Consider the following 72,089-nt stretch of genomic DNA (forward strand, 5'->3'; position numbering starts at 1 on the left):
TCTAGGGTCTAAAAAATACAAAACGTCGCTCTATGATTCGAAGTTAAAATCCTCAAATTTGGTATAATAATGAGTTTTTTCACGTTTTTCATGTAGTTTGATATTACGTAAATATATTCATTTTTACCAATATTTCGATACTATTTCATGTAGTATCACGATAGGTGCTTTGGCCTTCAAATCTTAGATTTTCGCATAAAATTGCATTTTAAGCAAGTTTTCTTGCATTTTGTTTCGTACTAAAAATCATCGAATTCAGCAATATTTTGACGTTTATCATCCCCTTTTCCTTTATGTGATATAAACAAAATATCATCGAATTAGGCAATATTTTGCTGTTTTTCCACGTTTTTGTGAACTTTCAGTTTATTGCTATTAATTCATTATATATACGATAAAAACGATGCAAACACATAATTGATTAGAAATTAAGATAAACACTTCATTTTCAATCAACTATTTGTTTCTCGTTAAAATACTGAGTAAGATATTGGGAAGGGGAGAAGTTCTGTTTTTATTGCATATATCGACGTTTCAGCCGGATTAGAGCGGTTTTACGTGTACATCTTCCATCGGTAATATAAACGGAAAATCAGGAACATTTTAGTTAATTCTAATGAAAACACATTGATTTTTTATCACTTGTATTTGAAACAACATTGTCATATGTCTTTTCTTGGATCTAAATAATACGAAACCTCGCTCTATGATTTGAAGTTAAAATCCTCAAATTTGGTAATATAGTGACTTTTTTCACGTTATTCATTTAGTTTGATTTTACGTATATATATTCGTTTTCACCAATAATTCGATACTACTTCATGTTTTCTCATGATATGTGATTTGGCCTTCAAATCTCAGAATTTCGCAAATTTTGCATTTTAAGCAAGTTTTCTTGCATTTTGTTTTGCACTAAAAATCATCGAATTTAGCAATATTTTGACCTTTATCATACCCTTTTCCTTTATGTGATTTAAACAAAATATCATCGAAATAAGCAATATTTTGCCGTTTTTCCACGTTTTTGTGAATTTTCAGTTTATTGTTATTTATTCATTAAATATACGATAAAAATTATGCAAACATATAATTGATCAGAAAATAACCTTAAATACTTCATTTTCAATCATCTATTTGTTTCTCGTTAAAATACCGAGTAAGATATTGAAAAGGGGAGAAGTTCTGTTTTTATTGCATATATCGACGTTTCAGCCGGATTAGAGCCGTTTTACGTGTACATCTTCCATCGGTAATATAAACGGAAAATCAGGAACATTTTAGTTAATTCTAATGAAAACACATTGATTTTTATCATTTGTATTGGAAGCAACATCTTTATACGTCTTTTCTAGGGTCTAAAAAATACGAAACGTCGCTCTATGATTCGAAGTTATAATCCTCAAATTTGGTATAATAATGACTTTTTTCACGTTTTTCATGTAGTTTGGTATTACGTAAATATATTCATTTTTACCAATATTTTGATACTATTTCATGTAGTATCACGATATCACTTTGGCCTTCAAATCTTAGATTTTCGCATAAAATTGCATTTTAAGCAAGTTTTCTTGCATTTTGTTTCGTACTAAAAATCATGGAATTCAGCAATATTTTGACTTTTATCATCCCCTTTTCCTTTATGTGATATAAACAAAATATCATCGTATTAGGCAATATTTTGCTGTTTTTCCACGTTTTTGTGAACTTTCAGTTTATTGCTATATACTCATTATATATACGATAAAAATGATGCAAACACATAATTGATTAGAAATTAACCTTAAACACTTCATTTTCAATCAACTATTTGTTTCTCGTTAAAAACTGAGTAAGATATTGGAAAAGGGGAGAAGTTCTGTTTTTATTGCATATATCGACGTTTCAGCCGGATTAGAGCGGTTTTACGTGTACATCTTCCATCGTTAATATAAACGGAAAATCAGGAACATTTTATTTAATTCTAATGAAAACACATTGATTTTTATCATTTGTATTTGAAACAACATTGTCATATGTCTTTTCTTGGATCTAAATAATACGAAACCTCGCTCTATGATTTGAAGTAAAAATCCTCAAATATGGTAATATAGTGACTTTTTTCACGTTATTCATGTAGTTTGATTTTACGTATATATATTCGTTTTTACCAATATTTCGATACTACTTCATGTTTTTCTCATGATATGTGATTTGGCCTTCAAATCTCAGAATTTCGCAAATTTTGCATTTTAAGCAAGTTTTCTTGCATTTTGTTTTGAACTAAAAATCATCGAATTTAGCAATATTTTGACCTTTATCATCCTCTTTTCCTTTATGTGATTTAAACAAAATATCATCGAATTAGGCAATATTTTGCCGTTTTTTCCACGTTTTTGTGAATTTTCAGTTTATTGTTATTTATTCATTAAATATACGATAAAAATTATGCAAACATATAATTGATCAGAAAATAACCTTAAATACTTCATTTTCAATCATCTATTTGTTTCTCGCTAAAATACTGAGTAAGATATTGAAAAGGGGAGAAGTTCTGTTTTTATTGCATATATCGACGTTTCAGCCGGATTAGAGCGGTTTTACGTGTACATCTTCCATCGGTAATATAAACGAAAAATCAGGAACATTTTAGTTAATTCTAATGAAAACACATTGATTTTTATCATTTGTATTGGAAGCAACATCTTTATACGTCTTTTCTAGGGTCTAAAAAATACAAAACGTCGCTCTATGATTCGAAGTTAAAATCCTCAAATTTGGTATAATAATGAGTTTTTTCACGTTTTTCATGTAGTTTGATATTACGTAAATATATTCATTTTTACCAATATTTCGATACTATTTCATGTAGTATCACGATAGGTGCTTTGGCCTTCAAATCTTAGATTTTCGCATAAAATTGCATTTTAAGCAAGTTTTCTTGCATTTTGTTTCGTACTAAAAATCATCGAATTCAGCAATATTTTGACGTTTATCATCCCCTTTTCCTTTATGTGATATAAACAAAATATCATCGAATTAGGCAATATTTTGCTGTTTTTCCACGTTTTTGTGAACTTTCAGTTTATTGCTATTAATTCATTATATATACGATAAAAACGATGCAAACACATAATTGATTAGAAATTAAGATAAACACTTCATTTTCAATCAACTATTTGTTTCTCGTTAAAATACTGAGTAAGATATTGGAAGGGGAGAAGTTCTGTTTTTATTGCATATATCGACGTTTCAGCCGGATTAGAGCGGTTTTACGTGTACATCTTCCATCGGTAATATAAACGGAAAATCAGGAACATTTTAGTTAATTCTAATGAAAACACATTGATTTTTATCACTTGTATTTGAAACAACATTGTCATATGTCTTTTCTTGGATCTAAATAATACGAAACCTCGCTCTATGATTTGAAGTTAAAATCCTCAAATTTGGTAATATAGTGACTTTTTTCACGTTATTCATTTAGTTTGATTTTACGTATATATATTCGTTTTCACCAATAATTCGATACTACTTCATGTTTTCTCATGATATGTGATTTGGCCTTCAAATCTCAGAATTTCGCAAATTTTGCATTTTAAGCAAGTTTTCTTGCATTTTGTTTTGCACTAAAAATCATCGAATTTAGCAATATTTTGACCTTTATCATCCTCTTTTCCTTTATGTGATTTAAACAAAATATCATCGAAATTAGGCAATATTTTGCCGTTTTTCCACGTTTTTGTGAATTTTCAGTTTATTGTTATTTATTCATTAAATATACGATAAAAATTATGCAAACATATAATTGATCAGAAAATAACCTTAAATACTTCATTTTCAATCATCTATTTGTTTCTCGTTAAAATACTGAGTAAGATATTGAAAGGGGAGAAGTTCTGTTTTTATTGCATATATCGACGTTTCAGCCGGATTAGAGCGGTTTTACGTGTACATCTTCCATCGGTAATATAAACGAAAAATCAGGAACATTTTAGTTAATTCTAATGAAAACACATTGATTTTTATCATTTGTATTGGAAGCAACATCTTTATACGTCTTTTCTAGGGTCTAAAAAATACAAAACGTCGCTCTATGATTCGAAGTTAAAATCCTCAAATTTGGTATAATAATGAGTTTTTTCACGTTTTTCATGTAGTTTGATATTACGTAAATATATTCATTTTTACCAATATTTCGATACTATTCATGTAGTATCACGATAGGTGCTTTGGCCTTCAAATCTTAGATTTTCGCATAAAATTGCATTTTAAGCAAGTTTTCTTGCATTTTGTTTCGTACTAAAAATCATCGAATTCAGCAATATTTTGACGTTTATCATCCCCTTTTCCTTTATGTGATATAAACAAAATATCATCGAATTAGGCAATATTTTGCTGTTTTTCCACGTTTTTGTGAACTTTCAGTTTATTGCTATTAATTCATTATATATACGATAAAAACGATGCAAACACATAATTGATTAGAAATTAAGATAAACACTTCATTTTCAATCAACTATTTGTTTCTCGTTAAAAATACTGAGTAAGATATTGGGAAGGGGAGAAGTTCTGTTTTTATTGCATATATCGACGTTTCAGCCGGATTAGAGCGGTTTTACGTGTACATCTTCCATCGGTAATATAAACGAAAAATCAGGAACATTTTAGTTAATTCTAATGAAAACACATTGATTTTTATCATTTGTATTGGAAGCAACATCTTTATACGTCTTTTCTAGGGTCTAAAAAATACAAAACGTCGCTCTATGATTCGAAGTTAAAATCCTCAAATTTGGTATAATAATGAGTTTTTTCACGTTTTTCATGTAGTTTGATATTACGTAAATATATTCATTTTTACCAATATTTCGATACTATTTCATGTAGTATCACGATAGGTGCTTTGGCCTTCAAATCTTAGATTTTCGCATAAAATTGCATTTTAAGCAAGTTTTCTTGCATTTTGTTTCGTACTAAAAAATCATCGAATTAGCAATATTTTGACGTTTATCATCCCCTTTTCCTTTATGTGATATAAACAAAATATCATCGAATTAGGCAATATTTTGCTGTTTTTCCACGTTTTTGTGAACTTTCAGTTTATTGCTATTAATTCATTATATATACGATAAAAACGATGCAAACACATAATTGATTAGAAATTAAGATAAACACTTCATTTTCAATCAACTATTTGTTTCTCGTTAAAATACTGAGTAAGATATTGGGAAGGGGAGAAGTTCTGTTTTTATTGCATATATCGACGTTTCAGCCGGATTAGAGCGGTTTTACGTGTACATCTTCCATCGGTAATATAAACGGAAAATCAGGAACATTTTAGTTAATTCTAATGAAAACACATTGATTTTTTATCACTTGTATTTGAAACAACATTGTCATATGTCTTTTCTTGGATCTAAATAATACGAAACCTCGCTCTATGATTTGAAGTTAAAATCCTCAAATTTGGTAATATAGTGACTTTTTTCACGTTATTCATTTAGTTTGATTTTACGTATATATATTCGTTTTCACCAATAATTCGATACTACTTCATGTTTTCTCATGATATGTGATTTGGCCTTCAAATCTCAGAATTTCGCAAATTTTGCATTTTAAGCAAGTTTTCTTGCATTTTGTATTGCACTAAAAATCATCGAATTTAGCAATATTTTGACCTTTATCATCCTCTTTTCCTTTATGTGATTTAAACAAAATATCATCGAATTAGGCAATATTTTGCCGTTTTTCCACGTTTTTGTGAATTTTCAGTTATTGTTATTTATTCATTAAATATACGATAAAAATTATGCAAACATATAATTGATCAGAAAATAACCTTAAATACTTCATTTTCAATCATCTATTTGTTTCTCGTTAAAATACTGAGTAAGATATTGAAAAGGGGAGAAGTTCTGTTTTTATTGCATATATCGACGTTTCAGCCGGATTAGAGCGGTTTTACGTGTACATCTTCCATCGGTAATATAAACGAAAAATCAGGAACATTTTAGTTAATTCTAATGAAAACACATTGATTTTTATCATTTGTATTGGAAGCAACATCTTTATACGTCTTTTCTAGGGTCTAAAAAATACAAAACGTCGCTCTATGATTCGAAGTTAAAATCCTCAAATTTGGTATAATAATGAGTTTTTTCACGTTTTTCATGTAGTTTGATATTACGTAAATATATTCATTTTTACCAATATTTCGATACTATTTCATGTAGTATCACGATAGGTGCTTTTGGCCTTCAAATCTTAGATTTTCGCATAAAATTGCATTTTAAGCAAGTTTTCTTGCATTTTGTTTCGTACTAAAAATCATCGAATTCAGCAATATTTTGACGTTTATCATCCCCTTTTCCTTTATGTGATATAAACAAAATATCATCGAATTAGGCAATATTTTGCTGTTTTTCCACGTTTTTGTGAACTTTCAGTTTATTGCTATTAATTCATTATATATACGATAAAAACGATGCAAACACATAATTGATTAGAAATTAAGATAAACACTTCATTTTCAATCAACTATTTGTTTCTCGTTAAAATACTGAGTAAGATATTGGGAAGGGGAGAAGTTCTGTTTTTATTGCATATATCGACGTTTCAGCCGGATTAGAGCGGTTTTACGTGTACATCTTCCATCGGTAATATAAACGGAAAATCAGGAACATTTTAGTTAATTCTAATGAAAACACATTGATTTTTTATCACTTGTATTTGAAACAACATTGTCATATGTCTTTTCTTGGATCTAAATAATACGAAACCTCGCTCTATGATTTGAAGTTAAAATCCTCAAATTTGGTAATATAGTGACTTTTTTCACGTTATTCATTTAGTTTGATTTTACGTATATATATTCGTTTTCACCAATAATTCGATACTACTTCATGTTTTCTCATGATATGTGATTTGGCCTTCAAATCTCAGAATTTCGCAAATTTTGCATTTTAAGCAAGTTTTCTTGCATTTTGTATTGCACTAAAAATCATCGAATTTAGCAATATTTTGACCTTTATCATCCTCTTTTCCTTTATGTGATTTAAACAAAATATCATCGAATTAGGCAATATTTTGCCGTTTTTCCACGTTTTTGTGAATTTTCAGTTTATTGTTATTTATTCATTAAATATACGATAAAAATTATGCAAACATATAATTGATCAGAAAATAACCTTAAATACTTCATTTTCAATCATCTATTTGTTTCTCGTTAAAATACTGAGTAAGATATTGAAAAGGGGAGAAGTTCTGTTTTTATTGCATATATCGAACGTTTCAGCCGGATTAGAGCGGTTTTACGTGTACATCTTCCATCGGTAATATAAACGAAAAATCAGGAACATTTTAGTTAATTCTAATGAAAACACATTGATTTTTATCATTTGTATTGGAAGCAACATCTTTATACGTCTTTTCTAGGGTCTAAAAAATACAAAACGTCGCTCTATGATTCGAAGTTAAAATCCTCAAATTTGGTATAATAATGAGTTTTTTCACGTTTTTCATGTAGTTTGATATTACGTAAATATATTCATTTTTACCAATATTTCGATACTATTTCATGTAGTATCACGATAGGTGCTTTGGCCTTCAAATCTTAGATTTTCGCATAAAATTGCATTTTAAGCAAGTTTTCTTGCATTTTGTTTCGTACTAAAAATCATCGAATTCAGCAATATTTTGACGTTTATCATCCCCTTTTCCTTTATGTGATATAAACAAAATATCATCGAATTAGGCAATATTTTGCTGTTTTTCCACGTTTTGTGAACTTTCAGTTTATTGCTATTAATTCATTATATATACGATAAAAACGATGCAATCACATAATTGATTAGAAATTAAGATAAACACTTCATTTTCAATCAACTATTTGTTTCTCGTTAAAATACTGAGTAAGATATTGGGAAGGGGAGAAGTTCTGTTTTTATTGCATATATCGACGTTTCAGCCGGATTAGAGCGGTTTTACGTGTACATCTTCCATCGGTAATATAAACGGAAAATCAGGAACATTTTAGTTAATTCTAATGAAAACACATTGATTTTTTATCACTTGTATTTGAAACAACATTGTCATATGTCTTTTCTTGGATCTAAATAATACGAAACCTCGCTCTATGATTTGAAGTTAAAATCCTCAAATTTGGTAATATAGTGACTTTTTTCACGTTATTCATTTAGTTTGATTTTACGTATATATATTCGTTTTCACCAATAATTCGATACTACTTCATGTTTTCTCATGATATGTGATTTGGCCTTCAAATCTCAGAATTTCGCAAATTTTGCATTTTAAGCAAGTTTTCTTGCATTTTGTTTGCACTAAAAATCATCGAATTTAGCAATATTTTGACCTTTATCATACCCTTTTCCTTTATGTGATTTAAACAAAATATCATCGAAATAAGCAATATTTTGCCGTTTTTCCACGTTTTTGTGAATTTTCAGTTTATTGTTATTTATTCATTAAATATACGATAAAAATTATGCAAACATATAATTGATCAGAAATAACCTTAAATACTTCATTTTCAATCATCTATTTGTTTCTCGTTAAAATACCGAGTAAGATATTGAAAAGGGGAGAAGTTCTGTTTTTATTGCATATATCGACGTTTCAGCCGGATTAGAGCCGTTTTACGTGTACATCTTCCATCGGTAATATAAACGGAAAATCAGGAACATTTTAGTTAATTCTAATGAAAACACATTGATTTTTATCATTTGTATTGGAAGCAACATCTTTATACGTCTTTTCTAGGGTCTAAAAAATACGAAACGTCGCTCTATGATTCGAAGTTATAATCCTCAAATTTGGTATAATAATGACTTTTTTTCCCGTTTTTTCATGTAGTTTGGTATTACGTAAATATATTCATTTTACCAATATTTTGATACTATTTCATGTAGTATCACGATATCACTTTGGCCTTCAAATCTTAGATTTTCGCATAAAATTGCATTTTAAGCAAGTTTTCTTGCATTTTGTTTCGTACTAAAAATCATGGAATTCAGCAATATTTTGACTTTTATCATCCCCTTTTCCTTTATGTGATATAAACAAAATATCATCGACTTAGGCAATATTTTGCTGTTTTTCCACGTTTTTGTGAACTTTCAGTTTATTGCTATTAATTCATTATATATACGATAAAAAACGATGCAAACACATAATTGATTAGAAATTAACCTTAAACACTTCATTTTCAATCATCTATTTGTTTCTCGTTAAAATACTGAGTAAGATATTGGAAAGGGGAGAAGTTCTGTTTTTATTGCATATATCGACGTTTCAGCCGGATTAGAGCGGTTTTACGTGTACATCTTCCATCGCTAATATAAACGGAAAAATCAGGAACATTTTAGTTAATTCTAATGAAAACACATTGATTTTTTATCACTTGTATTTGAAACAACATTGTCATATATCTTTTCTTGGATCTATATAATACGAAACCTCGCTCTATGATTTGAAGTTAAAATCCTCAAATATGGTAATATAGTGACTTTTTTCACGTTATTCATGTAGTTTGATTTTACGTATTTATATTCGTTTTCCACCAATAATTCGATACTACTTCATGGTTTCTCATGATATGTGATTTGGCCTTCAAATCTCAGAATTTCGCAAATTTTGCATTTTAAGCAAGTTTTCTTGCATTTTGTTTTGTATCGAATTTAGCAACATTTTGACCTTTATCATACCCTTTTCCTTTATGTGATTTAAACAAAATATCACCGAAATAGGCAATATTTTGCCGTTTTTCCACGTTTTGTGTGAATTTTCAGTTTATTGTTATTTATTCATTAAATATACGATAAAATTATGCAAACATATAATTGATCAGAAAATAACCTTAAATACTTCATTTTCAATCATCTATTTGTTTCTCGTTAAAATACCGAGTAAGATATTGAAAAGGGGAGAAGTTCTGTTTTTATTGCATATATCGACGTTTCAGCCGGATTAGAGCCGTTTTTACGTGTACAATCTTCTATCGGTAATATAAACGGAAAATCAGGAACATTTTAGTTAATTCTAATGAAAACACATTGATTTTTTATCATTTGTATTGGAAGCAACATCTTTATACGTCTTTTCTAGGGTCTAAAAAATACGAAACGGTCGCTCTATGATTCAAAGTTAAAATCCTCAAATTTGGTATAATAATGACTTTTTTCACGTTTTTCATGTAGTTTGATATTACGTAAATATATTCATTTTTACCAATATTTTGATACTATTTCATGTAGTATCACGATATCACTTTGGCCTTCAAATCTTAGATTTTCGCATAAAATTGCATTTTAAGCAAGTTTTCTTGCATTTTGTTTCGTACTAAAAATCATCGAATTCAGCAATATTTTGACGTTTATCATCCCCTTTTCCTTTATGTGATATAAACAAAATATCATCGAATTAGGCAATATTTTGCTGTTTTTCCACGTTTTTGTGAACTTTCAGTTTATTGCTATTAATTCATTATATATACGATAAAACGATGCAACACATAATTGATTAGAAATTAAGATAAACACTTCATTTTCAATCAACTATTTGTTTCTCGTTAAAATACTGAGTAAGATATTGGGAAGGGGAGAAGTTCTGTTTTTATTGCATATATCGACGTTTCAGCCGGATTAGAGCGGTTTTACGTGTACATCTTCCATCGGTAATATAAACGGAAAATCAGGAACATTTTAGTTAATTCTAATGAAAAACACATTGATTTTTTATCACTTGTATTTGAAACAACATTGTCATATGTCTTTTCTTGGATCTAAATAATACGAAACCTCGCTCTATGATTTGAAGTTAAAATCCTCAAATTTGGTAATATAGTGACTTTTTCACGTTATTCATTTAGTTTGATTTTACGTATATATATTCGTTTTCACCAATAATTCGATACTACTTCATGTTTTTTCTCATGATATGTGATTTGGCCTTCAAATCTCAGAATTTCGCAAATTTTGCATTTTAAGCAAGTTTTCTTGCATTTTGTTTTGCACTAAAAATCATCGAATTTAGCAATATTTTGACCTTTATCATCCTCTTTTCCTTTATGTGATTTAAACAAAATATCATCGAATTAGGCAATATTTTGCCGTTTTTCCACGTTTTTGTGAATTTTCAGTTTATTGTTATTTATTCATTAAATATACGATAAAAATTATGCAAACATATAATTGATCAGAAAATAACCTTAAATACTTCATTTTCAATCATCTATTTGTTTCTCGTTAAAATACTGAGTAAGATATTGAAAAGGGGAGAAGTTCTGTTTTTATTGCATATATCGACGTTTCAGCCGGATTAGAGCGGTTTTACGTGTACATCTTCCATCGGTAATATAAACGAAAAATCAGGAACATTTTAGTTAATTCTAATGAAAACACATTGATTTTTATCATTTGTATTGGAAGCAACATCTTTATACGTCTTTTCTAGGGTCTAAAAAATACAAAACGTCGCTCTATGATTCGAAGTTAAAATCCTCAAATTTGGTATAATAATGAGTTTTTTCACGTTTTTCATGTAGTTTGATATTACGTAAATATATTCATTTTTACCAATATTTCGATACTATTTCATGTAGTATCACGATAGGTGCTTTGGCCTTCAAAATCTTAGATTTTCGCATAAAATTGCATTTTAAGCAAGTTTTCTTGCATTTTGTTTCGTACTAAAAATCATCGAATTCAGCAATATTTTGACGTTTATCATCCCCTTTTCCTTTATGTGATATAAACAAAATATCATCGAATTAGGCAATATTTTGCTGTTTTTCCACGTTTTTGTGAACTTTCAGTTTATTGCTATTAATTCATTATATATACGATAAAAACGATGCAAACACATAATTGATTAGAAATTAAGATAAACACTTCATTTTCAATCAACTATTTGTTTCTCGTTAAAATACTGAGTAAGATATTGGGAAGGGGAGAAGTTCTGTTTTTATTTGCATATATCGACGTTTCAGCCGGATTAGAGCGGTTTTACGTGTACATCTTCCATCGGTAATATAAACGAAAAAATCAGGACATTTTAGTTAATTCTAATGAAAACACATTGATTTTATCATTTGTATTGGAAGCAACATCTTTATACGTCTTTTCTAGGGTCTAAAAAATACAAAAACGTCGCTCTATGATTCGAAGTTAAAATCCTCAAATTTGGTATAATAATGAGTTTTTTCACGTTTTTCATGTAGTTTGATATTACGTAAATATATTCATTTTTACCAATATTTCGATACTATTTCATGTAGTATCACGATAGGTGCTTTGGCCTTCAAATCTTAGATTTTCGCATAAAATTGGCATTTTAAGCAAGTTTTCTTGCATTTTGTTTCGTACTAAAAATCATCGAATTAGCAATATTTTGACGTTTATCATCCCCTTTTCCTTTATGTGATATAAACAAAATATCATCGAATTAGGCAATATTTTGCTGTTTTTCCACGTTTTTGTGAACTTTCAGTTTATTGCTAGTTAATTCATTATATATACGATAAAAACGATGCAAACACATAATTGATTAGAAATTAAGATAAACACTTCATTTTCAATCAACTATTTGTTTCTCGTTAAAATACTGAGTAAGATATTGGGAAGGGGAGAAGTTCTGTTTTTATTGCATATATCGACGTTTCAGCCGGATTAGAGCGGTTTTACGTGGTACATCTTCCATCGGTAATATAAACGGAAAATCAGGAACATTTTAGTTAATTCTAATGAAAACACATTGATTTTTTATCACTTGTATTTGAAACAACATTGTCATATGTCTTTTCTTGGATCTAAATAATACGAAACCTCGCTCTATGATTTGAAGTTAAAATCCTCAAATTTGGTATATAGTGACTTTTTTCACGTTATTCATTTAGTTTGATTTTACGTATATATATTCGTTTTCACCAATAATTCGATACTACTTCATGTTTTCTCATGATATGTGATTTGGCCTTCAAATCTCAGAATTTCGCAAATTTTGCATTTTAAGCAAGTTTTCTTGCATTTTGTTTCACTAAAAATCATCGAATTTAGCAATATTTTGACCTTTATCATCCCTTTTCCTTTATGTGATTTAAACAAAATATCATCGAATTAGGCAATATTTTGCCGTTTTTCCACGTTTTTGTGAATTTCAGTTTATTGTTATTTATTCATTAAATATACGATAAAAATTATGCAAACATATAATTGATCAGAAAATAACCTTAAATACTTCATTTTCAATCATCTATTTGTTTCTCGTTAAAATACTGAGTAAGATATTGAAAAGGGGAGAAGTTCTGTTTTTATTGCATATATCGACGTTTCAGCCGGATTAGAGCGGTTTTACGTGTACATCTTCCATCGGTAATATAAACGAAAATCAGGAACATTTTAGTTAATTCTAATGAAAACACATTGATTTTTATCATTTGTATTGGAAGCAACATCTTTATACGTCTTTTCTAGGGTCTAAAAAATACAAAACGTCGCTCTATGATTCGAAGTTAAAATCCTCAAATTTGGTATAATAATGAGTTTTTTCACGTTTTTCATGTAGTTTGATATTACGTAAATATATTCATTTTTACCAATATTTCGATACTATTTCATGTAGTATCACGATAGGTGCTTTGGCCTTCAAATCTTAGATTTTCGCATAAAATTGCATTTTAAGCAAGTTTTCTTGCATTTTGTTTCGTACTAAAAATCATCGAATTCAGCAATATTTTGACGTTTATCATCCCCTTTTCCTTTATGTGATATAAACAAAATATCATCGAATTAGGCAATATTTTGCTGTTTTTCCACGTTTTTGTGAACTTTCAGTTTATTGCTATTAATTCATTATATATACGATAAAAACGATGCAAACACATAATTGATTAGAAATTAAGATAAACACTTCATTTTCAATCAACTATTTGTTTCTCGTTAAAATACTGAGTAAGATATTGGGAAGGGGAGAAGTTCTGTTTTTATTGCATATATCGACGTTTCAGCCGGATTAGAGCGGTTTTACGTGTACATCTTCCATCGGTAATATAAACGGAAAATCAGGAACATTTTAGTTAATTCTAATGAAAACACATTGATTTTTTATCACTTGTATTTGAAACAACATTGTCATATGTCTTTTCTTGGATCTAAATAATACGAAACCTCGCTCTATGATTTGAAGTTAAAATCCTCAAATTTGGTAATATAGTGACTTTTTTCACGTTATTCATTAGTTTGATTTTACGTATATATATTCGTTTACCAATAATTCGATACTACTTCATGTTTTCTCATGATATGTGATTTGGCCTTCAAATCTCAGAATTTCGCAAATTTTGCATTTTAAGCAAGTTTTCTTGCATTTTGTTTGCACTAAAAATCATCGAATTTAGCAATATTTTGACCTTTATCATCCCTTTTCCTTTATGTGATTTAAACAAAATATCATCGAATTAGGCAATATTTTGCCGTTTTTCCACGTTTTTGTGAATTTTCAGTTTATTGTTATTTATTCATTAAATATACGATAAAAATTATGCAAACATATAATTGATCAGAAAATAACCTTAAATACTTCATTTTCAATCATCTATTTGTTTCTCGTTAAAATACTGAGTAAGATATTGAAAAGGGGAGAAGTTCTGTTTTTATTGCATATATCGACGTTTCAGCCGGATTAGAGCGGTTTTACGTGTACATCTTCCATCGGTAATATAAACGAAAATCAGGAACATTTTAGTTAATTCTAATGAAAACACATTGATTTTTATCATTTGTATTGGAAGCAACATCTTTATACGTCTTTTCTAGGGTCTAAAAAATACAAAACGTCGCTCTATGATTCGAAGTTAAAATCCTCAAATTTGGTATAATAATGAGTTTTTTCACGTTTTTCATGTAGTTTGATATTACGTAAATATATTCATTTTTACCAATATTTCGATACTATTTCATGTAGTATCACGATAGGTGCTTTGGCCTTCAAATCTTAGATTTTCGCATAAAATTGCATTTTAAGCAAGTTTTCTTGCATTTTGTTTCGTACTAAAAATCATCGAATTCAGCAATATTTTGACGTTTATCATCCCCTTTTCCTTTATGTGATATAAACAAAATATCATCGAATTAGGCAATATTTTGCTGTTTTTCCACGTTTTTGTGAACTTTCAGTTTATTGCTATTAATTCATTATATATACGATAAAAACGATGCAAACACATAATTGATTAGAAATTAAGATAAACACTTCATTTTCAATCAACTATTTGTTTCTCGTTAAAATACTGAGTAAGATATTGGGAAGGGGAGAAGTTCTGTTTTTATTGCATATATCGACGTTTCAGCCGGATTAGAGCGGTTTTACGTGTACATCTTCCATCGGTAATATAAACGGAAAATCAGGAACATTTTAGTTAATTCTAATGAAAACACATTGATTTTTTATCACTTGTATTTGAAACAACATTGTCATATGTCTTTTCTTGGATCTAAATAATACGAAACCTCGCTCTATGATTTGAAGTTAAAATCCTCAAATTTGGTAATATAGTGACTTTTTTCACGTTATTCATTAGTTTGATTTTACGTATATATATTCGTTTTCACCAATAATTCGATACTACTTCATGTTTTCTCATGATATGTGATTTGGCCTTCAAATCTCAGAATTTCGCAAATTTTGCATTTTAAGCAAGTTTTCTTGCATTTTGTTTTGCACTAAAAATCATCGAATTTAGCAATATTTTGACCTTTATCATACCCTTTTCCTTTATGTGATTTAAACAAAATATCATCGAAATAGGCAATATTTTGCCGTTTTTCCACGTTTTTGTGAATTTTCAGTTTATTGTTATTTATTCATTAAATATACGATAAAAATTATGCAAACATATAATTGATCAGAAAATAACCTTAAATACTTCATTTTCAATCATCTATTTGTTTCTCGTTAAAATACTGAGTAAGATATTGAAAAGGGGAGAAGTTCTGTTTTTATTGCATATATCGACGTTTCAGCCGGATTAGAGCCGTTTTACGTGTACATCTTCCATCGGTAATATAAACGGAAAATCAGGAACATTTTAGTTAATTCTAATGAAAACACATTGATTTTTATCATTTGTATTGGAAGCAACATCTTTATACGTCTTTTCTAGGGTCTAAAAAATACGAAACGTCGCTCTATGATTCGAAGTTAAAATCCTCAAATTTGGTATAATAATGACTTTTTTCACGTTTTTCATGTAGTTTGATATTACGTAAATATATTCATTTTTACCAATATTTCGATACTATTTCATGTAGTATCACGATATCACTTTGGCCTTCAAATCTTAGATTTTCGCATAAAATTGCATTTTAAGCAAGTTTTCTTGCATTTTGTTTCGTACTAAAAATCATGAATTCAGCAATATTTTGACTTTTATCATCCCCTTTTCCTTTATGTGATATAAACAAAATATCATCGAATTAGGCAATATTTTGCTGTTTTTCCACGTTTTTGTGAACTTTCAGTTTATTGCTATTAATTCATTATATATACGATAAAAACGATGCAAACACATAATTGATTAGAAATTAACCTTAAACACTTCATTTTCAATCAACTATTTGTTTCTCGTTAAAATACTGAGTAAGATATTGGAAGGGGAGAAGTTCTGTTTTTATTGCATATATCGACGTTTCAGCCGGATTAGAGCGGTTTTACGTGTACATCTTCCATCGGTAATATAAACGGAAAATCAGGAACATTTTAGTTAATTCTAATGAAAACACATTGATTTTTTATCACTTGTATTTGAAACAACATTGTCATATGTCTTTTCTTGGATCTAAATAATACGAAACCTCGCTCTATGATTTGAAGTTAAAATCCTCAAATATGGTAATATAGTGACTTTTTTCACGTTATTCATGTAGTTTGATTTTACGTATATATATTCGTTTTCACCAATAATTCGATACTACTTCATGTTTTCTCATGATATGTGATTTGGCCTTCAAATCTCAGAATTTCGCAAATTTTGCATTTTAAGCAAGTTTTCTTGCATTTTGTTTTGTATCATCGAATTTAGCAATATTTTGACCTTTATCATACCCTTTTCCTTTATGTGATTTAAACAAAATATCATCGAAATAGGCAATATTTTGCCGTTTTTCCACGTTTTTGTGAATTTTCAGTTTATTGTTATTTATTCATTAAATATACGATAAAAATTATGCAAACATATAATTGATCAGAAAATAACCTTAAATACTTCATTTTCAATCATCTATTTGTTTCTCGTTAAAATACTGAGTAAGATATTGAAAAGGGGAGAAGTTCTGTTTTTATTGCATATATCGACGTTTCAGCCGGATTAGAGCCGTTTTACGTGTACATCTTCCATCGGTAATATAAACGGAAAATCAGGAACATTTTAGTTAATTCTAATGAAAACACATTGATTTTTATCATTTGTATTGGAAGCAACATCTTTATACGTCTTTTCTAGGGTCTAAAAAATACGAAACGTCGCTCTATGATTCGAAGTTAAAATCCTCAAATTTGGTATAATAATGACTTTTTTCACGTTTTTCATGTAGTTTGATATTACGTAAATATATTCATTTTTACCAATATTTCGATACTATTTCATGTAGTATCACGATATCACTTTGGCCTTCAAATCTTAGATTTTCGCATAAAATTGCATTTTAAGCAAGTTTTCTTGCATTTTGTTTCGTACTAAAAATCATGAATTCAGCAATATTTTGACTTTATCATCCCCTTTTCCTTTATGTGATATAAACAAAATATCATCGAATTAGGCAATATTTTGCTGTTTTTCCACGTTTTTGTGAACTTTCAGTTTATTGCTATTAATTCATTATATATACGATAAAAACGATGCAAACACATAATTGATTAGAAATTAACCTTAAACACTTCATTTTCAATCAACTATTTGTTTCTCGTTAAAATACTGAGTAAGATATTGGAAGGGGAGAAGTTCTGTTTTTATTGCATATATCGACGTTTCAGCCGGATTAGAGCGGTTTTACGTGTACATCTTCCATCGGTAATATAAACGGAAAATCAGGAACATTTTAGTTAATTCTAATGAAAACACATTGATTTTTTATCATTGTATTTGAAACAACATTGTCATATGTCTTTTCTTGGATCTAAATAATACGAAACCTCGCTCTATGATTTGAAGTTAAAATCCTCAAATGGTAATATAGTGACTTTTTTCACGTTATTCATGTAGTTTGATTTTACGTATATATATTCGTTTTCACCAATAATTCGATACTACTTCATGTTTTCTCATGATATGTGATTTGGCCTTCAAATCTCAGAATTTCGCAAATTTTGCATTTTAAGCAAGTTTTCTTGCATTTTGTTTTGTACTAAAAATCATCGAATTTGCAATATTTTGACCTTTACATCCCTTTTCCTTTATGTGATTTAAACAAAATATCATCGAATTAGGCAATATTTTGCCGTTTTTCCACGTTTTTGTGAATTTTCAGTTTATTGTTATTTATTCATTAAATATACGATAAAAATTATGCAAACATATAATTGATCAGAAAATAACCTTAAATACTTCATTTTCAATCATCTATTTGTTTCTCGTTAAAATACTGAGTAAGATATTGAAAAGGGGAGAAGTTCTGTTTTTATTGCATATATCGACGTTTCAGCCGGATTAGAGCCGTTTTACGTGTACATCTTCCATCGGTAATATAAACGGAAAATCAGGAAGATTTTAGTTAATTCTAATGAAAACACATTGATTTTTATCATTTGTATTGGAAGCAACATCTTTATACGTCTTTTCTAGGGTCTAAAAAATACGAAACGTCGCTCTATGATTCGAAGTTAAAATCCTCAAATTTGGTATAATAATGACTTTTTTCACGTTTTTCATGTAGTTTGATATTACGTAAATATATTCATTTTTACCAATATTTCGATACTATTTCATGTAGTATCACGATATCACTTTGGCCTTCAAATCTTAGATTTTCGCATAAAATTGCATTTTAAGCAAGTTTTCTTGCATTTTGTTTCGTACTAAAAATCATCGAATTCAGCAATATTTTGACGTTTATCATCCCCTTTTCCTTTATGTGATATAAACAAAATATCATCGAATTAGGCAATATTTTGCTGTTTTTCCACGTTTTTGTGAACTTTCAGTTTATTGCTATTAATTCATTATATATACGATAAAAACGATGCAAACACATAATTGATTAGAAATTAACCTTAAACACTTCATTTTCAATCAATTATTTGTTTCTCGTTAAAATACTGAGTAAGATATTGGGAAGGGGAGAAGTTCTGTTTTTATTGCATATATCGACGTTTCAGCCGGATTAGAGCGGTTTTACGTGTACATCTTCCATCGTAATATAAACGGAAAATCAGGAACATTTTAGTTAATTCTAATGAAAACACATTGATTTTTTACATTTGTATTTGAAAAACATTGTCATATGTCTTTTCTTGGATCTAAATAATACGAAACCTCGCTCTATGATTTGAAGTTAAAATCCTCAAATATGGTAATATAGTGACTTTTTTCACGTTATTCATGTAGTTTGATTTTACGTATATATATTCGTTTTTACCAATATTTCGATACTACTTCATGTTTTCTCATGATATGTGATTTGGCCTTCAAATCTCAGAATTTCGCAAATTTTGCATTTTAAGCAAGTTTTTTGCATTTTGTTTTGTACTAAAAATCATCGAATTTAGCAATATTTTGACCTTTATCATCCCTTTTCCTTTATGTGATTTAAACAAAATATCATCGAATTAGGCAATATTTTGCCGTTTTTCCACGTTTTTGTGAATTTTCAGTTTATTGTTATTTATTCATTAAATATACGATAAAAATTATGCAAACATATAATTGATCAGAAAATAACCTTAAATACTTCATTTTCAATCATCTATTTGTTTCTCGTTAAAATACTGAGTAAGATATTGAAAAGGGGAGAAGTTCTGTTTTTATTGCATATATCGACGTTTCAGCCGGATTAGAGCCGTTTTACGTGTACATCTTCCATCGGTAATATAAACGGAAAATCAGGAAGATTTTAGTTAATTCTAATGAAAACACATTGATTTTTATCATTTGTATTGGAAGCAACATCTTTATACGTCTTTTCTAGGGTCTAAAAAATACGAAACGTCGCTCATGATTCGAAGTTAAAATCCTCAAATTTGGTATAATAATGACTTTTTTCACGTTTTTCATGTAGTTTGATATTACGTAAATATATTCATTTTTACCAATATTTCGATACTATTTCATGTAGTATCACGATAGGTGCTTTGGCCTTCAAATCTTAGATTTTCGCATAAAATTGCATTTTAAGCAAGTTTTCTTGCATTTTGTTTCGAATACAAATCAGCAATTTTTGACGTTTATCATCCTTTTCCTTTATGTGATATAAACAAAATATCATCGAATTAGGCAATATTTTGCTGTTTTTCCACGTTTTTGTGAACTTTCAGTTTATTGCTATTAATTCATTATATATACGATAAAAATGATGCAAACACATAATTGATTAGAAATTAACCTTATACACTTCATTTTCAATCAACTATTTGTTTCTCGTTAAAATACTGAGTAAGATATTGGAAAGGGGAGAAGTTCTGTTTTTATTGCATATATCGACGTTTCAGCCGGATTAGAGCGGTTTTACGTGTACATCTTCCATCGGTAATATAAACGGAAAATCAGGAACATTTTAGTTAATTCTAATGAAAACACATTGATTTTTTATCATTTGTATTTGAAACAACATTGTCATATGTCTTTTCTTGGATCTAAATAATACGAAACCTCGCTCTATGATTTGAAGTTAAAATCCTCAATATGGTAATATAGTGACTTTTTTCACGTTATTCATGTAGTTTGATTTACGTATATATATTCGTTTTTACCAATATTTCGATACTACTTCATGTTTTCTCATGATATGTGATTTGGCCTTCAAATCTCAGAATTTCGCAAATTTTGCATTTTAAGCAAGTTTTCTTGCATTTTGTTTTGTACTAAAAATCATCGAATTTAGCAATATTTTGACCTTTATCATCCCTTTTCCTTATGTGATTTAAACAAAATATCATCGAATTAGGCAATATTTTGCCGTTTTTCCACGTTTTTGTGAATTTTCAGTTTATTGTTATTTATTCATTAAATATACGATAAAAATTATGCAAACATATAATTGATCAGAAAATAACCTTAAATACTTCATTTTCAATCATCTATTTGTTTCTCGTTAAAATACTGAGTAAGATATTGAAAAGGGGAGAAGTTCTGTTTTTATTGCTATATCGACGTTTCAGCCGGATTAGAGCGTTTTACGTGTACATCTTCCATCGGTAATATAAACGGAAAATCAGGAACATTTTAGTTAATTCTAATGAAAAACATTGATTTTTATCATTTGTATTGGAAGCAACATCTTTATACGTCTTTTCTAGGGTCTAAAAAATACGAAACGTCGCTCATGATTCGAAGTTAAATCCTCAAATTTGGTATAATAATGACTTTTTTCACGTTTTTCATGTAGTTTGATATTACGTAAATTATTCATTTTTACCAATATTTCGATACTATTTCATGTAGTATCACGATAGGTGCTTTGGCCTTCAAATCTTAGATTTTCGCATAAAATTGCATTTTAAGCAAGTTTTCTTGCATTTTGTTTCGTACTAAAAATCATCGAATTCAGCAATATTTTGACGTTTATCATCCTCTTTTCCTTTATGTGATATAAACAAAATATCATCGAATTAGGCAATATTTTGCTGTTTTTCCACGTTTTTGTGAACTTTCAGTTTATTGCTATTAATTCATTATATATACGATAAAAATGATGCAAACACATAATTGATTAGAAATTAACCTTAAACACTTCATTTTCAATCAACTATTTGTTTCTCGTTAAAATACTGAGTAAGATATTGGAAAAGGGAGAAGTTCTGTTTTTTATTGCATATATCGACGTTTCAGCCGGATTAGAGCGGTTTTACGTGTACATCTTCCATCGGTAATATAAACGGAAAATCAGGAACATTTTAGTTAATTCTAATGAAAACACATTGATTTTTTATCATTTGTATTTGAAACAACATTGTCATATGTCTTTTCTTGGATCTAAATAATACGAAACCTCGCTCTATGATTTGAAGTTAAAATCCTCAAATATGGTAATATAGTGACTTTTTTCACGTTATTCATGTAGTTTGATTTTACGTATATATATTCGTTTTTACCAATATTTCGATACTACTTCATGTTTTCTCATGATATGTGATTTGCCTTCAAATCTCAGAATTTCGCATATTTTGCATTTTAAGCAAGTTTTCTTGCATTTTGTTTTGTACTAAAAATCATCGAATTTAGCAATATTTTGACCTTTATCATCCCCTTTTCCTTTATGTGATTTAAACAAAAATCATCGAATTAGGCAATATTTTGCCGTTTTTTTACGTTTTTGTGAATTTTCAGTTTATTGTTTTATTTATTCATTAAATATACGATAAAAATTATGCAAACATATAATTGATCAGAAAATAACCTACTTCATTTTCAATCATCTATTTGTTTCTCGTTAAAATACTGAGTAAGATATTGAAAAGGGGAGAAGTTCTGTTTTTATTGCATAATCGACGTTTCAGCCGGATTAGAGCCGTTTTACGTGTACATCTTCCATCGGTAATATAAACGGAAAATCAGGAAGATTTTAGTTAATTCTAATGAAAACACATTGATTTTTATCATTTGTATTGGAAGCAACATCTTTATACGTCTTTTCTAGGGTCTAAAAAATACGAAACGTCGCTCTATGATTCGAAGTTAAAATCCTCAAATTTGGTATAATAATGACTTTTTTCACGTTTTTCATGTAGTTTGATATTACGTAAATATATTCATTTTTACCAATATTTTGATACTATTTCATGTAGTATCACGATATCACTTTGGCCTTCAAATCTTAGATTTTCGCATAAAATTGCATTTTAAGCAAGTTTTCTTGCATTTTGTTTCGTACTAAAAATCATTGAATTCAGCAATATTTTGACTTTATCATCCCCTTTTCCTTTATGTGATATAAACAAAATATCATCGAATTAGGCAATATTTTGCTGTTTTTACGTTTTTGTGAACTTTCAGTTTATTGCTATTAATTCATTATATATACGATAAAAACGATGCAAACACATAATTGATTAGAAATTAACCTTAAACACTTCATTTTCAATCATCTATTTGTTTCTCGTTAAAATACTGAGTAAGATATTGGAAAGGGGAGAAGTTCTGTTTTTATTGCATATATCGACGTTTCAGCCGGATTAGAGCGGTTTTACGTGTACATCTTCCATCGTTAATATAAACGGAAAATCAGGAACATTTTAGTTAATTCTAATGAAAACACATTGATTTTTTATCATTTGTATTTGAAAAACATTGTCATATGTCTTTTCTTGGATCTAAATAATACGAAACCTCGCTCTATGATTTGAAGTTAAAATCCTCAAATATGGTAATATAGTTAATTTTTCACGTTATTCATGTAGTTTGATATTACGTAATATATTCATTTTTACCAATATTTCGATACTATTTCATGTAGTATCATGATCGGTGCTTTGGCCTTCAAATCTTAGATTTTCGCATAAAATTGCATTTGAAGCAAGTTTTCTTGCATTTTGTTTCGTACTAAAAATCATTTTTGACGTTTATCATCCTTTTCCTTTATGTGATAAAAAAAAATATCATCGAATTAGGCAATATTTTGCTGTTTTTCCACGTTTTTGTGAACTTTCAGTTTTTCTATTAATTCATTATATATACGATAAAAATGATGCAAACATAATTGATTAGAAATTAACCTTAAACACTTCATTTTCAATCAACTATTTGTTTCTCGTTAAAATACTGAGGAAGATATTGGAAAGGGGAGAAGTTCTGTTTTTATTGCATATATCGACGTTTCAGCCGGATTAGAGCGGTTTTACGTGTACATCTTCCATCGGTAATATAAACGGAAAATCAGGAACATTTTAGTTAATTCTAATGAAAACACATTGATTTTTATCATTTGTATTTGAAACAACATTGTCATATGTCTTTTCTTGGATCTAAATAATACGAAACCTCGCTTATGATTTGAAGTTAAAATCCTCAAATATTGGTAATATAGTGACTTTTTTCACGTTATTCATGTAGTTTGATTTACGTATATATATTCGTTTTTACCATAATATTTCTATACTACTACATGTTTTCTCATGATATGTGATTTGGCCTTAAATCTCAGAATTTCGCAAATTTTGCATTTAAGCAAGTTTTCTTGCATTTTGTTTTGTACTAAAAATCATCGAATTTAGCAATATTTTGACCTTTATCATCCCCTTTTCCTTTATGTGATTTAAACAAAATATCATCGAATTAGGCAATATTTTGCCGTTTTTCCACGTTTTTGAATTTTCAGTTTATTGTTATTTATTCATAAATATACGATAAAAATTATGCAAACATATAATTGATCAGAAAATAACCTTAAATACTTCATTTTCAATCATCTATTTGTTTCTCGTTAAAATACTGAGTAAGATATTGGAAAGGGGAGAAGTTCTGTTTTTATTGCATATATCGACGTTTCAGCCGGATTAGAGCGGTTTTACGTACATCTTCCATCGTTAATATAAAGGAAAATCAGGAACATTTTAGTTAATTCTAATGAAAACACATTGAATTTTTATCATTTGTATTTGAAACAACTTTGTCATATGTCTTTTCTTGGATCTAAATAATACGAAACCTCGCTCTATGATTTGAAGTTAAAATCCTCAAATATGGTAATATAGTGACTTTTTTCACGTTATCATGTAGTTTGATTTTACGTATATATATTCGTTTTTCACCAATATTCGATACTACTTCATGTTTTCTCATGATATGTGATTTGGCCTTCAAATCTCAGAATTTCGCAAATTTTGCATTTTAAGCAAGTTTTCTTGCATTTTGTTTTGTACTAAAAATCATCGAATTTAGCAATATTTTGACCTTTATCATACCCTTTTCCTTTATGTGATTTAAACAAAATATCATCGAATAGGCAATATTTTGCCGTTTTTCCACGTTTTTGTGAATTTTCAGTTTATTGTTATTTATTCATTAAATATACGATAAAAATTATGCAAACATATAATTGATCAGAAAATAACCTTAAATACTTCATTTTCAATCATCTGTTTGTTTCTCGTTAAAATACCGAGTAAGATATTGAAAAGGGAGAAGTTCTGTTTTTATTGCATATATCGACGTTTCAGCCGGATTAGAGCCGTTTTACGTGTACATCTTCCATCGGTAATATAAACGGAAAATCAGGAAGATTTTAGTTAATTCTAATGAAAACACATTGATTTTTATCATTTGTATTGGAAGCAACATCTTTATACGTATTCTCTAGGGTCTAAAAATACGAAACGTCGCTCTATGATTCGAAGTTAAAATCCTCAAATTTGGTATAATAATGACTTTTTTCACGTTTTTCATGTAGTTTGATATTACGTAAATATATTAATTTTTACCAATATTTTGATACTATTTCATGTAGTATCACGATATCACTTTGGCCTTCAAATCTTAGATTTTCGCATAAAATTGCATTTTAAGCAAGTTTTCTTGCATTTTGTTTCGTACTAAAAATCATGGAATTCAGCAATATTTTGACTTTTATCATCCCCTTTTCCTTTATGTGATATAAACAAAATATCATCGACTTAGGCAATATTTTGCTGTTTTTCCACGTTTTTGTGAACTTTCAGTTTACTGCTATTAATTCATTATATATACGATAAAAACTATGCAAACACATAATTGATTAGAAATTAACCTTAAACACTTCATTTTCAATCATCTATTTGTTTCTCGTTAAAATACTGAGTAAGATATTGGAAAGGGGAGAAGTTCTGTTTTTATTGCATATATCGACGTTTCAGCCGGATTAGAGCGGTTTTACGTGTACATCTTCCATCGTTAATATAAACGGAAAATCAGGAACATTTTAGTTAATTCTAATGAAAACACATTGATTTTTTATCATTTGTATTTGAAAAACATTGTCATATGTCTTTTCTTGGATCTAAATAATACGAAACCTCGCTCTATGATTTGAAGTTAAAATCCTCAAATATGGTAATATAGTTAATTTTTTCACGTTATTCATGTAGTTTGATTTTACGTATATATATTCGTTTTTACCAATATTTCGATACTACTTCATGTTTTCTCATGATATGTGATTTTGCCTACAAATCTCAGAATTTAGCAAATTTTGCATTTTAAGCAAGTTTTCTTGCATTTTGTTTTGTACTAAAAATCATCGAATTTAGCAATATTTTGACCTTTATCATCCCCTTTTCCTTTATGTGATTTAAACAAAATATCATCGAATTAGGCAATATTTTGCCGTTTTTCCACGTTTTTGTGAATTTTCAGTTTATTGTTATTTATTCATTAAATATACGATAAAAATTATGCAAACATATAATTGATCAGAAAATAACCTTAAATACTTCATTTTAATCATCTATTTGTTTCTCGTTAAAATACTGAGTAAGATATTGAAAAGGGGAGAAGTTCTGTTTTTTATTGCATATATCGACGTTTCAGCCGGATTAGAGCCGTTTTACGTGTACATCTTCTATCGTTAATATAAACGGAAAATCAGGAACATTTTAGTTAATTCTAATGAAAACACATTGATTTTTATCATTTGTATTGGAAGCAACATCTTTATACGTCTTTTCTAGGGTCTAAAAAATACGAAACGTCGCTCAATGATTCGAAGTTAAAATCCTCAAATTTGGTATAATAATGACTTTTTTCACGTTTTTCATGTAGTTTGATATTACGTAAATATATTCATTTTTACCAATATTTCGATACTATTTCATGTAGTATCACGATCGGTGCTTTGGCCTTCAAATCTTAGATTTTCGCATAAAATTGCATTTGAAGCAAGTTTTCTTGCATTTTGTTTCGTACTAAAAATCATTTTTGACGTTTATCATGACCTTTTCCTTTATGTGATACAACAAAATATCATCGAATTAGGCAATATTTTGCTGTTTTTCCACGTTTTTCGTGAACTTTCAGTTTATTTCTATTAATTCATTATATATACGATAAAAATGATGCAAACACATAATTGATTAGAAATTAACCTTAAACACTTCATTTTCAATCAACTATTTGTTTCTCGTTAAAATACTGAGGAAGATATTGGAAAGGGGAGAAGTTCTGTTTTTATTGCATATATCGACGTTTCAGCCGGATTAGAGCGGTTTTACGTGTACACTTCCATCGGTAATATAAACGGAAAATCAGGAACATTTTAGTTAATTCTAATGAAAACACATTGATTTTTATCATTTGTATTTGAAACAACATTGTCATATGTCTTTTCTTGGATCTAAATAATACGAAACCTCGCTCTATGATTTGAAGTTAAAATCCTCAAATTGGTAATATAGTGACTTTTTTCACGTTATTCATGTAGTTTGATTTACGTATATATATTCGTTTTTACTAATATTTCTATACTACTACATGTTTTCTCATGATATGTGATTTGGCCTTAAATCTCTGAATTTCGCAAATTTTGCATTTAAGCAAGTTTTCTTGCATTTTGTTTTGTACTAAAAATCATCGAATTTAGCAATATTTTGACCTTTATCATCCCCTTTTCCTTTATGTGATTTAAACAAAATATCATCGAATTAGGCAATATTTTGCCGTTTTTCCACGTTTTTTGAATTTTCAGTTTATTGTTATTTATTCATTAAATTACGATAAAAATTATGCAAACACATAATTGATCAGAAAATAACCTTAAATACTTCATTTTCAATCATCTATTTGTTTCTCGTTAAAATACTGAGTAAGATATTGGAAAGGGGAGAAGTTCTGTTTTTAATTGCATATATCGACGTTTCAGCCGGATAAGAGCGGTTTTACGTGTACATCTTCCATCGTTAATATAAAAGGAAAATCAGGAACATTTTAGTTAATTCTAATGAAAACACATTGATTTTTATCATTTGTATTTGAAACACTTTGTCATATGTCTTTTCTTGGATCTAAATAATACGAAACCTCGCTCTATGATTTGAAGTTAAAATCCTCAAATATGGTAATATAGTGACTTTTTTCACGTTATCATGTAGTTTGATTTTACGTATATATATTCGTTTTCACCAATAATTCGATACTACTTCATGTTTTCTCATGATATGTGATTTGGCCTTCAAATCTCAGAATTTCGCAAATTTTGCATTTTAAGCAAGTTTTCTTGCATTTTGTTTTGTACTAAAAATCATCGAATTTAGCAATATTTTGACCTTTATCATACCCTTTTCCTTTATGTGATTTAAACAAAATATCATCGAAATAGGCAATATTTTGCCGTTTTTCCACGTTTTTGTGAATTTTCAGTTTATTGTTATTTATTCATTAAATATACGATAAAATTATGCAAACATATAATTGATCAGAAAATAACCTTAAATACTTCATTTTCAATCATCTATTTGTTTCTCGTTAAAATACCGAGTAAGATATTGAAAAGGGAGAAGTTCTGTTTTTATTGCATATATCGACGTTTCAGCCGGATTAGAGCCGTTTTACGTGTACATCTTCCATCGGTAATATAAACGGAAAATCAGGAAGATTTTAGTTAATTCTAATGAAAACACATTGATTTTTATCATTTGTATTGGAAGCAACATCTTTATACGTCTTTTCTAGGGTCTAAAAAATACGAAACGTCGCTCTATGATTCGAAGTTAAAATCCTCAAATTTGGTATAATAATGACTTTTTTCACGTTTTTCATGTAGTTTGATATTACGTAAATATATTCATTTTTACCAATATTTTGATACTATTTCATGTAGTATCACGATATCACTTTGGCCTTCAAATCTTAGATTTTCGCATAAAATTGCATTTAAGCAAGTTTTCTTGCATTTTGTTTCGTACTAAAAATCATGGAATTCAGCAATATTTTGACTTTATCATCCCCTTTTCCTTTATGTGATATAAACAAAATATCATCGACTTAGGCAATATTTTGCTGTTTTTCCACGTTTTTGTGAACTTTCAGTTTATTGCTATTAATTCATTATATATACGATAAAAACTATGCAAACACATAATTGATTAGAAATTAACCTTAAACACTTCATTTTCAATCATCTATTTGTTTCTCGTTAAAATACTGAGTAAGATATTGGAAAGGGGAGAAGTTCTGTTTTTATTGCATATATCGACGTTTCAGCCGGATTAGAGCGGTTTTACGTGTACATCTTCCATCGTTAATATAAACGGAAAATCAGGAACATTTTAGTTAATTCTAATGAAAACACATTGATTTTTTATCATTTGTATTTGAAAAACATTGTCATATGTCTTTTCTTGGATCTAAATAATACGAAACCTCGCTCTATGATTTGAAGTTAAAATCCTCAAATATGGTAATATAGTGACTTTTTTCACGTTATTCATGTAGTTTGATTTTACGTATATATATTCGTTTTTACCAATATTCGATACTACTTCATGTTTTCTCATGATATGTGATTTGCCTTCAAATCTCAGAATTTAGCAAATTTTGCATTTTAAGCAAGTTTTCTTGCATTTTGTTTTGTACTAAAAATCATCGAATTTAGCAATATTTTGACCTTTATCATCCCTTTTCCTTTATGTGATTTAAACAAAATATCATCGAATTAGGCAATATTTTGCCGTTTTTCCACGTTTTTGTGAATTTTCAGTTTATTGTTATTTATTCATTAAATATACGATAAAAATTATGCAAACATATAATTGATCAGAAAATAACCTTAAATACTTCATTTTCAATCATCTATTTGTTTCTCGTTAAAATACCGAGTAAGATATTGAAAAGGGGAGAAGTTCTGTTTTTATTGCATATATCGACGTTTCAGCCGGATTAGAGCCGTTTTACGTGTACATCTTCCATCGGTAATATAAACGGAAAATCAGGAAGATTTTAGTTAATTCTAATGAAAACACATTGATTTTTATCATTTGTATTGGAAGCAACATCTTTATACGTCTTTTCTAGGGTCTAAAAAATACGAAACGTCGCTCTATGATTCGAAGTTAAAATCCTCAAATTTGGTATAATAATGACTTTTTTCACGTTTTTCATGTAGTTTGATATTACGTAAATATATTCATTTTTACCAATATTTTGATACTATTTCATGTAGTATCACGATATCACTTTGGCCTTCAAATCTTAGATTTTCGCATAAAATTGCATTTTAAGCAAGTTTTCTTGCATTTTGTTTCGTACTAAAAATCATGGAATTCAGCAATATTTTGACTTTTATCATCCCCTTTTCCTTTATGTGATATAAACAAAATATCATCGACTTAGGCAATATTTTGCTGTTTTTCCACGTTTTTGTGAACTTTCAGTTTATTGCTATTAATTCATTATATATATACGATAAAAACTATGCAAACACATAATTGATTAGAAATTAACCTTAAACACTTCATTTTCAATCATCTATTTGTTTCTCGTTAAAATACTGAGTAAGATATTGGAAAGGGGAGAAGTTCTGTTTTTATTGCATATATCGACGTTTCAGCCGGATTAGAGCGGTTTTACGTGTACATCTTCCATCGTTAATATAAACGGAAAATCAGGAACATTTTAGTTAATTCTAATGAAAACACATTGATTTTTTATCATTTGTATTTGAAAAACATTGTCATATGTCTTTTCTTGGATCTAAATAATACGAAACCTCGCTCTATGATTTGAAGTTAAAATCCTCAAATATGGTAATATAGTTAATTTTTTCACGTTATTCATGTAGTTTGATTTTACGTATATATATTCGTTTTTACCAATATTTCGATACTACTTCATGTTTTCTCATGATATGTGATTTTGCCTACAAATCTCAGAATTTAGCAAATTTTGCATTTTAAGCAAGTTTTCTTGCATTTTGTTTTGTACTAAAAATCATCGAATTTAGCAATATTTTGACCTTTATCATCCCTTTTCCTTTATGTGATTTAAACAAAATATCATCGAATTAGGCAATATTTTGCCGTTTTTCCACGTTTTTGTGAATTTTCAGTTTATTGTTATTTATTCATTAAATATACGATAAAAATTATGCAAACATATAATTGATCAGAAAATAACCTTAAATACTTCATTTTCAATCATCTATTTGTTTCTCGTTAAAATACCGAGTAAGATATTGAAAAGGGGAGAAGTTCTGTTTTTATTGCATATATCGACGTTTCAGCCGGATTAGAGCCGTTTTACGTGTACATCTTCCATCGGTAATATAAACGGAAAATCAGGAAGATTTTAGTTAATTCTAATGAAAACACATTGATTTTTATCATTTGTATTGGAAGCAACATCTTTATACGTCTTTTCTAGGGTCTAAAAAATACGAAACGTCGCTCTATGATTCGAAGTTAAAATCCTCAAATTTGGTATAATAATGACTTTTTTCACGTTTTTCATGTAGTTTGATATTACGTAAATATATTCATTTTTACCAATATTTTGATACTATTTCATGTAGTATCACGATATCACTTTGGCCTTCAAATCTTAGATTTTCGCATAAAATTGCAAGTTTTCTTGCATTTTGTTTCGTACTAAAAATCATGGAATTCAGCAATATTTTGACTTTTATCATCCCCTTTTCCTTTATGTGATATAAACAAAATATCATCGACTTAGGCAATATTTTGCTGTTTTTCCACGTTTTTGTGAACTTTCAGTTTATTGCTATTAATTCATTATATATACGATAAAAACTATGCAAACACATAATTGATTAGAAATTAACCTTAAACACTTCATTTTCAATCATCTATTTGTTTCTCGTTAAAATACTGAGTAAGATATTGGAAAGGGGAGAAGTTCTGTTTTTATTGCATATATCGACGTTTCAGCCGGATTAGAGCGGTTTTACGTGTACATCTTCCATCGTTAATATAAACGGAAAATCAGGAACATTTTAGTTAATTCTAATGAAAACACATTGATTTTTTATCATTTGTATTTGAAAAACATTGTCATATGTCTTTTCTTGGATCTAAATAATACGAAACCTCGCTCTATGATTTGAAGTTAAAATCCTCAAATATGGTAATATAGTTAATTTTTTCACGTTATTCATGTAGTTTGATTTTACGTATATATATTCGTTTTTACCAATATTTCGATACTACTTCATGTTTTCTCATGATATGTGATTTTGCCTACAAATCTCAGAATTTAGCAAATTTTGCATTTTAAGCAAGTTTTCTTGCATTTTGTTTTGTACTAAAAATCATCGAATTTAGCAATATTTTGACCTTTATCATCCCCTTTTCCTTTATGTGATTTAAACAAAATATCATCGAATTAGGCAATATTTTGCCGTTTTTCCACGTTTTTGTGAATTTTCAGTTTATTGTTATTTATTCATTAAATATACGATAAAAATTATGCAAACATATAATTGATCAGAAAATAACCTTAAATACTTCATTTTCAATCATCTATTTGTTTCTCGTTAAAATACCGAGTAAGATATTGAAAAGGGGAGAAGTTCTGTTTTTATTGCATATATCGACGTTTCAGCCGGATTAGAGCCGTTTTACGTGTACATCTTCCATCGGTAATATAAACGGAAAATCAGGAAGATTTTAGTTAATTCTAATGAAAACACATTGATTTTTATCATTTGTATTGGAAGCAACATCTTTATACGTCTTTTCTAGGGTCTAAAAAATACGAAACGTCGCTCTATGATTCGAAGTTAAAATCCTCAAATTTGGTATAATAATGACTTTTTTCACGTTTTTCATGTAGTTTGATATTACGTAAATATATTCATTTTTACCAATATTTTGATACTATTTCATGTAGTATCACGATATCACTTTGGCCTTCAAATCTTAGATTTTCGCATAAAATTGCATTTTAAGCAAGTTTTCTTGCATTTTGTTTCGTACTAAAAATCATGGAATTCAGCAATATTTTGACTTTTATCATCCCCTTTTCCTTTATGTGATATAAACAAAATATCATCGACTTAGGCAATATTTTGCTGTTTTTCCACGTTTTTGTGAACTTTCAGTTTATTGCTATTAATTCATTATATATACGATAAAAACGATGCAAACACATAATTGATTAGAAATTAACCTTAAACACTTCATTTTCAATCATCTATTTGTTTCTCGTTAAAATACTGAGTAAGATATTGGAAAGGGGAGAAGTTCTGTTTTTATTGCATATATCGACGTTTCAGCCGGATTAGAGCGGTTTTACGTGTACATCTTCCATCGTTAATATAAACGGAAAATCAGGAACATTTTAGTTAATTCTAATGAAAACACATTGATTTTTTATCATTTGTATTTGAAAAACATTGTCATATGTCTTTTCTTGGATCTAAATAATACGAAACCTCGCTCTATGATTTGAAGTTAAAATCCTCAAATATGGTAATATAGTTAATTTTTTCACGTTATTCATGTAGTTTGATTTTACGTATATATATTCGTTTTTACCAATATTTCGATACTACTTCATGTTTTCTCATGATATGTGATTTTGCCTACAAATCTCAGAATTTAGCAAATTTTGCATTTTAAGCAAGTTTTCTTGCATTTTGTTTTGTACTAAAAATCATCGAATTTAGCAATATTTTGACCTTTATCATCCCCTTTTCCTTTATGTGATTTAAACAAAATATCATCGAATTAGGCAATATTTTGCCGTTTTTCCACGTTTTTGTGAATTTTCAGTTTATTGTTATTTATTCATTAAATATACGATAAAAATTATGCAAACATATAATTGATCAGAAAATAACCTTAAATACTTCATTTTCAATCATCTATTTGTTTCTCGTTAAAATACTGAGTAAGATATTGAAAAGGGGAGAAGTTCTGTTTTTATTGCATATATCGACGTTTCAGCCGGATTAGAGCCGTTTTACGTGTACATCTTCCATCGGTAATATAAACGGAAAATCAGGAAGATTTTAGTTAATTCTAATGAAAACACATTGATTTTTATCATTTGTATTGGAAGCAACATCTTTATACGTCTTTTCTAGGGTCTAAAAAATACGAAACGTCGCTCTATGATTCGAAGTTAAAATCCTCAAATTTGGTATAATAATGACTTTTTTCACGTTTTTCATGTAGTTTGATATTACGTAAATATATTCATTTTTACCAATATTTTGATACTATTTCATGTAGTATCACGATATCACTTTGGCCTTCAAATCTTAGATTTTCGCATAAAATTGCATTTTAAGCAAGTTTTCTTGCATTTTGTTTCGTACTAAAAATCATGGAATTCAGCAATATTTTGACTTTATCATCCCCTTTTCCTTTATGTGATATAAACAAAATATCATCGACTTAGGCAATATTTTGCTGTTTTTCCACGTTTTTGTGAACTTTCAGTTTATTGCTATTAATTCATTATATATACGATAAAAACGATGCAAACACATAATTGATTAGAAATTAACCTTAAACACTTCATTTTCAATCATCTATTTGTTTCTCGTTAAAATACTGAGTAAGATATTGGAAAGGGGAGAAGTTCTGTTTTTATTGCATATATCGACGTTTCAGCCGGATTAGAGCGGTTTTACGTGTACATCTTCCATCGTAATATAAACGGAAAATCAGGAACATTTTAGTTAATTCTAATGAAAACACATTGATTTTTTATCATTTGTATTTGAAAAACATTGTCATATGTCTTTTCTTGGATCTAAATAATACGAAACCTCGCTCTATGATTTGAAGTTAAAATCCTCAAATATGGTAATATAGTTACTTTTTTCACGTTATTCATGTAGTTTGATTTTACGTATATATATTCGTTTTTACCAATATTTCGATACTACTTCATGTTTTCTCATGATATGTGATTTGCCTACAAATCTCAGAATTTGCAAATTTTGCATTTTAAGCAAGTTTTCTTGCATTTTGTTTTGTACTAAAAATCATCGAATTTAGCAATATTTTGACCTTTATCATCCCCTTTTCCTTTATGTGATTTAAACAAAATATCATCGAATTAGGCAATATTTTGCCGTTTTTCCACGTTTTTGTGAATTTTCAGTTTATTGTTATTTATTCATTAAATATACGATAAAAATTATGCAAACATATAATTGATCAGAAAATAACCTTAAATACTTCATTTTCAATCATCTATTTGTTTCTCGTTAAAATACTGAGTAAGATATTGAAAAGGGGAAAGTTCTGTTTTTATTGCATATATCGACGTTTCAGCCGGATTAGAGCCGTTTTACGTGTACATCTTCCATCGGTAATATAAACGGAAAATCAGGAAGATTTTAGTTAATTCTAATGAAAACACATTGATTTTTATCATTTGTATTGGAAGCAACATCTTTATACGTCTTTTCTAGGGTCTAAAAAATACGAAACGTCGCTCTATGATTCGAAGTTAAAATCCTCAAATTTGGTATAATAATGACTTTTTTCACGTTTTTCATGTAGTTTGATATTACGTAAATATATTCATTTTTACCAATATTTCGATACTATTTCATGTAGTATCACGATATGCTTTGGCCTTCAAATCTTAGATTTTCGCATAAAATTGCATTTTAAGCAAGTTTTCTTGCATTTTGTTTCGTACTAAAAATCATTTTTGACGTTTATCATCCTTTTCCTTTATGTGATATAAACAAAATATCATCGAATTAGGCAATATTTTGCTGTTTTTCCACGTTTTTGTGAACTTTCAGTTTATTGCTATTAATTCATTATATATACGATAAAAATGATGCAAACACATAATTGATTAGAAATTAACCTTAAACACTTCATTTTCAATCAACTATTTGTTTCTCGTTAAAATACTGAGTAAGATATTGGAAAGGGAGAAGTTCTGTTTTTATTGCATATATCGACGTTTCAGCCGGATTAGAGCGGTTTTACGTGTACATCTTCCATCGGTAATATAAACGGAAAATCAGGAACATTTTAGTTAATTCTAATGAAAACACATTGATTTTTTATCATTTGTATTTGAAAAACATTGTCATATGTCTTTTCTTGGATCTAAAAATACGAAACCTCGCTCTATGATTTGAAGTTAAAATCCTCAAATATGGTAATATAGTGACTTTTTTCACGTTATTCATGTAGTTTGATTTACGTATATATATTCGTTTTTACCAATATTTCTACTACTTCATGTTTTCTCATGATGTGATTTGGCCTTAAAATCTCAGAATTTCGCAAATTTTGCATTTTAAGCAAGTTTTCTTGCATTTTGTTTTGTACTAAAAATCATCGAATTTAGCAATATTTTGACCTTTATCATCCCTTTTCCTTTATGTGATTTAAACAAAATATCATCGAATTAGGCAATATTTTGCCGTTTTTCCACGTTTTTGTGAATTTTCAGTTTATTGTTATTTATTCATTAAATATACGATAAAAATTATGCAAACATATAATTGATCAGAAAAAACCTTAAATACTTCATTTTCAATCATCTATTTGTTTCTCGTTAAAATACTGAGTAAGATATTGAAAAGGGGAGAAGTTCTGTTTTTATTGCATATATCGACGTTTCAGCCGGATTAGAGCCGTTTTACGTGTACATCTTCCATCGGTAATATAAACGGAAAATCAGGAAGATTTTAGTTAATTCTAATGAAAACACATTGATTTTTATCATTTGTATTGGAAGCAACATCTTTATACGTCTTTTCTAGGGTCTAAAAAATACGAAACGTCGCTCAATGATTCGAAGTTAAAATCCTCAAATTTGGTATAATAATGACTTTTTTCACGTTTTTCATGTAGTTTGATATTACGTAAATATATTCATTTTTACCAATATTTCGATACTATTTCATGTAGTATCACGATAGGTGCTTTGGCCTTCAAATCTTAGATTTTCGCATAAAATTGCATTTTAAGCAAGTTTTCTTGCATTTTGTTTCGTACTAAAAATCATTTTTGACGTTTATCATCCTTTTCCTTTATGTGATATAAACAAAATATCATCGAATTAGGCAATATTTTGCTGTTTTTCCACGTTTTCGTGAACTTTCAGTTTATTTCTATTAATTCATTATATATACGATAAAAATGATGCAAACACATAATTGATTAGAAATTAACCTTAAACACTTCATTTTCAATCAACTATTTGTTTCTCGTTAAAATACTGAGTAAGATATTGGAAAGGGGAGAAGTTCTGTTTTTATTGCATATATCGACGTTTCAGCCGGATTAGAGCGGTTTTACGTGTACATCTTCCATCGGTAATATAAACGGAAAATCAGGAACATTTTAGTTAATTCTAATGAAAACACATTGATTTTTTATCATTTGTATTTGAAACAACATTGTCATATGTCTTTTCTTGGATCTAAATAATACGAAACCTCGCTTATGATTTGAAGTTAAAATCCTCAAATATGGTAATATAGTGACTTTTTTCACGTTATTCATGTAGTTTGATTTACGTATATATATTCGTTTTTACCAATATTTCGATACTACTACATGTTTTCTCATGATATGTGATTTGGCCTTCAAAATCTCAGAATTTCGCAAATTTTGCATTTAAGCAAGTTTTCTTGCATTTTGTTTTGTACTAAAAATCATCGAATTTAGCAATATTTTGACCTTTATCATCCCTTTTCCTTTATGTGATTTAAACAAAATATCATCGAATTAGGCAATATTTTGCCGTTTTTCCACGTTTTTGTGAATTTTCAGTTTATTGTTATTTATTCATTAAATATACGATAAAAATTATGCAAACATATAATTGATCAGAAAATAACCTTAAATACTTCATTTTCAATCATCTATTTGTTTCTCGTTAAAATACTGAGTAAGATATTGAAAAGGGGAGAAGTTCTGTTTTTATTGCATATATCGACGTTTCAGCCGGATTAGAGCCGTTTTACGTGTACATCTTCCATCGGTAATATAAACGGAAAATCAGGAAGATTTTAGTTAATTCTAATGAAAACACATTGATTTTTATCATTTGTATTGGAAGCAACATCTTTATACGTCTTTTCTAGGGTCTAAAAAATACGAAACGTCGCTCTATGATTCGAAGTTAAAATCCTCAAATTTGGTATAATAATGACTTTTTTCACGTTTTTCATGTAGTTTGATATTACGTAAATATATTCATTTTTACCAATATTTCGATACTATTTCATGTAGTATCACGATAGGTGCTTTGGCCTTCAAATCTTAGATTTTCGCATAAAATTGCATTTTAAGCAAGTTTTCTTGCATTTTGTTTCGTACTAAAAATCATTTTTGACGTTTATCATCACCTTTTCCTTTATGTGATATAAACAAAATATCATCGAATTAGGCAATATTTTGCTGTTTTTCCACGTTTTTGTGAACTTTCAGTTTATTTCTATTAATTCATTATATATACGATAAAAATGATGCAAACACATAATTGATTAGAAATTAACCTTAAACACTTCATTTTCAATCATCTATTTGTTTCTCGTTAAAATACTGAGTAAGATATTGGAAAGGGGAGAAGTTCTGTTTTTATTGCATATATCGACGTTTCAGCCGGATTAGAGCGGTTTTACGTGTACATCTTCCTCGTTATAAACGGAAAATCAGGAACATTTTAGTTAATTCTAATGAAAACACATTGATTTTTTATCATTGTATTTGAAAAACATTGTCATATGTCTTTTCTTGGATCTAAATAATACGAAACCTCGCTCTATGATTTGAAGTTAAAATCCTCAAATATGGTAATATAGTTAATTTGTTCACGTTATTCATGTAGTTTGATTTACGTAAATATATTCATTTTTACCAATATTCGATACTATTTCATGTAGTATCATGATCGTGATTTGGCCTTCAAATCTTAGATTTTCGCAAATTGCATTTGAAGCAAGTTTTCTTGCATTTTGTTTCGTACTAAAAATCATTTTTGACGTTTATCATGACCTTTTCCTTTATGTGATAAACAAAATATCATCGAATTAGGCAATATTTTGCCGTTTTTCCACGTTTTTGTGAACTTTCAGTTTGTTTCTATTATTCATTATATATACGATAAAAATGATGCAAACACATAATTGATTAGAAATTAACCTTAAACACTTCATTTTCAATCATCTATTTGTTTCTCGTTAAAATACTGAGTAAGATATTGAAAGGGGAGAAGTTCTGTTTTTATTGCATATATCGACGTTTCAGCCGGATTAGAGCGGTTTTACGTGTACATCTTCCATCGGTAATATAAACGGAAAATCAGGAACATTTTAGTTAATTCTAATGAAAACACATTGATTTTTATCATTTGTATTTGAAACAACATTTCATACGTCTTTTCTAGGTCTAAAAATACGAAACGTCGCTTTGATTCGAAGTTAAAATCCTCAAATTGGTATATAGTGACTTTTTTCACGTTTTCATGTAGTTTGATTTACGTATATATTCGTTTTTACCAATATTTCTATACTACTACATGTTTTCTCATGATATGATTTGGCCTTCAAATCTCAGATTTTCGCAAATTGCATTTAAAGCAAGTTTTCTTGCATTTTGTTTTGTACTAAAAATCATCGAATTTAGCAATATTTTGACTTTATCATCCCCTTTTCCTTTATGTGATTTAAACAAAATATCATCGAATTAGGCAATATTTTGCTGTTTTTCCACGTTTTTTGAATTTCAGTTTATTGTTATTTATTCAATAATACGATAAAAATTATGCAAACATATAATTGATTAGAAATAACCTTAAATACTTCATTTTCAATCATCTATTTGTTTCTCGTTAAAATACTGAGTAAGATATTGGAAAGGGGAGAAGTTCTGTTTTTATTGCATATATCGACGTTTCAGCCGGATTAGAGCGGTTTTACGTGACATCTTCCATCGTTAATATAAAAGGAAAATCAGGAACATTTTAGTTAATTCTAATGAAAACACATTGATTTTTATCATTTGTATTTGAAACAACTTGTCATATGTCTTTTCTTGGATCTAAATAATACGAAACCTCGCTCTATGATTTGAAGTTAAAATCCTCAAATATGGTAATATAGTGACTTTTTTCACGTTATCATGTAGTTTGATTTTACGTATATATATTCGTTTTCACCAATAATTCGATACTACTTCATGTTTTCTCATGATATGTGATTTGGCCTTCAAATCTCAGAATTTCGCAAATTTTGCATTTTAAGCAAGTTTTCTTGCATTTTGTTTTGTACTAAAAATCATCGAATTTAGCAATATTTTGACCTTTATCATACCCTTTTCCTTTATGTGATTTAAACAAAATATCATCGAATAGGCAATATTTTGCCGTTTTTCCACGTTTTTGTGAATTTTCAGTTTATTGTTATTTATTCATTAAATATACGATAAAAATTATGCAAACATATAATTGATCAGAAAATAACCTTAAATACTTCATTTTCAATCATCTATTTGTTTCTCGTTAAAATACCGAGTAAGATATTGAAAAGGGGAGAAGTTCTGTTTTTATTGCATATATCGACGTTTCAGCCGGATTAGAGCCGTTTTACGTGTACATCTTCCATCGGTAATATAAACGGAAAATCAGGAAGATTTTAGTTAATTCTAATGAAAACACATTGATTTTTATCATTTGTATTGGAAGCAACATCTTTATACGTCTTCTCTAGGGTCTAAAAAATACGAAACGTCGCTCTATGATTCGAAGTTAAAATCCTCAAATTTGGTATAATAATGACTTTTTTCACGTTTTTCATGTAGTTTGATATTACGTAAATATATTATTTTTACCAATATTTTGATACTATTTCATGTAGTATCACGATATCACTTTGGCCTTCAAATCTTAGATTTTCGCATAAAATTGCATTTTAAGCAAGTTTTCTTGCATTTTGTTTCGTACTAAAAATCATGGAATTCAGCAATATTTTGACTTTTATCATCCCCTTTTCCTTTATGTGATATAAACAAAATATCATCGACTTAGGCAATATTTTGCTGTTTTTCCACGTTTTTGTGAACTTTCAGTTTATGCTATTAATTCATTATATATACGATAAAAACTATGCAAACACATAATTGATTAGAAATTAACCTTAAACACTTCATTTTCAATCATCTATTTGTTTCTCGTTAAAATACTGAGTAAGATATTGGAAAGGGGAGAAGTTCTGTTTTTATTGCATATATCGACGTTTCAGCCGGATTAGAGCGGTTTTACGTGTACATCTTCCATCGTAATATAAACGGAAAATCAGGAACATTTTAGTTAATTCTAATGAAAACACATTGATTTTTTATCATTTGTATTTGAAAAACATTGTCATATGTCTTTTCTTGGATCTAAATAATACGAAACCTCGCTCTATGATTTGAAGTTAAAATCCTCAAATATGGTAATATAGTTAATTTTTTCACGTTATTCATGTAGTTTGATTTTACGTATATATATTCGTTTTTACCAATATTTCGATACTACTTCATGTTTTCTCATGATATGTGATTTTGCCTACAAATCTCAGAATTTAGCAAATTTTGCATTTTAAGCAAGTTTTCTTGCATTTTGTTTTGTACTAAAAATCATCGAATTTAGCAATATTTTGACCTTTATCATCCCCTTTTCCTTTATGTGATTTAAACAAAATCATCGAATTAGGCAATATTTTGCCGTTTTTCCACGTTTTTGTGAATTTTCAGTTTATTGTTATTTATTCATTAAATATACGATAAAAATTATGCAAACATATAATTGATCAGAAAATAACCTTAAATACTTCATTTTAATCATCTATTTGTTTCTCGTTAAAATACTGAGTAAGATATTGAAAAGGGGAGAAGTTCTGTTTTTTATTGCATATATCGACGTTTCAGCCGGATTAGAGCCGTTTTACGTGTACATCTTCTATCGTTAATATAAACGGAAAATCAGGAACATTTTAGTTAATTCTAATGAAAACACATTGATTTTTATCATTTGTATTGGAAGCAACATCTTTATACGTCTTTTCTAGGGTCTAAAAAATACGAAACGTCGCTCAATGATTCGAAGTTAAAATCCTCAAATTTGGTATAATAATGACTTTTTTCACGTTTTTCATGTAGTTTGATATTACGTAAATATATTCATTTTTACCAATATTTCGATACTATTTCATGTAGTATCACGATCGGTGCTTTGGCCTTCAAATCTTAGATTTTCGCATAAAATTGCATTTGAAGCAAGTTTTCTTGCATTTTGTTTCGTACTAAAAATCATTTTTGACGTTTATCATGACCTTTTCCTTTATGTGATACAAACAAAATATCATCGAATTAGGCAATATTTTGCTGTTTTTCCACGTTTTTGTGAACTTTCAGTTTATTTCTATTAATTCATTATATATACGATAAAAATGATGCAAACACATAATTGATTAGAAATTAACCTTAAACACTTCATTTTCAATCAACTATTTGTTTCTCGTTAAAATACTGAGGAAGATATTGGAAAGGGGAGAAGTTCTGTTTTTATTGCATATATCGACGTTTCAGCCGGATTAGAGCGGTTTTACGTGTACATCTTCCATCGGTAATATAAACGGAAAATCAGGAACATTTTAGTTAATTCTAATGAAAACACATTGATTTTTTATCATTTGTATTTGAAACAACATTGTCATATGTCTTTTCTTGGATCTAAATAATACGAAACCTCGCTTATGATTTGAAGTTAAAATCCTCAAATATGGTAATATAGTGACTTTTTTCACGTTATTCATGTAGTTTGACTTTACGTATATATATTCGTTTTTACTAATATTTCTATACTACTACATGTTTTCTCATGATATGTGATTTGGCCTTAAATCTCTGAATTTCGCAAATTTTGCATTTAAAGCAAGTTTTCTTGCATTTTGTTTTGTACTAAAAATCATCGAATTTAGCAATATTTTGACCTTTATCATCCCCTTTTCCTTTATGTGATTTAAACAAAATATCATCGAATTAGGCAATATTTTGCCGTTTTTCCACGTTTTTTGAATTTTCAGTTTATTGTTATTTATTCATTAAATATACGATAAAAATTATGCAAACACATAATTGATCAGAAAATAACCTTAAATACTTCATTTTCAATCATCTATTTGTTTCTCGTTAAAATACTGAGTAAGATATTGGAAAGGGGAGAAGTTCTGTTTTATTGCATATATCGACGTTTCAGCCGGATAAGAGCGGTTTTACGTGTACATCTTCCATCGTAATATAAAGGAAAATCAGGAACATTTTAGTTAATTCTAATGAAAACACATTGATTTTTATCATTTGTATTTGAAACAACTTTGTCATATGTCTTTTCTTGGATCTAAATAATACGAAACCTCGCTCTATGATTTGAAGTTAAAATCCTCAAATATGGTATAATAAGTGACTTTTTTCACGTTATCATGTAGTTTGATTTTACGTATTATATTCGTTTTCACCAATAATTCGATACTACTTCATGTTTTCTCATGATATGTGATTTGGCCTTCAAATCTCAGAATTTCGCAAATTTTGCATTTTAAGCAAGTTTTCTTGCATTTTGTTTTGTACTAAAAATCATCGAATTTAGCAATATTTTGACCTTTATCATACCCTTTTCCTTTATGTGATTAAACAAAATATCATCGAATAGGCAATATTTTGCCGTTTTTCCACGTTTTTGTGAATTTTCAGTTTATTGTTATTTATTCATTAAATATACGATAAAAATTATGCAAACATATAATTGATCAGAAAATAACCTTAAATACTTCATTTTCAATCATCTATTTGTTTCTCGTTAAAATACCGAGTAAGATATTGAAAAGGGGAGAAGTTCTGTTTTTATTGCATATATCGACGTTTCAGCCGGATTAGAGCCGTTTTACGTGTACATCTTCCATCGGTAATATAAACGGAAAATCAGGAAGATTTTAGTTAATTCTAATGAAAACACATTGATTTTTATCATTTGTATTGGAAGCAACATCTTTATACGTCTTTTCTAGGGTCTAAAAATACGAAACGTCGCTCTATGATTCGAAGTTAAAATCCTCAAATTTGGTATAATAATGACTTTTTTCACGTTTTTCATGTAGTTTGATATTACGTAAATATATTAATTTTTACCAATATTTTGATACTATTTCATGTAGTATCACGATATCACTTTGGCCTTCAAATCTTAGATTTTCGCATAAAATTGCATTTTAAGCAAGTTTTCTTGCATTTTGTTTCGTACTAAAAATCATGGAATTCAGCAATATTTTGACTTTTATCATCCCCTTTTCCTTTATGTGATATAAACAAAATATCATCGACTTAGGCAATATTTTGCTGTTTTTCCACGTTTTTGTGAACTTTCAGTTTACTGCTATTAATTCATTATATATACGATAAAAACTATGCAAACACATAATTGATTAGAAATTAACCTTAAACACTTCATTTTCAATCATCTATTTGTTTCTCGTTAAAATACTGAGTAAGATATTGGAAAGGGGAGAAGTTCTGTTTTTATTGCATATATCGACGTTTCAGCCGGATTAGAGCGGTTTTACGTGTACATCTTCCATCGTTAATATAAACGGAAAATCAGGAACATTTTAGTTAATTCTAATGAAAACACATTGATTTTTTATCATTTGTATTTGAAAAACATTGTCATATGTCTTTTCTTGGATCTAAATAATACGAAACCTCGCTCTATGATTTGAAGTTAAAATCCTCAAATATGGTAATATAGTTAATTTTTTCACGTTATTCACGTAGTTTGATTTTACGTATATATATTCGTTTTTACCAATATTTCGATACTACTTCATGTTTTCTCATGATATGTGATTTTGCCTACAAATCTCAGAATTTAGCAAATTTTGCATTTTAAGCAAGTTTTCTTGCATTTTGTTTTGTACTAAAAATCATCGAATTTAGCAATATTTTGACCTTTATCATCCCCTTTTCCTTTATGTGATTTAAACAAAATATCATCGAATTAGGCAATATTTTGCCGTTTTTCCACGTTTTTGTGAATTTTCAGTTTATTGTTATTTATTCATTAAATATACGATAAAAATTATGCAAACATATAATTGATCAGAAAATAACCTTAAATACTTCATTTTCAATCATCCATTTGTTTCTCGTTAAAATACCGAGTAAGATATTGAAAAGGGGAGAAGTTCTGTTTTTATTGCATATATCGACGTTTCAGCCGGATTAGAGCCGTTTTACGTGTACATCTTCCATCGGTAATATAAACGGAAAATCAGGAAGATTTTAGTTAATTCTAATGAAAACACATTGATTTTTATCATTTGTATTGGAAGCAACATCTTTATACGTCTTTTCTAGGGTCTAAAAAATACGAAACGTCGCTCTATGATTCGAAGTTAAAATCCTCAAATTTGGTATAATAATGACTTTTTTCACGTTTTTCATGTAGTTTGATATTACGTAAATAATTCATTTTTACCAATATTTTGATACTATTTCATGTAGTATCACGATATCACTTTGGCCTTCAAATCTTAGATTTTCGCTAAAATTGCATTTTAAGCAAGTTTTCTTGCATTTTGTTTCGTACTAAAAATCATGGAATTCAGCAATATTTTGACTTTTATCATCCCCTTTTCCTTTATGTGATATAAACAAAATATCATCGACTTAGGCAATATTTTGCTGTTTTTCCACGTTTTTGTGAACTTTCAGTTTATTGCTATTAATTCATTATATATACGATAAAAACTATGCAAACACATAATTGATTAGAAATTAACCTTATACACTTCATTTTCAATCATCTATTTGTTTCTCGTTAAAATACTGAGTAAGATATTGGAAAGGGGAGAAGTTCTGTTTTTATTGCATATATCGACGTTTCAGCCGGATTAGAGCGGTTTTACGTGTACATCTTCCATCGTTAATATAAACGGAAAATCAGGAACATTTTAGTTAATTCTAATGAAAACACATTGATTTTTTATCATTTGTATTTGAAAAACATTGTCATATGTCTTTTCTTGGATCTAAATAATACGAAACCTCGCTCTATGATTTGAAGTTAAAATCCTCAAATATGGTAATATAGTTAATTTTTTCACGTTATTCATGTAGTTTGATTTTACGTATATATATTCGTTTTTACCAATATTTCGATACTACTTCATGTTTTCTCATGATATGTGATTTTGCCTACAAATCTCAGAATTTAGCAAATTTTGCATTTTAAGCAAGTTTTCTTGCATTTTGTTTTGTACTAAAAATCATCGAATTTAGCAATATTTTGACCTTTATCATCCCCTTTTCCTTTATGTGATTTAAAAAAATATCATCGAATTAGGCAAATTTTGCCGTTTTTCCACGTTTTTGTGAATTTTCAGTTTATTGTTATTTATTCATTAAATATACGATAAAAATTATGCAAACATATAATTGATCAGAAAATAACCTTAAATACTTCATTTTCAATCATCTATTTGTTTCTCGTTAAAATACCGAGTAAGATATTGAAAAGGGGAGAAGTTCTGTTTTTATTGCATATATCGACGTTTCAGCCGGATTAGAGCCGTTTTACGTGTACATCTTCCATCGGTAATATAAACGGAAAATCAGGAAGATTTTAGTTAATTCTAATGAAAACACATTGATTTTTATCATTTGTATTGGAAGCAACATCTTTATACGTCTTTTCTAGGGTCTAAAAAATACGAAACGTCGCTCTATGATTCGAAGTTAAAATCCTCAAATTTGGTATAATAATGACTTTTTTCACGTTTTTCATGTAGTTTGATATTACGTAAATATATTCATTTTTACCAATATTTTGATACTATTTCATGTAGTATCACGATATCACTTTGGCCTTCAAATCTTAGATTTTCGCATAAAATTGCAAGTTTTCTTGCATTTTGTTTCGTACTAAAAATCATGGAATTCAGCAATATTTTGACTTTTATCATCCCCTTTTCCTTTATGTGATATAAACAAAATATCATCGACTTAGGCAATATTTTGCTGTTTTTCCACGTTTTTGTGAACTTTCAGTTTATTGCTATTAATTCATTATATATACGATAAAAACTATGCAAACACATAATTGATTAGAAATTAACCTTAAACACTTCATTTTCAATCATCTATTTGTTTCTCGTTAAAATACTGAGTAAGATATTGGAAAGGGGAGAAGTTCTGTTTTTATTGCATATATCGACGTTTCAGCCGGATTAGAGCGGTTTTACGTGTACATCTTCCATCGTTAATATAAACGGAAAATCAGGAACATTTTAGTTAATTCTAATGAAAACACATTGATTTTTTATCATTTGTATTTGAAAAACATTGTCATATGTCTTTTCTTGGATCTAAATAATACGAAACCTCGCTCTATGATTTGAAGTTAAAATCCTCAAATATGGTAATATAGTTAATTTTTTCACGTTATTCATGTAGTTTGATTTTACGTATATATATTCGTTTTTACCAATATTTCGATACTACTTCATGTTTTCTCATGATATGTGATTTTGCCTACAAATCTCAGAATTTAGCAAATTTTGCATTTTAAGCAAGTTTTCTTGCATTTTGTTTTGTACTAAAAATCATCGAATTTAGCAATATTTTGACCTTTATCATCCCCTTTTCCTTTATGTGATTTAAACAAAATATCATCGAATTAGGCAAATTTTGCCGTTTTTCCACGTTTTTGTGAATTTTCAGTTTATTGTTATTTATTCATTAAATATACGATAAAAAATGCAAACATATAATTGATCAGAAAATAACCTTAAATACTTCATTTTCAATCATCTATTTGTTTCTCGTTAAAATACCGAGTAAGATATTGAAAAGGGGAGAAGTTCTGTTTTTATTGCATATATCGACGTTTCAGCCGGATTAGAGCCGTTTTACGTGTACATCTTCCATCGGTAATATAAACGGAAAATCAGGAAGATTTTAGTTAATTCTAATGAAAACACATTGATTTTTATCATTTGTATTGGAAGCAACATCTTTATACGTCTTTTCTAGGGTCTAAAAATACGAAACGTCGCTCTATGATTCGAAGTTAAAATCCTCAAATTTGGTATAATAATGACTTTTTTCACGTTTTTCATGTAGTTTATATTACGTAAATATATTCATTTTTACCAATATTTTGATACTATTTCATGTAGTATCACGATATCACTTTGGCCTTCAAATCTTAGATTTTCGCATAAAATTGCATTTTAAGCAAGTTTTCTTGCATTTTGTTTCGTACTAAAAATCATGGAATTCAGCAATATTTTGACTTTTATCATCCCCTTTTCCTTTATGTGATATAAACAAAATATCATCGACTTAGGCAATATTTTGCTGTTTTTTTACGTTTTTGTGAACTTTCAGTTTATTGCTATTAATTCATTATATATACGATAAAAACGATGCAAACACATAATTGATTAGAAATTAACCTTAAACACTTCATTTTCAATCATCTATTTGTTTCTCGTTAAAATACTGAGTAAGATATTGGAAAGGGGAGAAGTTCTGTTTTTATTGCATATATCGACGTTTCAGCCGGATTAGAGCGGTTTTACGTGTACATCTTCCATCGTTAATATAAACGGAAAATCAAACATTTTAGTTAATTCTAATGAAAACACATTGATTTTTTATCATTTGTATTTGAAAAACATTGTCATATGTCTTTTCTTGGATCTAAATAATACGAAACCTCGCTCTATGATTTGAAGTTAAAATCCTCAAATATGGTAATATAGTTAATTTTTTCACGTTATTCATGTAGTTTGATTTTACGTATATATATTCGTTTTTACCAATATTTCGATACTACTTCATGTTTTCTCATGATATGTGATTTTGCCTACAAATCTCAGAATTTAGCAAATTTTGCATTTTAAGCAAGTTTTCTTGCATTTTGTTTTGTACTAAAAATCATCGAATTTAGCAATATTTTGACCTTTATCATCCCCTTTTCCTTTATGTGATTTAAACAAAATATCATCGAATTAGGCAATATTTTGCCGTTTTTCCACGTTTTTGTGAATTTTCAGTTTATTGTTATTTATTCATTAAATATACGATAAAAATTATGCAAACATATAATTGATCAGAAAATAACCTTAAATACTTCATTTTCAATCATCTATTTGTTTCTCGTTAAAATACCGAGTAAGATATTGAAAAGGGGAGAAGTTCTGTTTTTATTGCATATATCGACGTTTCAGCCGGATTAGAGCCGTTTTACGTGTACATCTTCCATCGGTAATATAAACGGAAAATCAGGAAGATTTTAGTTAATTCTAATGAAAACACATTGATTTTTATCATTTGTATTGGAAGCAACATCTTTATACGTCTTTTCTAGGGTCTAAAAAATACGAAACGTCGCTCTATGATTCGAAGTTAAAATCCTCAAATTTGGTATAATAATGACTTTTTTCACGTTTTTCATGTAGTTTGATATTACGTAAATATATTCATTTTTACCAATATTTTGATACTATTTCATGTAGTATCACGATATCACTTTGGCCTTCAAATCTTAGATTTTCGCATAAAATTGCATTTTAAGCAAGTTTTCTTGCATTTTGTTTCGTACTAAAAATCATGGAATTCAGCAATATTTTGACTTTATCATCCCCTTTTCCTTTATGTGATATAAACAAAATATCATCGACTTAGGCAATATTTTGCTGTTTTTTACGTTTTTGTGAACTTTCAGTTTATTGCTATTAATTCATTATATATACGATAAAAACTATGCAAACACATAATTGATTAGAAATTAACCTTAAACACTTCATTTTCAATCATCTATTTGTTTCTCGTTAAAATACTGAGTAAGATATTGGAAAGGGGAGAAGTTCTGTTTTTATTGCATATATCGACGTTTCAGCCGGATTAGAGCGGTTTTACGTGTACATCTTCCATCGTTAATATAAACGGAAAATCAGGAACATTTTAGTTAATTCTAATGAAAACACATTGATTTTTTATCATTTGTATTTGAAAAACATTGTCATATGTCTTTTCTTGGATCTAAATAATACGAAACCTCGCTCTATGATTTGAAGTTAAAATCCTCAAATATGGTAATATAGTTAATTTTTTCACGTTATTCATGTAGTTTGATTTTACGTATATATATTCGTTTTTACCAATATTTCGATACTACTTCATGTTTTCTCATGATATGTGATTTTGCCTACAAATCTCAGAATTTGCAAATTTTGCATTTTAAGCAAGTTTTCTTGCATTTTGTTTTGTACTAAAAATCATCGAATTTAGCAATATTTTGACCTTTATCATCCCCTTTTCCTTTATGTGATTTAAACAAAATATCATCGAATTAGGCAATATTTTGCCGTTTTTCCACGTTTTTGTGAATTTTCAGTTTATTGTTATTTATTCATTAAATATACGATAAAAATTATGCAAACATATAATTGATCAGAAAATAACCTTAAATACTTCATTTTCAATCATCTATTTGTTTCTCGTTAAAATACTGAGTAAGATATTGAAAAGGGGAGAAGTTCTGTTTTTATTGCATATATCGACGTTTCAGCCGGATTAGAGCCGTTTTACGTGTACATCTTCCATCGGTAATATAAACGGAAAATCAGGAAGATTTTAGTTAATTCTAATGAAAACACATTGATTTTTATCATTTGTATTGGAAGCAACATCTTTATACGTCTTTTCTAGGGTCTAAAAAATACGAAACGTCGCTCATGATTCGAAGTTAAAATCCTCAAATTTGGTATAATAATGACTTTTTTCACGTTTTTCATGTAGTTTGATATTACGTAAATATATTCATTTTTACCAATATTTCGATACTATTTCATGTAGTATCACGATATGCTTTGGCCTTCAAATCTTAGATTTTCGCATAAAATTGCATTTGAAGCAAGTTTTCTTGCATTTTGTTTCGTACTAAAAATCATTTTTGACGTTTATCATGACCTTTTCCTTTATGTGATATAAACAAAATATCATCGAATTAGGCAATATTTTGCTGTTTTTCCACGTTTTTGTGAACTTTCAGTTTATTGCTATTAATTCATTATATATACGATAAAAATGATGCAAACACATAATTGATTAGAAATTAACCTTAAACACTTCATTTTCAATCAACTATTTGTTTCTCGTTAAAATACTGAGTAAGATATTGGAAAGGGAGAAGTTCTGTTTTTATTGCATATATCGACGTTTCAGCCGGATTAGAGCGGTTTTACGTGTACATCTTCCATCGTAATATAAACGGAAAATCAGGAACATTTTAGTTAATTCTAATGAAAACACATTGATTTTTTATCATTTGTATTTGAAAAACATTGTCATATGTCTTTTCTTGGATCTAAAAATACGAAACCTCGCTCTATGATTTGAAGTTAAAATCCTCAAATATGTAATATAGTGACTTTTTTCACGTTATTCATGTAGTTTGATTTACGTATATATATTCGTTTTTACCAATATTTCTATACTACATGTTTTCTCATGATGTGATTTGCCTTAAAATCTCAGAATTTCGCAAATTTTGCATTTAAGCAAGTTTTCTTGCATTTTGTTTTGTACTAAAAATCATCGAATTTAGCAATATTTTGACCTTTATCATCCCCTTTTCCTTTATGTGATTTAAACAAAATATCATCGAATTAGGCAATATTTTGCCGTTTTTCCACGTTTTTGTGAATTTTCAGTTTATTGTTATTTATTCATTAAATATACGATAAAAATTATGCAAACATATAATTGATCAGAAAAAACCTTAAATACTTCATTTTCAATCATCTATTGTTTCTCGTTAAAATACTGAGTAAGATATTGAAAAGGGGAGAAGTTCTGTTTTTATTGCATATATCGACGTTTCAGCCGGATTAGAGCCGTTTTACGTGTACATCTTCCATCGGTAATATAAACGGAAAATCAGGAAGATTTTAGTTAATTCTAATGAAAACACATTGATTTTTATCATTTGTATTGGAAGCAACATCTTTATACGTCTTTTCTAGGGTCTAAAAAATACGAAACGTCGCTCATGATTCGAAGTTAAAATCCTCAAATTTGGTATAATAATGACTTTTTTCACGTTTTTCATGTAGTTTGATATTACGTAAATATATTCATTTTTACCAATATTTCGATACTATTTCATGTAGTATCACGATAGGTGCTTTGGCCTTCAAATCTTAGATTTTCGCATAAAATTGCATTTGAAGCAAGTTTTCTTGCATTTTGTTTCGTACTAAAAATCATTTTTGACGTTTATCATCCTTTTCCTTTATGTGATATAAACAAAATATCATCGAATTAGGCAATATTTTGCTGTTTTTCCACGTTTTTGTGAACTTTCAGTTTATTTCTATTAATTCATTATATATACGATAAAAATGATGCAAACACATAATTGATTAGAAATTAACCTTAAACACTTCATTTTCAATCAACTATTTGTTTCTCGTTAAAATACTGAGTAAGATATTGGAAAGGGGAGAAGTTCTGTTTTTATTGCATATATCGACGTTTCAGCCGGATTAGAGCGGTTTTACGTGTACATCTTCCATCGGTAATATAAACGGAAAATCAGGAACATTTTAGTTAATTCTAATGAAAACACATTGATTTTTTATCATTTGTATTTGAAACAACATTGTCATATGTCTTTTCTTGGATCTAAATAATACGAAACCTCGCTTATGATTTGAAGTTAAAATCCTCAAATATGGTAATATAGTGACTTTTTTCACGTTATTCATGTAGTTTGACTTTACGTATATATATTCGTTTTTACCAATATTTCTATACTACTCATGTTTTCTCATGATATGTGATTTGGCCTTAAAATCTCAGAATTTCGCAAATTTTGCATTTAAGCAAGTTTTCTTGCATTTTGTTTTGTACTAAAAATCATCGAATTTAGCAATATTTTGACCTTTATCATCCCTTTTCCTTTATGTGATTTAAACAAAATATCATCGAATTAGGCAATATTTTGCCGTTTTTCCACGTTTTTGTGAATTTTCAGTTTATTGTTATTTATTCATTAAATATACGATAAAAATTATGCAAACATATAATTGATCAGAAAATAACCTTAAATACTTCATTTTCAATCATCTATTTGTTTCTCGTTAAAATACCGAGTAAGATATTGAAAAGGGGAGAAGTTCTGTTTTTATTGCATATATCGACGTTTCAGCCGGATTAGAGCCGTTTTACGTGTACATCTTCCATCGGTAATATAAACGGAAAATCAGGAAGATTTTAGTTAATTCTAATGAAAACACATTGATTTTTATCATTTGTATTGGAAGCACATCTTTATACGTCTTTTCTAGGGTCTAAAAAATACGAAACGTCGCTCTATGATTCGAAGTTAAAATCCTCAAATTTGGTATAATAATGACTTTTTTCACGTTTTTCATGTAGTTTGATATTACGTAAATATATTCATTTTTACCAATATTTCGATACTATTTCATGTAGTATCACGATAGGTGCTTTGGCCTTCAAATCTTAGATTTTCGCATAAAATTGCATTTGAAGCAAGTTTTCTTGCATTTTGTTTCGTACTAAAAATCATTTTTGACGTTTATCATCCCTTTTCCTTTATGTGATATAAACAAAATATCATCGAATTAGGCAATATTTTGCTGTTTTTCCACGTTTTTGTGAACTTTCAGTTTATTTCTATTAATTCATTATATATACGATAAAAATGATGCAAACACATAATTGATTAGAAATTAACCTTAAACACTTCATTTTCAATCAACTATTTGTTTCTCGTTAAAATACTGAGTAAGATATTGGAAAGGGGAGAAGTTCTGTTTTTATTGCATATATCGACGTTTCAGCCGGATTAGAGCGGTTTTACGTGTACATCTTCCATCGTAATATAAACGGAAAATCAGGAACATTTTAGTTAATTCTAATGAAAACACATTGATTTTTTATCATTTGTATTTGAAACAACATTGTCATATGTCTTTTCTTGGATCTAAATAATACGAAACCTCGCTTATGATTTGAAGTTAAAATCCTCAAATATGGTAATATAGTGACTTTTTTCACGTTATTCATGTAGTTTGACTTTACGTATATATATTCGTTTTTACCAATATTTCTATACTACTTCATGTTTTCTCATGATATGTGATTTGGCCTTAAAATCTCAGAATTTCGCAAATTTTGCATTTAAGCAAGTTTTCTTGCATTTTGTTTTGTACTAAAAATCATCGAATTTAGCAATATTTTGACCTTTATCATCCCCTTTTCCTTTATGTGATTTAAACAAAATATCATCGAATTAGGCAATATTTTGCCGTTTTTCCACGTTTTTTGAATTTTCAGTTTATTGTTATTTATTCATTAAATATACGATAAAAATTATGCAAACATATAATTGATCAGAAAATAACCTTAAATACTTCATTTTCAATCATCTATTTGTTTCTCGTTAAAATACTGAGTAAGATATTGAAAGGGGAGAAGTTCTGTTTTTATTGCATATATCGACGTTTCAGCCGGATTAGAGCCGTTTTACGTGTACATCTTCCATCGGTAATATAAACGGAAAATCAGGAAGATTTTAGTTAATTCTAATGAAAACACATTGATTTTTATCATTTGTATTGGAAACATCTTTATAGTCTTTTCTAGGGTCTAAAAAATACGAAACGTCGCTCTATGATTCGAAGTTAAAATCCTCAAATTGGTATAATAATGACTTTTTTCACGTTTTCATGTAGTTTGATTTACGTAATATATTCATTTTTACCAATATTCGATACTATTTCATGTTTCACGATATGTGATTTGGCCTTCAAATCTTAGATTTTCGCATAAAATTGCATTTTAAGCAAGTTTTCTTGCATTTTGTTTCGTACTAAAAATCATCGAATTTAGCAATATTTTGACTTTATCATCCCTTTTCCTTTATGTGATAAACAAAATATCATCGAATTAGGCAATATTTTGCTGTTTTTCCACGTTTTTGTGAACTTTCAGTTTATTGTTATTAATTCATTAATATACGATAAAAATATGCAAACACATAATTGATTAGAAATTAACCTTAAACACTTCATTTTCAATCATCTATTTGTTTCTCGTTAAAATACTGAGTAAGATATTGGAAAGGGGAGAAGTTCTGTTTTTATTGCATATATCGACGTTTCAGCCGGATTAGAGCGTTTTACGTGTACATCTTCCATCGGTAATATAAACGGAAAATCAGGAACATTTTAGTTAATTCTAATGAAAACACATTGATTTTTATCATTTGTATTGAAGCAACATCTTTATGTCTTTTCTAGGGTCTAAAAATACGAAACGTCGCTCTATGATTCGAAGTTAAATCCTCAAATTTGGTATAATAATGACTTTTTTCACGTTTTCATGTAGTTTGATATTACGTAAATATATTCATTTTTACCAATATTTTGATACTATTTCATGTAGTGACGATATCACTTTGGCCTTCAAATCTTAGATTTTCGCATAAAATTGCATTTTAAGCAAGTTTTCTTGCATTTTGTTTCGTACTAAAAATCATGGAATTCAGCAATATTTTGACTTTTATCATCCCCTTTTCCTTTATGTGATATAAACAAAATATCATCGACTTAGGCAATATTTTGCTGTTTTTCCACGTTTTTGTGAACTTTCAGTTTATTGCTATTAATTCATTATATATACGATAAAAACTATGCAAACACATAATTGATTAGAAATTAACCTTAAACACTTCATTTTCAATCATCTATTTGTTTCTCGTTAAAATACTGAGTAAGATATTGGAAAGGGGAGAAGTTCTGTTTTTATTGCATATATCGACGTTTCAGCCGGATTAGAGCGGTTTTACGTGTACATCTTCCATCGTTAATATAAACGGAAAATCAGGAACATTTTAGTTAATTCTAATGAAAACACATTGATTTTTTATCATTTGTATTTGAAAAACATTGTCATATGTCTTTTCTTGGATCTAAATAATACGAAACCTCGCTCTATGATTTGAAGTTAAAATCCTCAAATGGTAATATAGTTAATTTTTTCACGTTATTCATGTAGTTTGATTTACGTATATATATTCGTTTTTACCAATATTTCGATACTACTTCATGTTTTCTCATGATATGTGATTTTGCCTACAAATCTCAGAATTTAGCAAATTTTGCATTTTAAGCAAGTTTTCTTGCATTTTGTTTTGTACTAAAAATCATCGAATTTAGCAATATTTTGACCTTTATCATCCCCTTTTCCTTTATGTGATTTAAACAAAATATCATCGAATTAGGCAATATTTTGCCGTTTTTCCACGTTTTTGTGAATTTTCAGTTTATTGTTATTTATTCATTAAATACGATAAAAATTATGCAAACATATAATTGATCAGAAATAACCTTAAATACTTCATTTTCAATCATCATTTGTTTCTCGTTAAAATACCGAGTAAGATATTGAAAAGGGGAGAAGTTCTGTTTTTATTGCATATATCGACGTTTCAGCCGGATTAGAGCCGTTTTACGTGTACATCTTCCATCGGTAATATAAACGGAAAATCAGGAAGATTTTAGTTAATTCTAATGAAAACACATTGATTTTTATCATTTGTATTGGAAGCAACATCTTTATACGTCTTTTCTAGGGTCTAAAAAATACGAAACGTCGCTCTATGATTCGAAGTTAAAATCCTCAAATTTGGTATAATAATGACTTTTTTCACGTTTTTCATGTAGTTTGATATTACGTAAATATATTCATTTTTACAATATTTTGATACTATTTCATGTAGTATCACGATATCACTTTGGCCTTCAAATCTTAGATTTTCGCTAAAATTGCATTTTAAGCAAGTTTTCTTGCATTTTGTTTCGTACTAAAAATCATGAATTCAGCAATATTTTGACTTTTATCATCCCCTTTTCCTTTATGTGATATAAACAAAATATCATCGACTTAGGCAATATTTTGCTGTTTTTCCACGTTTTTGTGAACTTTCAGTTTATTGCTATTAATTCATTATATATACGATAAAAATATGCAAACACATAATTGATTAGAAATTAACCTTATACACTTCATTTTCAATCATCTATTTGTTTCTCGTTAAAATACTGAGTAAGATATTGGAAAGGGGAGAAGTTCTGTTTTTATTGCATATATCGACGTTTCAGCCGGATTAGAGCGGTTTTACGTGTACATCTTCCATCGTTAATATAAACGGAAAATCAGGAACATTTTAGTTAATTCTAATGAAAACACATTGATTTTTTATCATTTGTATTTGAAAAACATTGTCATATGTCTTTTCTTGGATCTAAATAATACGAAACCTCGCTCTATGATTTGAAGTTAAAATCCTCAAATATGGTAATATAGTTAATTTTTTCACGTTATTCATGTAGTTTGATTTTACGTATATATATTCGTTTTTACCAATATTTCGATACTACTTCATGTTTTCTCATGATATGTGATTTTGCCTACAAATCTCAGAATTTAGCAAATTTTGCATTTTAAGCAAGTTTTCTTGCATTTTGTTTTGTACTAAAAATCATCGAATTTAGCAATATTTTGACCTTTATCATCCCCTTTTCCTTTATGTGATTTAAACAAAATATCATCGAATTAGGCAAATTTTGCCGTTTTTCCACGTTTTTGTGAATTTTCAGTTTATTGTTATTTATTCATTAAATATACGATAAAAATTATGCAAACATATAATTGATCAGAAAATAACCTTAAATACTTCATTTTCAATCATCTATTTGTTTCTCGTTAAAATACCGAGTAAGATATTGAAAAGGGGAGAAGTTCTGTTTTTATTGCATATATCGACGTTTCAGCCGGATTAGAGCCGTTTTACGTGTACATCTTCCATCGGTAATATAAACGGAAAATCAGGAAGATTTTAGTTAATTCTAATGAAAACACATTGATTTTTATCATTTGTATTGGAAGCAACATCTTTATACGTCTTTTCTAGGGTCTAAAAAATACGAAACGTCGCTCTATGATTCGAAGTTAAAATCCTCAAATTTGGTATAATAATGACTTTTTTCACGTTTTTCATGTAGTTTGATATTACGTAAATATATTCATTTTTACCAATATTTTGATACTATTTCATGTAGTATCACGATATCACTTTGGCCTTCAAATCTTAGATTTTCGCATAAAATTGCAAGTTTTCTTGCATTTTGTTTCGTACTAAAAATCATGGAATTCAGCAATATTTTGACTTTTATCATCCCCTTTTCCTTTATGTGATATAAACAAAATATCATCGACTTAGGCAATATTTTGCTGTTTTTCCACGTTTTTGTGAACTTTCAGTTTATGCTATTAATTCATTATATATACGATAAAAACTATGCAAACATAATTGATTAGAAATTAACCTTAAACACTTCATTTTCAATCATCTATTTGTTTCTCGTTAAAATACTGAGTAAGATATTGGAAAGGGGAGAAGTTCTGTTTTTATTGCATATATCGACGTTTCAGCCGGATTAGAGCGGTTTTACGTGTACATCTTCCATCGTTAATATAAACGGAAAATCAGGAACATTTTAGTTAATTCTAATGAAAACACATTGATTTTTTATCATTTGTATTTGAAAAACATTGTCATATGTCTTTTCTTGGATCTAAATAATACGAAACCTCGCTCTATGATTTGAAGTTAAAATCCTCAAATATGGTAATATAGTTAATTTTTTCACGTTATTCATGTAGTTTGATTTTACGTATATATATTCGTTTTTACCAATATTTCGATACTACTTCATGTTTTCTCATGATATGTGATTTTGCCTACAAATCTCAGAATTTAGCAAATTTTGCATTTTAAGCAAGTTTTCTTGCATTTTGTTTTGTACTAAAAATCATCGAATTTAGCAATATTTTGACCTTTATCATCCCCTTTTCCTTTATGTGATTTAAACAAAATATCATCGAATTAGGCAAATTTTGCCGTTTTTCCACGTTTTTGTGAATTTTCAGTTTATTGTTATTTATTCATTAAATATACGATAAAAATTATGCAAACATATAATTGATCAGAAAATAACCTTAAATACTTCATTTTCAATCATCTATTTGTTTCTCGTTAAAATACCGAGTAAGATATTTAAAAGGGGAGAAGTTCTGTTTTTATTGCATATATCGACGTTTCAGCCGGATTAGAGCCGTTTTACGTGTACATCTTCCATCGGTAATATAAACGGAAAATCAGGAAGATTTTAGTTAATTCTAATGAAAACACATTGATTTTTATCATTTGTATTGGAAGCAACATCTTTATACGTCTTTTCTAGGGTCTAAAAAACGAAACGTCGCTCTATGATTCGAAGTTAAAATCCTCAAATTTGGTATAATAATGACTTTTTTCACGTTTTTCATGTAGTTTGATATTACGTAAATATATTCATTTTTACCAATATTTTGATACTATTTCATGTAGTATCACGATATCACTTTGGCCTTCAAATCTTAGATTTTCGCATAAAATTGCATTTTAAGCAAGTTTTCTTGCATTTTGTTTCGTACTAAAAATCATGGAATTCAGCAATATTTTGACTTTTATCATCCCCTTTTCCTTTATGTGATATAAACAAAATATCATCGACTTAGGCAATATTTTGCTGTTTTTTTACGTTTTTGTGAACTTTCAGTTTATTGCTATTAATTCATTATATATACGATAAAAACGATGCAAACACATAATTGATTAGAAATTAACCTTAAACACTTCATTTTCAATCATCTATTTGTTTCTCGTTAAAATACTGAGTAAGATATTGGAAAGGGGAGAAGTTCTGTTTTTATTGCATATATCGACGTTTCAGCCGGATTAGAGCGTTTTACGTGTACATCTTCCATCGTTAATATAAACGGAAAATCAAAATTTTAGTTAATTCTAATGAAAACACATTGATTTTTTATCATTTGTATTTGAAAAACATTGTCATATGTCTTTTCTTGGATCTAAATAATACGAAACCTCGCTCTATGATTTGAAGTTAAAATCCTCAAATATGGTAATATAGTTAATTTTTTCACGTTATTCATGTAGTTTGATTTTACGTATATATATTCGTTTTTACCAATATTTCGATACTACTTCATGTTTTCTCATGATATGTGATTTTGCCTACAAATCTCAGAATTTAGCAAATTTTGCATTTTAAGCAAGTTTTCTTGCATTTTGTTTTGTACTAAAAATCATCGAATTTAGCAATATTTTGACCTTTATCATCCCCTTTTCCTTTATGTGATTTAAACAAAATATCATCGAATTAGGCAATATTTTGCCGTTTTTCCACGTTTTTGTGAATTTTAGTTTATTGTTATTTATTCATTAAATATACGATAAAAATTATGCAAACATATAATTGATCAGAAAATAACCTTAAATACTTCATTTTCAATCATCTATTTGTTTCTCGTTAAAATACCGAGTAAGATATTGAAAAGGGGAGAAGTTCTGTTTTTATTGCATATATCGACGTTTCAGCCGGATTAGAGCCGTTTTACGTGTACATCTTCCATCGGTAATATAAACGGAAAATCAGGAAGATTTTAGTTAATCTAATGAAAACACATTGATTTTTATCATTTGTATTGGAAGCAACATCTTTATACGTCTTTTCTAGGGTCTAAAAAATACGAAACGTCGCTCTATGATTCGAAGTTAAAATCCTCAAATTTGGTATAATAATGACTTTTTTCACGTTTTTCATGTAGTTTGATATTACGTAAATATATTCATTTTTACCAATATTTTGATACTATTTCATGTAGTATCACGATATCACTTTGGCCTTCAAATCTTAGATTTTCGCATAAAATTGCATTTTAAGCAAGTTTTCTTGCATTTTGTTTCGTACTAAAAATCATGGAATTCAGCAATATTTTGACTTTTATCATCCCCTTTTCCTTTATGTGATATAAACAAAATATCATCGACTTAGGCAATATTTTGCTGTTTTTCCACGTTTTTGTGAACTTTCAGTTTATTGCTATTAATTCATTATATATACGATAAAAACTATGCAAACACATAATTGATTAGAAATTAACCTTAAACACTTCATTTTCAATCATCTATTTGTTTCTCGTTAAAATACCGAGTAAGATATTGGAAAGGGGAGAAGTTCTGTTTTTATTGCATATATCGACGTTTCAGCCGGATTAGAGCGGTTTTACGTGTACATCTTCCATCGTTAATATAAACGGAAAATCAGGAACATTTTAGTTAATTCTAATGAAAACACATTGATTTTTTATCATTTGTATTTGAAAAACATTGTCATATGTCTTTTCTTGGATCTAAATAATACGAAACCTCGCTCTATGATTTGAAGTTAAAATCCTCAAATATGGTAATATAGTTATTTTTTCACGTTATTCATGTAGTTTGATTTTACGTATATATATTCGTTTTTACCAATATTTCGATACTACTTCATGTTTTCTCATGATATGTGATTTGCCTTCAAATCTCAGATTTCGCAAATTTTGCATTTTAAGCAAGTTTTCTTGCATTTTGTTTGTACTAAAAATCATTTTAGACTTTATCATCCCCTTTTCCTTTATGTGATTTAAACAAAATATCATCGAATTAGGCAATATTTTGCCGTTTTTCCACGTTTTTGTGAATTTCAGTTTATTGTTATTATTCATTATATATACGATAAAAATTATGCAAACACATAATTGATCAGAAATAACCTTAAATACTTCATTTTCAATCATCTATTTGTTTCTCGTTAAAATACTGAGTAAGATATTGAAAAGGGGAGAAGTTCTGTTTTTATTGCATATATCGACGTTTCAGCCGGATTAGAGCGTTTTACGTGTACATCTTCCATCGGTAATATAAACGGAAAATCAGGAACATTTTAGTTAATTCTAATGAAAACACATTGATTTTTATCATTTGTATTGAAAACATTTTATATGTCTTTTCTAGGATCTAAAAATACGAAACGTCGCTCTATGATTTGAAGTTAAAATCCTCAAATATGGTAATATATGACTTTTTTCACGTTTTCATGTAGTTTGATTTACGTATATATATTCATTTTTACCAATATTTCTATCTACTTCATGTTTTCTCATATGTGATTTGGCCTTCAAATCTCAGATTTCGCAAATTGCATTTAAGCAAGTTTTCTTGCATTTTGTTTTGTACTAAAAATCATCGAATTTAGCAATATTTTGACCTTTATCATCCCCTTTTCCTTTATGTGATTAAACAAAATATCATCGAATTAGGCAATATTTTGCTGTTTTTCCACGTTTTGTGAACTTTCAGTTTATTGTTATTTATTCATTATATATACGATAAAAATTGCAAACATATAATTGATCAGAAAAACCTTAAATACTTCATTTTCAATCATCTATTTGTTTCTCGTTAAAATACTGAGTAAGATATTGAAAAGGGGAGAAGTTCTGTTTTTTTGCATATATCGACGTTTCAGCCGGATTAGAGCGTTTTACGTGTACATCTTCCATCGGTAATATAAACGGAAAATCAGGAACATTTTAGTTAATTCTAATGAAAACACATTGATTTTTATCATTTGTATTTGAAGCAACATCTTTATACGTCTTTTCTAGGATCTAAAAATACGAAACCTCGCTCATGATTTGAAGTTAAAATCCTCAAATTTGGTATAATAATGACTTTTTTCACGTTTTCATGTAGTTTGATATTACGTAATATATTCATTTTTACCAATATTTCGATACTATTTCATGTAGTATCACGATAGTGATTTGGCCTTCAAATCTTAGATTTTCGCAAAAATTGCATTTAAGCAAGTTTTCTTGCATTTTGTTTCGTACTAAAAATCATTTTTGACTTTATCATCCCCTTTTCCTTTATGTGATAAAACAAATATCATCGAATTAGGCAATATTTTGCTGTTTTTCCACGTTTTTGTGAACTTTCAGTTTATTGTTATTATTCATTATATATACGATAAAAATTATGCAAACACATAATTGATTAGAAATTAACCTTAAACACTTCATTTTCAATCATCTATTTGTTTCTCGTTAAAATACTGAGTAAGATATTGGAAAGGGGAGAAGTTCTGTTTTTATTGCATATATCGACGTTTCAGCCGGATTAGAGCGGTTTTACGTGTACATCTTCCATCGGTAATATAAACGGAAAATCAGGAACATTTTAGTTAATTCTAATGAAAACACATTGATTTTTTATCATTTGTATTGAAACAACATTGTCATATGTCTTTTCTTGGATCTAAAATACGAAACCTCGCTCTATGATTTGAAGTTAAAATCCTCAAATATGGTAATATAGACTTTTTTCACGTTATTCATGTAGTTTGATTTACGTATATATATTCGTTTTTACCAATATTTCGATACTACTTCATGTTTCTCATGATATGTGATTTGGCCTTAAATCTCAGAATTTCGCAAATTTTGCATTTAAGCAAGTTTTCTTGCATTTTGTTTTGTACTAAAAATCATCGAATTTAGCAATATTTTGACCTTTATCATCCCCTTTTCCTTTATGTGATTTAAACAAAATATCATCGAATTAGGCAATATTTTGCCGTTTTTCCACGTTTTTGTGAATTTTCAGTTTATTGTTATTTATTCATTATATACGATAAAAATTATGCAAACATATAATTGATCAGAAATAACCTTAAATACTTCATTTTCAATCATCTATTTGTTTCTCGTTAAAATACTGAGTAAGATATTGAAAAGGGGAGAAGTTCTGTTTTTATTGCATATATCGACGTTTCAGCCGGATTAGAGCGTTTTACGTGTACATCTTCCATCGGTAATATAAACGGAAAATCAGGAAGATTTTAGTTAATTCTAATGAAAACACATTGATTTTTATCATTTGTATTGAAGCAACATCTTATACGTCTTTTCTAGGGTCTAAAAATACGAAACGTCGCTCTATGATTCGAAGTTAAAATCCTCAAATGGTATAATAATGACTTTTTTCACGTTTTCATGTAGTTTGATTTACGTATAATATTCGTTTTTACCAATATTTTGATACTATTTCATGTATTCACGATATCATTTGGCCTTCAAATCTTAGATTTCGCAAATTGCATTTTAAGCAAGTTTTCTTGCATTTTGTTTCGTACTAAAAATCATCGAATTTAGCAATATTTTGACTTTATCATCCCTTTTCCTTTATGTGATATAAACAAAATATCATCGAATTAGGCAATATTTTGCTGTTTTTACGTTTTTGTGAACTTTCAGTTTATTGTATTATTCATTATATACGATAAAAATTATGCAAACACATAATTGATTAGAAATAACCTTAAACTTCATTTTCAATCATCTATTTGTTTCTCGTTAAAATACTGAGTAAGATATTGAAAGGGGAGAAGTTCTGTTTTTATTGCATATATCGACGTTTCAGCCGGATTAGAGCGTTTTACGTGTACATCTTCCATCGTAATATAAACGGAAAATCAGGAACATTTTAGTTAATTCTAATGAAAACACATTGATTTTTTATCATTTGTATTTGAAAAACATTGTCATATGTCTTTTCGGATCTAAAAATACGAAACCTCGCTCTATGATTTGAAGTTAAAATCCTCAATATGGTAATATGACTTTTTTCACGTTATTCATGTAGTTTGATTTACGTATATATATTCGTTTTTACCAATATTTCGATACTACTTCATGTTTCACGATATGTGATTTGCCTTCAAATCTCAGAATTTCGCATAATTGCATTTAAGCAAGTTTTCTTGCATTTTGTTTTACTAAAAATCATCGAATTTAGCAATATTTTGACTTTATCATCCCCTTTTCCTTTATGTGATTTAAACAAAATATCATCGAATTAGGCAATATTTTGCCGTTTTTCCACGTTTTTGTGAATTTCAGTTTATTGTTATTATTCATTAATATACGATAAAAATTATGCAAACATATAATTGATCAGAAATAACCTTAAACTTCATTTTCAATCATCTATTTGTTTCTCGTTAAAATACTGAGTAAGATATTGAAAGGGGAGAAGTTCTGTTTTTATTGCATATATCGACGTTTCAGCCGGATTAGAGCCGTTTTACGTGTACATCTTCCATCGGTAATATAAACGGAAAATCAGGAAGATTTTAGTTAATTCTAATGAAAACACATTGATTTTTATCATTTGTATTGGAAGCAACATCTTTATACGTCTTTTCTAGGGTCTAAAAATACGAAACGTCGCTCTATGATTCGAAGTTAAAATCCTCAAATTGGTATAATAATGACTTTTTTCACGTTTTCATGTAGTTTGATATTACGTAAATATTCATTTTTACCAATATTTTGATACTATTTCATGTAGTATCACGATATCATTTGGCCTTCAAATCTTAGATTTTCGCATAAATTGCATTTTAAGCAAGTTTTCTTGCATTTTGTTTCGTACTAAAAATCATGAATTCAGCAATATTTTGACTTTATCATCCCCTTTTCCTTTATGTGATATAAACAAAATATCATCGACTTAGGCAATATTTTGCTGTTTTTCCACGTTTTTGTGAACTTTCAGTTTATTGCTATTAATTCATTATATATACGATAAAAACGATGCAAACACATAATTGATTAGAAATTAACCTTAAACACTTCATTTTCAATCATCTATTTGTTTCTCGTTAAAATACTGAGTAAGATATTGGAAAGGGGAGAAGTTCTGTTTTTATTGCATATATCGACGTTTCAGCCGGATTAGAGCGGTTTTACGTGTACATCTTCCATCGTTAATATAAACGGAAAATCAGGAACATTTTAGTTAATTCTAATGAAAACACATTGATTTTTTATCATTTGTATTTGAAAAACATTGTCATATGTCTTTTCTTGGATCTAAATAATACGAAACCTCGCTCTATGATTTGAAGTTAAAATCCTCAAATATGGTAATATAGTTAATTTTTTCACGTTATTCATGTAGTTTGATTTACGTATATATATTCGTTTTTACCAATATTTCGATACTACTTCATGTTTTCTCATGATATGTGATTTGGCCTTCAAATCTCAGAATTTGCAAATTTTGCATTTTAAGCAAGTTTTCTTGCATTTTGTTTTGTACTAAAAATCATCGAATTTAGCAATATTTTGACCTTTATCATCCCTTTTCCTTTATGTGATTTAAACAAAATATCATCGAATTAGGCAATATTTTGCCGTTTTTCCACGTTTTTGTGAATTTTCAGTTTATTGTTATTTATTCATTAATATACGATAAAAATTATGCAAACATATAATTGATCAGAAAATAACCTTAAATACTTCATTTTCAATCATCATTTGTTTCTCGTTAAAATACCGAGTAAGATATTGAAAAGGGGAGAAGTTCTGTTTTTATTGCATATATCGACGTTTCAGCCGGATTAGAGCCGTTTTACGTGTACATCTTCCATCGGTAATATAAACGGAAAATCAGGAAGATTTTAGTTAATTCTAATGAAAACACATTGATTTTTATCATTTGTATTGGAAGCAACATCTTTATACGTCTTTTCTAGGGTCTAAAAATACGAAACGTCGCTCTATGATTCGAAGTTAAAATCCTCAAATTTGGTATAATAATGACTTTTTTCACGTTTTTCATGTAGTTTGATATTACGTAAATATATTCATTTTTACCAATATTTTGATACTATTTCATGTAGTATCACGATATCACTTTGGCCTTCAAATCTTAGATTTTCGCATAAAATTGCATTTTAAGCAAGTTTTCTTGCATTTTGTTTCGTACTAAAAATCATGGAATTCAGCAATATTTTGACTTTTATCATCCCCTTTTCCTTTATGTGATATAAACAAAATATCATCGACTTAGGCAATATTTTGCTGTTTTTCCACGTTTTTGTGAACTTTCAGTTTATTGCTATTAATTCATTATATATACGATAAAAATATGCAAACACATAATTGATTAGAAATTAACCTTAAACACTTCATTTTCAATCATCTATTTGTTTCTCGTTAAAATACTGAGTAAGATATTGGAAAGGGGAGAAGTTCTGTTTTTATTGCATATATCGACGTTTCAGCCGGATTAGAGCGGTTTTACGTGTACATCTTCCATCGTTAATATAAACGGAAAATCAGGAACATTTTAGTTAATTCTAATGAAAACACATTGATTTTTTATCATTTGTATTTGAAAAACATTGTCATATGTCTTTTCTTGGATCTAAATAATACGAAACCTCGCTCTATGATTTGAAGTTAAAATCCTCAAATATGGTAATATAGTTACTTTTTTCACGTTATTCATGTAGTTTGATTTTACGTATATATATTCGTTTTTACCAATATTTCGATACTACTTCATGTTTTCTCATGATATGTGATTTTGCCTACAAATCTCAGAATTTGCAAATTTTGCATTTTAAGCAAGTTTTCTTGCATTTTGTTTTGTACTAAAAATCATCGAATTTAGCAATATTTTGACCTTTATCATCCCCTTTTCCTTTATGTGATTTAAACAAAATATCATCGAATTAGGCAATATTTTGCCGTTTTTCCACGTTTTTGTGAATTTTCAGTTTATTGTTATTTATTCATTAAATATACGATAAAAATTATGCAAACATATAATTGATCAGAAAATAACCTTAAATACTTCATTTTCAATCATCTATTTGTTTCTCGTTAAAATACCGAGTAAGATATTGAAAAGGGGAGAAGTTCTGTTTTTATTGCATATATCGACGTTTCAGCCGGATTAGAGCCGTTTTACGTGTACATCTTCCATCGGTAATATAAACGGAAAATCAGGAAGATTTTAGTTAATTCTAATGAAAACACATTGATTTTTATCATTTGTATTGGAAGCAACATCTTTATACGTCTTTTCTAGGGTCTAAAAAATACGAAACGTCGCTCTATGATTCGAAGTTAAAATCCTCAAATTTGGTATAATAATGACTTTTTTCACGTTTTTCATGTAGTTTGATATTACGTAAATATATTCATTTTTACCAATATTTTGATACTATTTCATGTAGTATCACGATATCTTTGGCCTTCAAATCTTAGATTTTCGCATAAAATCATTTCATTTTTGCGTTTCTGCATGTTCAGCAATCATTTTTGACGTTTTATCATCCTTTTCCTTTATGTGATATAAACAAAATATCATCGAATTAGGCAATATTTTGCTGTTTTTCCACGTTTTTGTGAACTTTCAGTTTATTTCTATTAATTCATTATATATACGATAAAAATGATGCAAACACATAATTGATTAGAAATTAACCTTAAACACTTCATTTTCAATCATCTATTTGTTTCTCGTTAAAATACTGAGTAAGATATTGGAAAGGGGAGAAGTTCTGTTTTTATTGCATATATCGACGTTTCAGCCGGATTAGAGCGGTTTTACGTGTACATCTTCCATCGTAATATAAACGGAAAATCAGGAACATTTTAGTTAATTCTAATGAAAACACATTGATTTTTTATCATTTGTATTTGAAAAACATTGTCATATGTCTTTTCTTGGATCTAAATAATACGAAACCTCGCTTATGATTTGAAGTTAAAATCCTCAAATATGGTAATATAGTGACTTTTTTCACGTTATTCATGTAGTTTGATTTACGTATATATATTCGTTTTTACCAATATTTCGATACTACTTCATGTTTTCTCATGATATGTGATTTGCCTAAAATCTCAGAATTTCGCAAATTTTGCATTTAAGCAAGTTTTCTTGCATTTTGTTTTGTACTAAAAATCATCGAATTTAGCAATATTTTGACCTTTATCATCCCCTTTTCCTTTATGTGATTTAAACAAAATATCATCGAATTAGGCAAATTTTGCCGTTTTTCCACGTTTTTGTGAATTTTCAGTTTATTGTTATTTATTCATTAAATATACGATAAAAATTATGCAAACATATAATTGATCAGAAAAAACCTTAAATACTTCATTTTCAATCATCTATTGTTTCTCGTTAAAATACTGAGTAAGATATTGAAAAGGGGAGAAGTTCTGTTTTTATTGCATATATCGACGTTTCAGCCGGATTAGAGCCGTTTTACGTGTACATCTTCCATCGGTAATATAAACGGAAAATCAGGAAGATTTTAGTTAATTCTAATGAAAACACATTGATTTTTATCATTTGTATTGGAAGCAACATCTTTATACGTCTTTTCTAGGGTCTAAAAAATACGAAACGTCGCTCTATGATTCGAAGTTAAAATCCTCAAATTTGGTATAATAATGACTTTTTTCACGTTTTTCATGTAGTTTGATATTACGTAAATATATTCATTTTTACCAATATTTCGATACTATTTCATGTAGTATCACGATATGCTTTGGCCTTCAAATCTTAGATTTTCGCATAAAATTGCATTTGAAGCAAGTTTTCTTGCATTTTGTTTCGTACTAAAAATCATTTTTGACGTTTATCATCCTTTTCCTTTATGTGATATAAACAAAATATCATCGAATTAGGCAATATTTTGCTGTTTTTCCACGTTTTGTGAACTTTCAGTTTATTTCTATTAATTCATTATATATACGATAAAAATGATGCAAACACATAATTGATTAGAAATTAACCTTAAACACTTCATTTTCAATCATCTATTTGTTTCTCGTTAAAATACTGAGAAGATATTGGAAAGGGGAGAAGTTCTGTTTTTATTGCATATATCGACGTTTCAGCCGGATTAGAGCGGTTTTACGTGTACATCTTCCATCGGTAATATAAACGGAAAATCAGGAACATTTTAGTTAATTCTAATGAAAACACATTGATTTTTTATCATTTGTATTTGAAACAACATTGTCATATGTCTTTTCTTGGATCTAAATAATACGAAACCTCGCTTATGATTTGAAGTTAAAATCCTCAAATATGGTAATATAGTGACTTTTTTCACGTTATTCATGTAGTTTGATTTACGTATATATATTCGTTTTTACCAATATTTCTATACTACTACATGTTTTCTCATGATATGTGATTTGGCCTTAAAATCTCAGAATTTCGCAAATTTTGCATTTAAAGCAAGTTTTCTTGCATTTTGTTTTGTACTAAAAATCATCGAATTTAGCAATATTTTGACCTTTATCATCCCTTTTCCTTTATGTGATTTAAACAAAATATCATCGAATTAGGCAATATTTTGCCGTTTTTCCACGTTTTTGTGAATTTTCAGTTTATTGTTATTTATTCATTAAATATACGATAAAAATTATGCAAACATATAATTGATCAGAAAATAACCTTAAATACTTCATTTTCAATCATCTATTTGTTTCTCGTTAAAATACCGAGTAAGATATTGAAAAGGGGAGAAGTTCTGTTTTTATTGCATATATCGACGTTTCAGCCGGATTAGAGCCGTTTTACGTGTACATCTTCCATCGGTAATATAAACGGAAAATCAGGAAGATTTTAGTTAATTCTAATGAAAACACATTGATTTTTATCATTTGTATTGGAAGCAACATCTTTATACGTCTTTTCTAGGGTCTAAAAAATACGAAACGTCGCTCTATGATTCGAAGTTAAAATCCTCAAATTTGGTATAATAATGACTTTTTTCACGTTTTTCATGTAGTTTGATATTACGTAATATATTCATTTTTACCAATATTTGATACTATTTCATGTAGTATCACGATATCACTTTGGCCTTCAAATCTTAGATTTTCGCATAAATTGCATTTTAAGCAAGTTTTCTTGCATTTTGTTTCGTACTAAAAATCATGGAATTCAGCAATATTTTGACTTTATCATCCCCTTTTCCTTTATGTGATATAAACAAAATATCATCGACTTAGGCAATATTTTGCTGTTTTTCCACGTTTTTGTGAACTTTCAGTTTATTGCTATTAATTCATTATATATACGATAAAAACGATGCAAACACATAATTGATTAGAAATTAACCTTAAACACTACTTCATTTTCAATCATCTATTTGTTTCTCGTTAAAATACTGAGTAAGATATTGGAAAGGGGAGAAGTTCTGTTTTTATTGCATATATCGACGTTTCAGCCGGATTAGAGCGGTTTTACGTGTACATCTTCCATCGGTAATATAAACGGAAAATCAGGAACATTTTAGTTAATTCTAATGAAAACACATTGATTTTTTATCATTTGTATTTGAAAACATTTTATGTCTTTTCTTGGATCTAAAAATACGAAACCTCGCTCTATGATTGAAGTTAAAATCCTCAAATATGGTATAATAATGACTTTTTTCACGTTTTCATGTAGTTTGATTTACGTATATATATTCGTTTTTACCAATATTTCGATACTATTCATGTTTTCATGATAGTGATTTGGCCTTCAAATCTTAGATTTTCGCAAATTTTGCATTTAAGCAAGTTTTCTTGCATTTTGTTTTGTACTAAAAATCATCGAATTTTATGACCTTTATCATCCCTTTTCCTTTATGTGATAAACAAAATATCATCGAATTAGGCAATATTTTGCCGTTTTTCCACGTTTTGTGAATTTCAGTTTATTGTTATTTATTCATTATATACGATAAAAATTATGCAAACATATAATTGATCAGAAATAACCTTAAACACTTCATTTTCAATCATCTATTTGTTTCTCGTTAAAATACTGAGTAAGATATTGAAAAGGGGAGAAGTTCTGTTTTTATTGCATATATCGACGTTTCAGCCGGATTAGAGCGTTTTACGTGTACATCTTCCATCGGTAATATAAACGGAAAATCAGGAACATTTTAGTTAATTCTAATGAAAACACATTGATTTTTATCATTTGTATTGAAAACATCTTCATATGTCTTTTCTAGGATCTAAAAATACGAAACGTCGCTCTATGATTCGAAGTTAAAATCCTCAAATTGGTA

Source organism: Procambarus clarkii, chromosome 25 (genome assembly GCF_040958095.1).
Source record: "Procambarus clarkii isolate CNS0578487 chromosome 25, FALCON_Pclarkii_2.0, whole genome shotgun sequence".
Taxonomy (NCBI): domain Eukaryota; kingdom Metazoa; phylum Arthropoda; class Malacostraca; order Decapoda; family Cambaridae; genus Procambarus; species Procambarus clarkii.